Genomic DNA, 67,593 nt, shown 5'->3' with positions numbered 1-67,593 from the left:
CCCCCTGCCCTGGTGAGGCCAGAGAGGCATGGAAAGCCTTGGGTTGGAAGGGACCTCGAGGCTCAGCCAGCTCCAACCCCCTGCCATGGGCAGGGACACCTCACACCACAGCAGGTTGCTCACAGCCACCTCCAGCCTGGCTGCAAACACCTCCAGGCAGGAGGCTTCCACCACCTCCCTGGGCAGCCTGTGCCAGGCTCTCACCACCCTCACTCTAAAGAGTTTCTTCCTCATCTCCAGTCTAATTCTGCCCTTTTCCAGCTCAAAGCCACTGTCCCTCATCCTCTCACCACAGGCTCTTGTCAGAAGCTGCCAGGCTGGGCTCAAAGGAAGCTCTGTTGTAGTCGTGCAGGAGGAAGGGTTTGCACTGTTCAGAGCAGGACTCTGGGGGCAACTCTCATCAAAACAGGAATGTGGGGCCCAGCCCAGCCCAGAGCTAAGGTGCAAAGTGCTGCATCCCTTCTGAAATCACAGAATCATAGGAGTATCTGGGTTGGGAAAGGCCTCTAAGCTCATCCAGTCCAACACCAGCCCAACACCACCAAACCCTGGCCCCAAGGGCCATGGCCACAGGTTTCTTGAACACCTCCAGGGATGGGGACTCCACCACCTCCCTGGGCAGCCTGTGCCAGTCCCTGACCACTCTTGCAGGACACAAATTGTTCCTCATGTCCAACCTATCCCTCCCCTGGCACAGATTCCAGGCCATTTACTCTCCTTCTATCACCTGATACTACGGAGAGGAGACCAACCCCCACCCCACTCCAACCTCCCATCAGGGAGCTGTAGAGAGCAATGAGGTCTCCCCCTCAGCCTCCTCTTCTGCAGGTTGAAGAGCCCCAGGTCCCTCAGCTGCTCCTCACCCTCCAGACCCTTCCCCAGCTTTGCTGTCCTCCTCTGGACACCCTCCAGAGTTTCACTCCCTCCCAAACCACTGCTGCTCTTGCTCTGATCCTACAACCCCCACTATGCACCCAGCCTGTTCCCAACCCCCCACACCTTGCCTATTAGGAGAGGACAGGACAGGATAGGGTAGGATAGAATAGAATAGAATAGAATAGAATAGAATTAACCAGGTTGGAAGAGACCTTTGAGATCATCCAGTCCAACCTCTCACCCAGCACCATCTGATCAACTCAACCGTGGCACCAAGTGCCTCAGCCAGGCTCTTCCTAAACACCTCCAGGGATGGGGACTCCACCACCTCCCTGGGCAGCACATTCCCATGGCCAATCTCTCTTGCTGGGAAGAATTTCTTCCTAACATCCAGCCTGAAGCTCCCCTGGCACAGCTTGAGACTGTGTCCTCTTGTTCTGGTGCTGGGTGACTGGGAGAAGAGCCCAACCCCCACCTGGCTCCAACCTCCCTTCAGGGAGCTGGAGAGAGCAAGAAGGTCTCCCCTGAGCCTCCTCTTCTCCAGGCTAAGCAACCCCAGCTCCCTCAGCCTCTCCTCCCAGGGCTGTGCTCCAGACCCCTCCCCAGCTTTCTTGCCCTTCTCTGGACACCTTCCAGCAGCTCAACCTCTTTCCTAACCTGAGGAGCCCAGACCTGGACACAGGACTCCAGGGGTGGCCTAAGCAGTGCTGAGCACAGGGCAGGATGAGCTCCCTGCTCCTGCTGGCCACACTCCTCCTGCTGCAGGCAGCTCCTGGTCCCTCCCTGCTGCAGCTTCTCTTGAGGTGGCCTCCTGCAACGTGGTGGCTCCTTGAGTGGCCTCCTCGGTGCCCTGCAGCCGGCTTTGGGCTCAGTGTGGTGCTTGCCAGCAGGGCTCATTCCTCCCAGCAGCTCCAAGCCCTGCCCCCCCAACCCAGGCTGTCTCCCGCAGGGTTTCCGGCTGCTGCTGGCCAGCCCCAACGCCTGCTACAGGCTCTTCCAGGAGCAGCAGAGGCAGGGCCATGGGGAAGCCACCCAGCTGGTTGGTAAGGGAGTGCCTGAGGGCATCTCTCTGCTCTGAGGAGGACCCTGCCACTCTCCCTGACCTCTGTCCCTTATCAGTGTCCCCTGCCAGTCTCCCTTACCTCTGTCCCTTACCCCTCTGCCAGTCTCCCTTATCCCCCTGCCAGTGCCCCCTGCCTGCCTCCCTTACCTCTGTCCCTTATCCCCCCTGCCAGTGTCCCCTGCCAGTCTCCCTTACCCCTCTGCCAGTGTCCCTTACCCCCCTGCCAATGTCCCCTGCCAGTGTCCCTTACCCCCCTGCCAGTCTCCTTTAACCCCCTGCCAGTGCCCTCTGCCAGTCTCCCTTATCCCTCTGCCAGTCTCCCTTACCCCCTGCCAGTCTCCCCTATCCCCCTGCCAGTGTCCCCTGCCAGTCTCCCTTACCCCTCTGCCAGTGTCCCTTACTCCCCTGTCAGTGCCCCCTGCCAGTGTCCCTTACCCCCCTGCCAGTCTCCTTTACCCCCCTGCCAGTGTCCCCTGCCAGTCTCCCTTACCCCTCTGCCAGTGTCCCTTACTCCCCTGTCAGTGCCCCCTGCCAGTGTCCCTTACCCCCCTGCCAGTCTCCTTTACCCCCCTGCCAGTGCCCCCTGCCAGTCTCCCTTACCCCCCTGCCAGTGCCCCCTGCCAGTCTCCCTTACCCCCCTGCCATTGTCCCCTGCCAGTCTCCCTTACCCCCCTGCCAGTCCCCCCCTGCCAGTGTCCCTTTCCCCCCTGCCAGCCTCCCTCCAGCTCTTGCAGGGGCAGCAGAGGCAGGGCCATGGGGGGGGGGGGGGCCACCCCAGCCCCCTCAGCCTCTCCTCGTGGGGCTTGTGCCCTGCCTTGCAGAGGGGAAGCAGGAGAGTCCAGGAAAGGGTAAAATCCTGACTGACTGGAAGTTGTTTTGCTGTGGGGCAGGCAGTGCTTGGCAGCCCTGCAGGCCCAACAACAGCTCCCTCTCAAAAGCCTCCACAAAGGAGGTCATTTTCCCAGGGAAATAACAAGGTGGGGGTGGGGGTGGGGGGATGGATGTGGATGGGATAACAAACGGGATACACCAACCCCAGCCCTGCTGTGAGCCAGGGAGGGGAGGGGGGGAGGTGGGGGTGGTCTTGTTGCAGTTCTGGCAGTGACTAAATGGTGCTTTCCCAGCCTCCCCACCTCCATAATTATCCCTTATTACTAGAAGGGTAATTAATGTTTTCCCAGCCTGCTGCTGGCTGTCTAGGAAAACTTCTTCCTCCCTCCCCTCCATGCAAGGAGTGATTGAGGATGGAGGGAAGGGGGAGGGGGAGGGGTGGGAAATGAAAGCCAAAGGAAGGTGAGGGAGGTGATGTGCAATTCCCTAGAGAGAGATGTGGCCCAGAGGGCTATTAATGGGTGAGCTGGGTTAGAAGCTGTCATTAGCTGATGGTGTAGGTGTATTGGAGCTTGTAATAGAGGGAGGTTGGAGTTTAGGTTCTCACAGAGGTGAGAGGTTGGCCTCCAATCAGGGCAGGGCTGAAGGAGATAACAGAGGTATTGGAGGCTGATTGAGCTCCACTGATAAATGACCCCAGCTGGCCTTGATGGTCTCTGCAGGGTCATTGCCAACCTTAATGATCCTGGGGCTCTGTATCAGCACAGAATCACAAGAGGAGATTGTTGGCAGTGAGAATCACAGGAGGAGATTGATGGCAGTGAGAATCACAGGAGGAGATTGTTGGCAGTGAGAATCACAGGAGGAGATTGTTGGCAGAGACACTGCAACAGGCTGCCCAGGGAGGTGGTGGAGTCCCCAGCCCTGGAGGTGTTCAAGAGGGGATTGGATGTGGCACTTGGTGCCATGGTTTAGTCATGAGGTCTGTGGTGAGAGGTTGGACTTGGTGAGCTTTGAGGTCTCTTCCAACCTTGGTGATTCTGTGGATGTCTCCTCCCTGGGGGTGTTCAAGGCCAGGCTGGATGAGGCCTTGAGTAGCCTGGGCTGGTGCAGCTTCATTTCCATGCTCTCCTCCCTGCATCAAGGAGGAGGCTGAGCTGCTCCAGAACCTCGCTGCTCCACACTCTGTGTAGCCCATCTGAAGGAGCTCAGACAGGCTTGAGACAGATTTAGGGGGGGTTTAGGTAAATCTCCACTTTATTGCAGCAGAGAAAGGTGAAGAGGGGGCTGCAAGAAAGCTGGGGAGGGACTTTGGACAAGGGCTGGGAGAGCCAGGTCAAGGGACAAGGGCTTAGAGCTGGGAGAGGGGAGACTGAGACTGGAGTTGAGGAGGAAACTCTTGAGAGTGAGGGTGGGGAGACTCTGGCACAGTTTGCCCAGGGAGGCTGGGGATGCTGCCTCCCTGGAGGTGTTCAAGGCCAGGCTGGATGAGGCCTTGAGCAGCCTGGGCTGGTGGGAGGTGTCCCTGCCCATGGCACAGGGTTGGAACTGGCTGATCTTCAAGGTCCCTTCCAACCCAACCCATTCTAGGGTTCTATGCCTTGGGCCAGGAAGAGTTCTGGAAGGGAAAGTCCTTCTCAAATGTCACATCAAGCTTAGCAATTGTTGAGCTGCCTGCTCAGCCATGGGCAGCACACTTCCAGGCCTCCTGCAGGGTTTGGCAGCATGATAAAGACAATGGTCAATGGAAAATTGGTGAGAAGCCAAACCAGGCCATGAAGAGAGACTGTGCTGCTTGGGGCAACCAGGGTGGGAGAGAAGAGCTGGAGGCTGAAGGGGGAAAGCCATCAGGAAGCCACTGAGCTGGCTTTCCCACCAGCATTTTCCTGGAGCTGTGTGGTCTGGGGCAGCTTTGGGGCTGGTGTTGGGTGGCTCCTGCTGAGGACAAGCCCCAGGTGGCACTGGGAGGTCATGTCCCTGCCAGGTGACATCCTCTTGCCTCTTGATGTTGCAGAGGTCTCCCTAACCCTGCCCATGGCAGGGGGGTTGGAACTGGATGATCTTTAAGGTCTTTTCCAACCCAACTCATTCTAAGATCCTGGGAATCATCCAGTCCAAGCCTCAGCCCAACCCCACCATGGCCTTAAACCATCTCCCAACATGCCATGGCCACAGGTTTCTTGACCCCCTCCATGGATGGGGACTCCACCACCTCCCTGGGCAGCCTGTGCCAGTCCCTGAATCACAGGAGGTTAGGGGTTGGAAGGGACCTCTGGAGACCATCCAGTCCAACCCCTCCTGCCAGAGCAGGGTCATTTAGAGCAGGTCACACAGGAACTCATCCAGGTGGGGAGACTCCACCACCTCCCTGGGCAGCCTGCTCCAGGGCTCCAGCACCCTCTCAGCAGAGGAGTTTTGCCTCATGCTGAGGTGGAATTTCCTGGCTTCCAGTTTGTGTCCATTGCCTCTTCTCCTGTCACAGGCCAGCACTGAAATGAGCCTGGCCCCTTCTTAACAGCCCCCTTCAGAGAGCTGTAACCGCTCACAAGGTTCCCTCCCAGCCTTTTCTCTTCCAGGCTAAACCTGTGATAGCTAAATCTGTGCAAAGATATCACACCAGGGAATCCTGCACTGCTCTGGCTTGGCAGGGACCTCCAAGGTCATCCAGCTCCAACCCCCCTGCCACGGACAGGGACACCTCCCACCAGGCCAGGTTGCCCAAGCCCCCTTCCAACCTGGCTTTGGACACTTCCAGTCTTGGAGCCTCCACAGCTTCTCTGGGCAGCCTGTTCCAGTGCCTCTCCACCCTCCTGAGGAGCAATTTCTTCCTCATAGAATGGTCCAGCCTGGAGGGCACCTCCAAAGCTCATCCAGTCTGACTCCCCTGCAGTCAGCAGGGACATCCCCAGCTAGAGCCCAGGGCCTCAGCCAGCCTCACCTTGAATATCTCCAGGGATGGAGCCTCAAGCACCTCCCTGGGCAACCTGTTCCAGTGCTCCACCAACCTCACAGTGAAGAACTTGTTCTTCACATCCAATCTCAATCTGCTCTGCTGTGGTTTGAAGCCATTGCCCCTGGTCCTGTCCCAGCAGGCCTTTGCAAGCAGTCTCCATCCTTCCTGTAGCCCCCTTCAGACCCTGGCAGGCTGCTGTTAGGTCTCCCTGGAGCCTTCTCTTCTCCAGGCTGAACACCCCCAGCTCCCTCAGCCTGTCCCCAGGGCAGAGCTGCTCCAACCCCCTGAGCATCTTGGTGGCTCTCCTCTGGACCTGCTCTATCAGGTCCATGTCCTTCCTTATCTCTCATCTCAATCCAGCTTCTTCCAGTTTGAGCTCATCACCCCTCCTCCTGTCACTCCATGCCTTTGTCCATCTTTCCTGCAGCCTCCTTTTAAGTCCTGGAAGGCTGCTCCAAGGTCTCCCTGGATCCTTCTCTCCTCCATACAGAAGCTCTTTAAGTTAGAAAAGAGGAGGCTGAGAGGTGACCTCATTCATGTTGATCAAGATGTGCAGGGTGAGTGCCCAGAAGCTGGAGCCAGGCTCTGCTGGGGGATGCCCAATGCCAGCACAAGGGGCAGTGGTGGAAGCTGAGGCAGAGGAAGTGCCATGGAAACAGGAGGAAGAATTATTTCCCTGTGAGGCTGACAGAGCCCTGGAGCAGGCTGCCCAGGGGGGCTGTGGAGTCTCCCTCGCTGGAGATATTCAAGACCCACCTGGCTGTGTTCCTGTGTGAGCTGCTCTGGGTGACCCTGCTCTGGCAGGGGGCTTGGACTGGATGAGTTTGGACTTGATGATCTCTGAGGTCTTTTCCAACCTGGGTGATTCTATGAGTCTGTCTTTTGAGGTCCCTTCTAGCCCCTGAAATTCTGTGGTTCTCTGCTTCTGTGATGCTCTGATTCTGGTTCTCTGGTTCTGTGATGCTCTGGTTCTGTGATTCTCTGCTTCTGATTCTCTGCTTCTGTGTTTCTCTGCTTCTGATTCTCTGGTTCTATGTTTCTCTGGTTCTGTGATGGTCTGATTCTGATTCTCTGCTTCTGATTCTCTGCTTCTGTGTTTCTCTGGTTCTGATTCTCTGGTTCTGTTTCTCTAGCTCTGATTCTCTGGTTCTGTGTTTCTCTAGCTCTGATTCTCTGGTTCTGTTTCTCTAGCTCTGATTCTCTGGTTCTGTGTTTCTCTAGCTCTGATTCTCTGGTTCTGTGTTTCTCTAGCTCTGATTCTCTGGTTCTGTTTCTCTAGCTCTGATTCTCTGGTTCTGTGTTTCTCTAGCTCTGATTGTCTGCTTCTGTGTTTCTCTGGTTCTGATTCTCTGCTTCTGTGTTTCTCTGCTTCTGATTCTCTGCCTCTGTGTTTCTCTGATTCTGATTCTCTGCTTCTGTGTTTCTCTAGCTCTGATTCTCTGCTTCTGTGTTTCTCTGATTCTGATTCTCTGGTTCTGATTCTCTGGTTCTGATTCTCTGCTTCTGTGTTTCTCTGATTCTGATTCTCTGCTTCTGTGTTTCTCTGATTCTGATTCTCTGCTTCTGTGTTTCTCTGATTCTGATTCTCTGCTTCTGTGTTTCTCTAGCTCTGATTCTCTGCTTCTGTGTTTCTCTAGTTCTGATTCTCTGCTTCTGTGTTTCTCTAGTTCTGATTCTCTGCTTCTGTGTTTCTCTAGTTCTGATTCTCTGCTTCTGTGTTTCTCTGCTTCTGATTCTCTGCTTCTGTTTCTCTGGTTCTGATTCTCTGCTTCTGTGTTTCTCTGGTTCTGATTCTCTGCTTCTGTGTTTCTCTGGTTCTGATTCTCTGCTTCTGTGTTTCTCTAGCTCTGATTCTCTGCTTCTGTGTTTCTCTGGTTCTGATTCTCTGCTTCTGTGTTTCTCTGGTTCTGTTTCTCTGGTTCTGTGTTTCTCTAGCTCTGATTCTCTGCTTCTGTGTTTCTCTGGTTCTGTTTCTCTGGTTCTGTGTTTCTCTAGCTCTGATTCTCTGCTTCTGTGTTTCTCTGGTTCTGATTCTCTGCTTCTGTGTTTCTCTGGTTCTGTTTCTCTGGTTCTGTGTTTCTCTTTCTGATTCTCTGGTTCTTTGTTTCTCTAGCTCTGATTCTCTGCTTCTGATTCTCTGGTTCTGTGTTTCTCTGGTTCTGATTCTCTGCTTCTGTGATTCTCTGCTTCTGTTTCCCTGCTTCTGATTCTCTGCTTCTGTTTCCCTGCTTCTGATTCTCTGGTTCTGTGTTTCTCTGGTTCTGATTCTCTGGTTCTGTTTCTCTGCTTCTGATTCTCTGCTTCTGTGTTTCTCTGGTTCTGATTCTCTGCTTCTGTGTTTCTCTAGCTCTGATTCTCTGCTTCTGATTCTCTGCTTCTGTGTTTCTCTGGTTCTGATTCTCTGCTTCTGTGTTTCTCTGGTTCTGATTCTCTGCTTCTGTGTTTCTCTAGCTCTGATTCTCTGCTTCTGTGTTTCTCTGATTCTGATTCTCTGCTTCTGTGTTTCTCTAGCTCTGATTCTCTGCTTCTGTGTTTCTCTGCTTCTGATTCTCTGCTTCTGTGTTTCTCTGGTTCTGATTCTCTGCTTCTGTGTTTCTCTAGCTCTGATTCTCTGCTTCTGTGTTTCTCTAGCTCTGATTCTCTGCTTCTTATTCTCTGCTTCTGTGTTTCTCTGCTTCTGATTCTCTGCTTCTGTGTTTCTCTGGTTCTGATTCTCTGCTTCTGTGTTTCTCTGGTTCTGATTCTCTGGTTCTGATTCTCTGCTTCTGTGTTTCTCTGCTTCTGATTCTCTGCTTCTGTGTTTCTCTGCTTCTGATTCTCTGCTTCTGTGTTTCTCTAGCTCTGATTCTCTGATTCTGTGTTTCTCTAGCTCTGATTCTCTGCTTCTGTGTTTCTCTGATTCTGATTCTCTGCTTCTGTGTTTCTCTAGCTCTGATTCTCTGCTTCTGTGTTTCTCTGCTTCTGATTCTCTGCTTCTGTGTTTCTCTGGTTCTGATTCTCTGCTTCTGTGTTTCTCTGATCCTGATTCTCTGGTTCTGTGTTTCTCTGGTTCTGATTCTCTGCTTCTGTGATTCTCTGCTTCTGTTTCCCTGCTTCTGATTCTCTGCTTCTGTTTCCCTGCTTCTGATTCTCTGGTTCTGTGTTTCTCTGGTTCTGATTCTCTGGTTCTGTTTCTCTGCTTCTGATTCTCTGCTTCTGTGTTTCTCTGGTTCTGATTCTCTGCTTCTGTGTTTCTCTAGCTCTGATTCTCTGCTTCTGATTCTCTGCTTCTGTGTTTCTCTGGTTCTGATTCTCTGCTTCTGTGTTTCTCTGGTTCTGATTCTCTGCTTCTGTGTTTCTCTAGCTCTGATTCTCTGCTTCTGTGTTTCTCTGATTCTGATTCTCTGCTTCTGTGTTTCTCTAGCTCTGATTCTCTGCTTCTGTGTTTCTCTGCTTCTGATTCTCTGCTTCTGTGTTTCTCTGGTTCTGATTCTCTGCTTCTGTGTTTCTCTAGCTCTGATTCTCTGCTTCTGTGTTTCTCTAGCTCTGATTCTCTGCTTCTTATTCTCTGCTTCTGTGTTTCTCTGCTTCTGATTCTCTGCTTCTGTGTTTCTCTGGTTCTGATTCTCTGCTTCTGTGTTTCTCTGGTTCTGATTCTCTGGTTCTGATTCTCTGCTTCTGTGTTTCTCTGCTTCTGATTCTCTGCTTCTGTGTTTCTCTGGTTCTGATTCTCTGCTTCTGTGTTTCTCTAGCTCTGATTCTCTGCTTCTGTGTTTCTCTGATTCTGATTCTCTGCTTCTGTGTTTCTCTAGCTCTGATTCTCTGCTTCTGTGTTTCTCTGCTTCTGATTCTCTGCTTCTGTGTTTCTCTGGTTCTGATTCTCTGCTTCTGTGTTTCTCTAGCTCTGATTCTCTGCTTCTGTGTTTCTCTAGCTCTGATTCTCTGCTTCTTATTCTCTGCTTCTGTGTTTCTCTGCTTCTGATTCTCTGCTTCTGTGTTTCTCTGGTTCTGATTCTCTGCTTCTGTGTTTCTCTGGTTCTGATTCTCTGGTTCTGATTCTCTGCTTCTGTGTTTCTCTGCTTCTGATTCTCTGCTTCTGTGTTTCTCTGCTTCTGATTCTCTGCTTCTGTGTTTCTCTGCTTCTGATTCTCTGCTTCTGTGTTTCTCTAGCTCTGATTCTCTGCTTCTGTTTCTCTGGTTCTGATTCTACAGATCTGTGTTTGGTTCTTTGATTCCCTGATTCTGATTCTCTGATTCTTTGATTCTTTGATTCTGATTCTCTGATTCTTTGATTCTCTTATTCTCTGATTCTGATTTTTTTGATTCTCTGATTCTGATTCTTTGTTTCTCTTATTCTCTGATTTTGGTTCTCTGATTCTCTGATTCTGCTTCTCTGCTTCTCTGCTTCTGTGTTTCTCTGCCTCTCTGCCACCAAGCATCTCTGGGCTGCCCCTTCCCAGCGTTTCCCATGACAGTGAGATGCTCACAGGCGTCTTCCCCTCCTTGGCAGGACGCTCAGGGGAGAGCTGGGGGGCAGATCTTGGCGAGGGGAGCGCTGACCACCTGCTCTGCCCTCCCTCTGCTGCCCAGGGCCTCAGGCAGGAGGATGTCCAAGGCGGTCAGGGACTTCCTCTACGCGCAGAAGGTGCAGGCGCCGCTGGAGGTCTACTCGGAGTGGCTGAGCGTGGGCCACGTGGATGAATTCCTCACCTTTGTGCCTGCTTATGACAGGAAGGTACCAGACTGCAGCTCTCCCTGCCCCTGCATGCAGCTAAATCCCCCTCCCCCACCCCCCCCAAAAGTCCTTTAGAATAGAAGAGAATTAACCAGGTTGGAAGAGACCTTTGAGATCATCAAGTCCAACCTCTCACCCAGCACCCTCTGATCAACTCAACCATGGCACCAAGGGCCTCAGCCAGGCTCCTCCTAAACACCTCCAGGGATGGGGACTCCACCACCTCCCTGGGCAGCACATTCCCATGGCCAATCTCTCTGGCTGGGAAGAACTTTTTCCTTACCTCCAGCCTAAACCTGCCCTGGCACAGCTTGACACTGTGTCCTCTTGTTCTGGAGCTGGGTGCCTGCCTGGGAGAAGAGCCCAACCCCCAGCTGGCTCCAACCTCCCTGCAGGGAGTTGCAGAGAGCAAGAAGGTCTCCCCTGAGCCTCCTCTTCTCCAGGCTAAGCAACCCCAGCTCCCTCAGCCTCTCCTCCCAGGGCTGTGCTCCAGACCCCTCCCCAGCTTTCTTGCCCTTCTCTGGACACCTTCCAGCAGCTCAACCTCTTTCCTAACCTGAGGAGCCCAGAGCTGGACACAGGACTCCAGGTGTGGCCTAAGCAGTGCTGAGCACAGGGCAGGATGAGCTCCCTGCTCCTGCTGGCCACACTCCTCCTGCTGCAGGCAGCTCCTGGTCCCTCCCTGCTGCAGCTTCTCTTGAGGTGGCCTCCTGCAACGTGGTGGCTCCTTGAGTGGCCTCCTCGGTGCCCTGCAGCCGGCTTTGGGCTCAGTGTGGTGCTTGCCAGCAGGGCTCCTTCCTCCCAGCAGCTCCAAGCCCTGCCCCCCCAACCCAGGCTGTCTCCCGCAGGGTTTCCGGCTGCTGCTGGCCAGCCCCAACGCCTGCTACAGGCTCTTCCAGGAGCAGCAGAGGCAGGGCCATGGGGAAGCCACCCAGCTGGTTGGTAAGGGAGTGCCTGAGGGCATCTCTCTGCTCTGAGGAGGACCCTGCCACTCTCCCTGACCTCTGTCCCTTATCAGTGTCCCCTGCCAGTCTCCCTTACCTGTGTCATTTACCCCTCTGCCAGTCTCCCTTATCCCCCTGCCAGTGCCCCCTGCCTGCCTCCCTTACCTCTGTCCCTTACCCCCCTGCCAGTGCCCCCTGCCAGTCTCCCTTACCCCCCTGCCAGTGCCCCCTGCCAGTCTCCCTTATCCCCTCTGCCAGTCTCCCTTATCCCCCTGGCAGTGTCCCCTGCCAGTCTCCCTTTCCAGTCTCCCTTACCAGTGCCCCCTACCAGTTTCCCTTACCCCCTCCCATTGCCCCCTGCCAGTGTCCCTTGCCAGTGTCCCCTGCTAGTGTCCCTTACCCCCTACCAGTCTGCCTTTCCAGTGTCCCTTACTGGTGCCACCTGCCAGTGTCCCTTACCCCCCTACTAGTGCCCCCTGCCAGTGTCTGTTACCCCCTGCCAGTGCCCCCTGCCAGTGCCCCCTGCCAGTGTCCCCTGCCAGTGTCCCCTGCCAGTGCCCCCTGCCAGTGTCTCCTACTCCCCTGCCAGTGCCCCCTGCCAGTGTCCCTTACCCCCCTACCAGTGCCCCCTGTCAGTGCCCCCTGCCAGTGTCTCCTACTCCCCTGCCAGTGCCCCCTGCCAGTGTCCCTTACCCCCCTACCAGTGCCCCCTGTCAGTGCCCCCTGCCAGTGTCCCTTACCTGTGTCCCTTACCCCTCTGCCAGTCTCCCTTATCCCCTGCCAGTGCCTCCTGCCAGTCTCCCTTACCCCTCTGCCAGTGTCCCTTACCCCCTACCAGTGCCCCCTGCCAGTCTCCCTTACTCTTCTGCCAGTGCCCCCTGCCAGTCTCCCTTACTCCTTACCAGTGTCTCTTGCCCCCTACCAGTGTCCCCTGCCGGTCTGCCCTCCCAGTCTCCCTTGCCAGTGTCCCCTGCCAGTGTCCCCTGCCAGTCTCCCTTACCCCCTACCAGTGTCCCCTACCCCCCTGCCAGTGTCCTCTGCCAGTGTCCCCTGCCAGTGTCCCCTGCCAGTCTCACTTACCCTCCTGCCAGTCTGCCCTCCCAGTCTCCCTTTCCAGTCTCCCTTACCAGTGTCCCCTGCCAGTGTCCCCTGCCAGTTTCCCTTACCCCCCTGCCCGTGCCCCCTGCCCGTGCCCCCTGCCCGTGTCCCTCAGTGCTGTGGTGCCCTGCAGGGCTGAAGGGCACGGAGAGGAGGAGCATTGATGAGCTGCTGGTGGATGAGTCCCTGAGGAGTGACAACAGGCACGTGCAGGTGGGGCTGGGCAGCTCTGCTCCGGGGGGATCTGCTCTGGGGGGTGTGTGTGGGGTGTTCTCCTCACCTCCAGCCTGCTTCTGGGGCTGGGCAAGGGCACTGAATGGTGGTATGAGCACCAGGTGGCACCAAAGCAGGAGGGCCACAGAGGTGCCAGGCTCCCTTGGGTGGGTGCTGGCTCCCCCCTGCCCATGGTCCTGCTGGGAGGGGGGCTGCAGAGGAGTTAAAACTGAGAAAGAGGTTGGGGAACACAGACTCACAGCATGGCAGGGGCTGGAAGGCACCTCTGGAGCTCAGCCAGTCCAACCCCCCTGCCAGAGCAGGGGCACCCAGGGCAGGGCACAGGGGAACACATCCAGGTGGGTTCTGGAGTGTCTCCAGAGAAGGAGACTCCACCACCTCCCTGGGCAGCCTGCCCCAGGGCTCTGCCAGCCTCACAGTCAAGCAGTTCCTCCCCGTGTTCAGCTGGAGCTTCCTGCCTGCCAGTTTGTGCCCTGTCCAGAGGGGCTGAGGCTGCTGAGGGGCTTGAGGTGGGATGAGATGCAACAGGGTGGCTGAGGGACTGGGCAGGATGCTGTGGGGCACAGAGGGAGCTGTGCATGGGGGTCTGGAGGAGCAGCATGGCCTGGGATGGCAGTTCAGGGTCCCCCAAGGCCTGGGGGGGCAGTTCAGGGTCCCCCATGGGGTGGGATGGCAGTTCAGGGTCCCCCTCCATGGGGTGGAATGGCAGTTCAGGGTCCCCCCAAGGCCTGGGGGGGCAGTTCAGGGTCCCCCTCCATGGGGTGGGATGGCAGTTCAGGGTCCCCCCCCATGGGCTGGGATGTCAGTTCAGGGTCTCCCCCAGGCCTGGGGGGGGCAGTTGAGGGTCCTCCCATGGGGTGGGATGGCAGTTCAGGGTCCCCCTCCATGGGCTGGGATGGCAGTTCAGGGTCCCCCCAGGCCTGGGGGGGCAGTTCAGGGTCCCCCTCCATGGGGTGGGATGGCAGTTCAAGGTCCCCCCAGGCCTGGGGGGGGCAGTTCAGGGTCTCCCCCATGGGCTGGGATGGCAGTTCAGGTCCCCCCCATGGGCTGGGATGGCAGTTCAGGGTCCCCCATGGGGTGGGATGGCAGTTCAGGGTCCCTCATGGGCTGGGTGGCAGTTCAGGGTCCCCCCAAGGCCTGGGGGGGCAGTTCAGGGTCCCCCATGGGCTGGGATGGCAGTTCAGGGTCCCCCCAAGGCCTGGGGGGGCAGTTCAGGGTCCCCCATGGGCTGGGATGGCAGTTCAGGGTCCCTCATGGGGTGGGATGGCAGTTCAGGGTCTCCCCCAGGCCTGGGGGGGCAGTTGAGGGTCCCCCATGGGGTGGGATGGCAGTTGAGGGTCCCCCATGGGCTGGGATGGCAGTTCAGGGTCCCCCATGGGGTGGGATGGCAGTTGAGGGTCCCCCATGGGGTGGGATGGCAGTTCAGGGTCTCCCCCATGGGCTGGGATGGCAGTTCAGGGTCCCCCCAGGCCCGGGGGGGCAGTTGAGGGTCCCCCCAAGGCCTGGGATTGCAGTTCAGGGTCCCCCCCAGGCCCGGGGGGGCAGTTGAGGGTCCCCCATCTCCACCAGCGCTGCATCGACTGGAACCGCGAGCTGCTGAAGCAGGAGCTGGGCCTGAGCGAGCAGGACATCATTGACATCCCCCAGCTCTTCATCCTGAGGGGCTCCCGTGCTGATGCCCTCTTCCCTGACATGGTGAGCCCCTCCTGCCCCCCTCCCCCCTCCCCAGCCCCTCTTCTTCTCCCCTCCCCTCCCCTCCCCTCCCGAGGCAGCCGGAGCTGCGGGCTGGCTGACGCAGCTCCGCTTGCTGCAGGTGAACATGCTGGTGCTGGGCAGGCACCTGGGCATCCCCAAGCCCTTTGGCCCGGAGGTGGGGGGCAAGTGCTGCCTGGAGGAGCGAGTGAGGGCGCTGCTGGAGCCCCTGGGCCTCACCTGCACCTTCATCGATGACTTCTTCTCCTACCACGTCCTCTGCGGCGACGTCCACTGCGGCACCAACGTCCGCCGCAAGCCCTTCGCCTTCAAGTGGTGGCACATGGTGCCCTGAGAGCCCTGGGGCTGGGCTCAGGGCCAGCAGCTGCAGCAGCAGAGTGCCCTGGGGGGCATTGGGAAGAGGCCTCAAAGGAAAAGGGTTTCAGCAATAAAGCTGCTCTGCCACCCCGGGTGCAGCTCCTCCCTGGCTCCCCTCCTTCCTGCCCTCACTGCTGGGCTGCAGATGTCCCTTCTGAGCACACCTGTCCCACACCACATCCTGGTCTCCAAGCTGGTGACACATGAGGCTGAGGGAGGGGGTTGGTCTCTTCTCTCAAGCAACCAGCCCCAGAACAAGAGGACACACCCTCAAGCTGTGCCAGGGGAGGTTTGGGCTGGAGGTGAGGAGAAAGTTCTTCCCAGCAAGAGAGATTGGCCATGGGAATGTGCTGCCCAGGGAGGTGGTGGAGTCCCCAGCCCTGGAGGTGTTCAAGAGGGGATTGGATGTGGCACTTGGTGACATGGTTTAGTCATGAGGGCTGTGGTGAGAGGTTGGACTTGATGATCTTTGAGGTCTCTTCCATCCTTGGTGATTCTGTGATTCTGATGGGTGACCACTGGATGGGTACAGAACTGGCTTGATGGCTGCACCCAGAGTGGCTGTCCATGGCTCCATGGCCCAGGGGAGGCCAGGGACAAGCAGAGTCCCTCAGGGATCAGTCCTGGGCCCAGGCTTGTTCCACATCCCTGTGGGTGCCATGGACAGTGGCACTGAGTGCAGCCTCAGCAGGGTTGCTGCTGACACCAAGCTGTGTGGTGCAGCAGACAGCTGGAGGGAAGGGATCCATCCAGAGGGAGCTGGGCAGGCTGGAGAGGTGGGCACAAGCCAACCTCAGGAGGTTCAACAAGAGCAAGGGCAGGGTCCTGCAGCTGGCTGGAGGCAATCCCAGGCACAAATGCAGGCTGGGCAGGGACTGGCTGGAAAGCAGCCCTGAGGAGAGAGCCTTGGGGGTGCTGGGGGAGGAGAAGCTCCCCAGGAGCTCTCAGTGTGCACTTGCAGCCCAGAAAGCCAAGCAGAGCCTGGGCTGCAGCAGGAGAAGTGTGGCCAGCAGGGCAAGGGAGGTGATTCTCCCCCTCTGCTCAGCTCTGGGGAGACCCCACCTGGAGTCCTTCCTCCAGTTCTGGAGCCCCTATGGCAAGAGGGATCTGGAGGTGCTGGAAGGTGTCCAGAGAAGGGCCAGGAGGAGGAGCAGAGGGCTGGAGCTGCTCTGCTGTGAGCACAGACTGAAGGAGTTGGGGCTGTTCAGTCTGGAGAAGAGAAGGCTCTGAGGTGACCTCATTGTGGCCTTCCAGGATCTGCAGGGGGCTGCAGGAAGGCTGGGGAGGGACTGCTCAGGCAGTCTTGAGTCCCATCAGGAGATACACATTCAGAGATTCAGAGTGGTTTGGGCTGCAAAGGACCTCAAGGCTCAGCCAGTTCCAAGCCCCCTGCCATGGGCAGGGACACCTCGCACCAGCCCAGCTTGCTCAGGGCCTCATCCAGCCTGGCCTGGAACACCTCCAGGCAGGAGGCAGCCACAGCCTCCCTGGGCAGCCTGTGCCAGGTTCTCCCCACCCTCATTCTAAGGAATTTCTTCCTCATCTCCAGTCTCAATCTGTCCTCCTCAAGCTATTTATTCCTCAAGATGATAAATTGCCTCTCCCCCCCCCAGGGCAGAGCTGCTCTTTGCCTCTTTTCAGGGCAGCTCAAGCTGTGGCATTTCCCCGTGCTGAGCTGGCATCCCTGCCCGGCCCTGCTGCCCGCACTGCCCTCACCCAGCAGGAACTGCCACCAGGAACTGAAACTGCTCCCCTGCCCCAGGCACTTTGGGGGTGCTGCTTGACAGTCATCTGAAGATGAGCCAGCAGTGTGCCCCAGTGGCCAAGAAGGCCACCAGCAGCCTGGCTTGGATCAGCAAGAGTGTGGCCAGCAGGGGTAGGGAAAGCGATGGTGCCCCTGTGCTGGGCACTGCTGAGGCCACAGCTTGAGACTAGTTTGGGGCTCCTCACTCCAAGCAGGGCATTGAGGGGATGGAGCAGACCAGAGGTGGGCAAGGAAGCTGGTGAGGAGCTGCTGGGGGCCTGGGGGAGTTTAGTCTGGAGAAGAGGAGGCTGAGGGGAGACCTCATTGCTCTCTCCAGCTCCCTGAAAGGAGCCTGGAGCCAGGTAGGGGTTGGTCTCTTCTCCCTGGTATCAGGTGATAGGACAAGAGGTATTGGCCTGAAATTGTGCCAGGGGAGGGTTAGGTTGGACATGGGGAACAATTTCTTTGCTGCAAGAGTGGTCAGGGACTGGCAGAGGCTGCCCAGGGAGGTGGTGGAGTCCTCATCCCTGGAGGTGCTCCAGAAACCTCTGGCCATGGCCCTTGGGGATGTGGTTTGGTGGCCACGGTGGGGTTGGGTTGCTGGTTGAACTCCCTGATCTTGGAGGTCTTTTCCAAGTGAAACAAGTCCTTGACTTAGCCCTGCCCAGCCCTAGGAGCTATTATGAGGCCAAACCCACTTTCTGGGGGGTGCAATTTTGCTCCCTCTGGTCAGGCTTTGTGTGGTGCCCCCCTGCAAGCTGCTGCCGCCCTGCATTTCCAAGTGCTGCTGGAGGTCTGGAGGTGGGGGAGAATTGCTCCCAATGAGGGTCCCACCTCCCCCTTGCCACCTCTTCTTCCTTTTTTATGTTTGGGGGTTTTTGTTTTGCCCCCAAAAGATGCTTTCCAAGCCCATTCTCCCTGCCCTGCTCTCCCTGCAGAGTCCTGAGCAGGGGATATCACATTCCGGCGGCGCCTGACCCCGCAGGGAGTTGGTGTGGGGACAGCTGCAGCCACAAAGGCCTCTCCCACGCCCAGAGGAGGATTTAATTAAAACAAAGGCCATTAAAGCCAGGCTGGGCCCTGCTGTCCCCACTGCAGGTGACATACCCACCCCCCCAAGCCTGTGCAGCAGCCCAGGGGATGGAATAAGCACCCAGCTTGCACCTTCAGCAGCTTGCGCCTTCCACAGCTTGCACCTTCAGCATCCCCATCCCCACCCCCCCAAAAGAAGGACTGCAGCCAATTTGTTTCTCACCCAGAAAACCAAACCCTTTAGGAGAAGAATCAAAGAACTGTCAGGGCTGGAAGGGACCTCAAGGCTCAGCCAGCTCCAACCCCCTGCCATGGGCAGGGACACCTCACACCACAGCAGGTTGCTCACAGCCACATCCAGCCTGGCTGCAAACACCTCCAGGCAGGAGGCTTCCACCACCTCCCTGGGCAGCCTGTGCCAGGCTCTCACCACCCTTCTGGGGAACAACTTCTTCCTGACAGCCAATCTCAATCTCTCAATCTCCCCACTTCTAGCTTTGCTCCATCCCCTCCCAGTCCTATCATTACCTGCCAGTTTAAATAAGCCCCTGCTGAGGCCAGGGATGGGACAAGACCCAGCTTGCACCTTCACCACCACCCCCAACCTAAAGGAAGCACTGCAGCCAATTTCTTTTCCACCCAGGCAAACCAAACCCTTTAGGAGGAGAAAGAAAACCTTGCTGAGGCCAGGGATGGGACATGCACCCAGCTTGCACCTTCAAGCCCCCCTCTAAAGGAAGAATTGCAGGCAATTTCTTTTCCACCCAGACAATCCAAACCCTTTAGGAGTCCAGGGATGGGACAAGCCCCCAGCTTGCACCTTCAATCCCTCCTCTAATTTCAGCCAATGTCTTTTCCACCCAGACAAACCAAACCCTTCAGGAGGAGAAAGAAAACCTTGCTGAGGCCAGGGATGGGACAAGCCCCCAGCTTGCACCTTCAATCCCCCCTCTAAAGGAAGGATTTCAGCCAATGTCTTTTCCACTCAGACAATCCAAACCCTTCAGGAGGAGAAAGAAAACCTTGCTGAGGCCAGGGATGGGACATGCACCCAGCCTGCACCCTCACCACCGACCTAAAGGAAGGATTGCAGCCAGTTTATCCACCCAGACAATCCAAACCCTTTAGAAGGAGTCCAGGGATGGGACAAGCATCCAGCTTGCACCTTCACCACCACCCCCAACCTAAAGGAAGCATTGCAGCCAATGTCTTTTCCACCCAAACAATCCAAACAACTTTAGAAAGAGGCCAGGGATGGGTCAAGCACCCAGCCTGCACCTTCACCGCTGACTTAAAGGAAGGATTGCAGCCAATTTCTTTTCCACCCAGGCAAAGCAAACCCTTTAGGAGGAGAAAGAAAACCTTGCTGAGGCCAGGGATGGGACATGCATCCAGCCTGCACCTTCACCACCACCACCACCCACTCCCAACCTAAATGAAGGATTGCAGCCAATTTATCCACCCAGACAATCCAAACCCTTTAGAAGGAGTCCAGGGATGGGTCAAGCATCCAGCTTGCACCTTCACCACCACCCCCAACCTAAAGGAAGGATTGCAGCCAATGTCTTTTCCACCCAGACAATCCAAACCCTTCAGGAGGAGAAAGCAAACCTTGCTGAGGCCAGGGATGGGACAAGCACCCAGCTTGCACCTTCAATCCCCCCCTCTAAAGAAAGGATTTCAGCCAATGTCTTTTCCACCCAGACAATCCAAACCCTTTAGGAGGAGAAAGAAAACCTTGCTGAGGCCAGGGATGGGACAAGCACCCAGCTTGCACCTTCACCATCCCCCCCCCACAACCTAAAGGAAGGATTGCAGCCAATTTCTTTTCCACCCAGACAAACAAAACCCTTCAGAAGGAGAAATAAAACCCAGCTGAGCCTGGTGCTGGCACAGCCCCAGCTCAGCTCCTGTGTCACACTGAATATTTGACAGCGTGGGTTTCAGGGTGGCTCGGTCGCATCAGCCTCCCTTTGTTGCTGAGTGTGGGGAAGGACAATCCCCCCCCCCCCCCCCCCCCCGCCACTACCACTGAAAAACAACCTCACATTTGAGCTTCTTTGAAATCTAACAGGGGGGGGGAGAAAAAAAGAGCCAAGCTCCAACCCCTCGTGGGTGTCTTGGGTGCATTTCCCCCCCTGCCACTGATTCATGCCCCACCGCCAGGAAGCGCGGCCGGGCAGCGCGCACACCCAGCCCGGAGGTGGGATTAAGCTGGGCTTTGCTTAATCCCCTCCCAGTAGCCAGGCTTTATATATCCCCCCCCCCGACACACACACACAGCCCGTGCCACCCATCGCAAGCACCCAAGGGTGCCCCAGGGGCCTGCCAGCATGGCCCAGCAGCGCCGGGTCCAGCTCTCTACCCAGCGTCCCACCAGCACCGTCTGCGTGCTGGGCACGGAGCTCTCCCTGGATGTCTGTGGGTAAGCAAGGGAAGGAAGAGGGGAGGGTGGGGGGTGGGGGAGAACCAAATCTGCTTTCTTTTTTGCTTTTATCTCGTTAATCAAGCTGATAAATATAGCTCAGAGCTGTTCTGAGCCCTGCTTTCAGCGGCAGAGCTGCCGCTTCGGGGCGGATCTGCCAGGGGATGTTGAGCCCCCGGGGGGAGGATGAAGATGCTCAAACTCAGCCGGGTTGTGACCCCTCTCCCAGGCAACGTTTTGCGGGGGTTTGGGGCTGCAAAAAGAAGCCCTCCCAGGGAGCTTTTCGGTGCTGCCCCAAGCTGAGGATCCCACCCACCCCCCAGCCCGGGTGCAGAGGCTGTTGTGTGTGTCCCCCCCTCCAAAAGGGAATTGTCTCCTGCTTTGGGGGAGGGATGTGGGGAGTGAAACCACCGCGGTGTTGCCGGCCGAGGCGTCACCTCCTGGCCCCAGCCCAAGCTCAGGTGGTTTGCAGCAGCAGCTTTTTGCTCCTTTTCTGCTTCCTCGAAGCTCAGCTCAAGCCCCAGCTCCTGCTGTATTTGCCTTCATGCTTTCCACCCCATCCCATCCCATCTCATCCCATCCCACCCCATCCCATCCCATCCCATCCCGCGCAGCTGCTGCAGACTGCAGCCCATTCTCTCCTGCTGCCCCTAGGGTGGGTTTTTTCCCCTCTGCCCTGGGGGTAGAGCTGTGTTTTCCTCCTGGCAGCTCTGCCTTTCTGCTCCTTGGCCCACTGCCTGTGGCCGGCTGTGCTGGGGAGGAGCGCTGCCAGTTGCAGCCTGTCCCAAGGTGTCAGCTTTACTTCCCTCTTCAGGGGATACAGCCAAGCAGGGCTTGCTGCTGGGGGGTGAAATGGGGATGGTTGGGGGGGGGTCTTGAGTACTGTGTAATCCAGTTCTTGGCTCCTCAGGTTAAGAAGGACATTGAGAGACTTGAAGGTGTCCAGAGAAGGGCAAGAAAGCTGGGGAGGGGTCTGGAGCACAGCCCTGTGAGGAGAGGCTGCGGGAGCTGGGGTTGCTTAGCCTGGAGAAGAGGAGGCTCAGGGGAGACCTTCTTGCTCTCTCCAGCTCCCTGCAGGGAGGTTGTAGCCAGGTGGGGGTTGGTCTCTTCTCCCAGGCAGGCAGCAGCAGAACAAGAGGACACAGTCTCAAGCTGTGCCAGGGGAAGTTTAGGCTGGAGCTGAGGAGAAAGTTCTTCCCAGTCAGAGAGATTGGCCATGGGAATGTGCTGCCCAGGGAGGTGGTGGAGTCCCCATCCCTGGAGGTGTTTAAGAGGGGATTGGATGTGGCACTTGGTGTCATGGTGTAGTCATGAGGTCTATGCTGACAGGTTGGGCTTGGTGATCTTTGAGATCTCTTCCATCCTTGGTGATTCTGTGATTCTGTCCCATGCAAAACAAACCTCATCCCCAAACAGTTCCAGGGCTTGGCTGGGGTGGAGCATTCCGGGGTTTGGGATATTTTTGCAGGACTTGTTGCAATTGCATGGTGCAGGACTTGCTGGATGGGCAGGGGGCTGGAGAACCTCTGCTGTGAGGACAGGCTGAGAGAGTTGGGGTCGTTCAGTGTGGAGAGGAGAAAGGTCTGAGGAAACCTCCTTGTGGCCTTCCTGGAGCCCCTATTCCAGGAAGGATCTGGAGGTGCTGGAAGGTGTCCAGAGAAGGGCCACGAGGAGGAGCAGAGGGCTGGAGCTGCTCTGCTGTGAGCACAGACTGAGGGAGTTGGGGTTGTGCAGGCTGGAGAGAAGGCTCCCAGGAGACCTCATTGTGGCCTTGAAGGATCTGCAGGGGGCTCCAAGAAAGCTGGGGAGGGACTTTTGAGGGTGTCAGGGAGTGACAGGACTGGGGGGGATGGAGCAAAACTAGAAGTGGGGAGATTGAGATTGGCTGTGAGGAAGAAGTTGTTCCCCAGGAGGGTGGTGAGAGCCTGGCACAGGTTGCCCAGGGAGGTGGTGGAAGCCTCCTGCCTGGAGGTGTTTGCAGCCAGGCTGGAGGTGGCTGTGAGCAACCTGCTGTGGTGTGAGGTGTCCCTGCCCATGGCAGGGGGTTGGAGCTGGCTGAGCCTTGAGCTCCCTTCCAACCCTGACGATTCTGTGCTTCTGTGTTTCTATATTAAGTCAGCTGTGTCAGAATGAGCGAATTGACACAGCTCTGCTTGTGTCTGTCTTGCATCAGCTCTACAGCTCTGGCTGTAGGTGTTGCATCAGCTGGCTTGGGGTCCCTTCCAACCCTAACAATTCTGTGATTCTATTTCACAGTCTCAGCTGTGATTTAGCAGTGCAGGATGTAGTGCAGGTGGAAGGTTTTAGTGCCCTTAAGGTTGCAGGATTTGGAGCCATTTCACTTTCCAGCACTTTGCTGCCCTTTGCATCATTGATGGCACTGCAATACTCTCAGATTTCATAGAATCAGAGAGTTGTTTGGGTTGGAAAAGGCGTCCAAGGTCATCCAGTCCAGCCATCAACCCAACACCACCATGGCCACTAAACCCTGTCCCACAGTGCCATGGCCACAGGTTTCTTGAACACCTCCAGGGATGGGGACTCCACCACCTCCCTGGGCAGCCTGTGCCAGTGTCTGACCACTCTTGCAGTGAAGAAATTGTTCCTCATGTCCAAACTAAACCTCTCCTGAGGCAATTTGAAGACAGATGGGCAGAAACCAACAGCAGGAGATTGAACACATCCAAGTGCCAGGTTCTGCACATTGGCCACAACAACCCCAGGCAGTGCTACAGGCTGGGGGCAGAGTGGCTGAGAGCAGCCAGGCAGAGAGGGACCTGGGGGTGCTGGTTGATAGTAGGCTGAACATGAGCCAGCAGTGTGCCCAGGTGGCCAAGAAGGCCAAGGGCATCCTGGCCTGCAGCAGGAAGAGTGTGGCCAGCAGGAGCAGGGAAGTCCTTGTGCCCTGTGCTCAGCACTGCTTAGGCCACACCTAGAGTCCTGTGTCCAGCTCTGGGCTCCTCAGGTTAAGAAGGACATTGAGAGACTTGAAGGTGTCCAGAGAAGGGCAAGAAAGCTGGGGAGGGGTCTGGAGCACAGCCCTGTGAGGAGAGGCTGAGGGAGCTGGGGTTGCTTAGCCTGGAGAAGAGGAGGCTCAGGGGAGACCTTCTTGCTCTCTCCAACTCCCTGCATGGAGGTTGGAGCCAGGAGGGGGTTGGTCTCTTCTGCCAGGCAGGCAGCCAGCCCCAGAAGAAGAGGACAAGTTGTGCCAGGGGAGGTTTAGGCTGGAAGTGAGGAGAAAGTTCTTCACCAAGAGAGTAATTGGTCATTGGGATGTGCTGCCCAGGGAGGTGGTGGAGTCCCCATCCCTGGAGGTGTTCAAGAGGGGATTGGATGTGGCACTTGGTGCCATGGTCTAGGAGTCAGGAGGTGCTGGGTGACAGCTTGGACTCGATGATCTCTGAGCTCTTTTCCAACCTTACTGACTCTCTGATTCTGTGTCTTGATGCCTTTGCCTTTTGCAGACTTTGCTGTATACTGAAGGGTTTCCTGCTGTAGCTGGAGGTGTTCCTGATCACTGCAGGGACTTGGCCAAGATGACCTCCTAGGGGTCCCTTCCAACCAGATGCATTCTGTGAATCTCTGATCCCTTGCAGTTGCTTTTTGCAGGAGGGGGGTGTGGGTGTTATTGCAGCTGCACATTGTAGGACTCATTGCATCCATGGCTTTGTTGGATTCCTTGCTCTTGCAGGAGGGGTTGCAGCTTCATGCTGCAGAATTAGAAGCCTTGCCTGGGGCAGCACTGCCTGCAGTGGGGCCTTGCAGAGCTTGTGGCAGTGGCATTTTGCAGGCTTTGCTGCACGGTGCAGGACTTGCTGCAGTCGTGCTCTGCAGGGTACAAGACCCACTCCAACCACATTCTTTGCAGCACCTGCTGCACGTTGCAGGGCTTGTGGCAATTTCAAGCTGCTGGCTTGGCTGCATTGAGGAGGATTACTTGCAGTTGCATGGTGCAGGGCTCGTGGGTGTAGCATTTTGCAGGTTTGATTGTGTTTTGCAGGGCTTCTTGCACCTGCACCAGGCAGGGTTTAGTGTGCATTGGAAGAAGGGTTGCATGTGGCAGGACTTAGTGCAGCTGCATGGTGCAGTTGTATTTGGCAGAGTTATTGGATGCTGCAAGAGTTGTTGCAGTTGCATTCTGCAGGGTTCATTGTGTGTTGCAGTTGCATTTTGCAGGGCTCATTGTGTGCTGCAGGACTTGCTGCAGCTGCAGTTTGCAGGGCTCATTGTGTGCTGCAGGACTTGCTGCAGCTGCAGTTTGCAGGGGTCATTGTGTGTTGCAGCTGCATTTTGAAGGGGTCATTGTGTGCTGAAGGAGGTGCTGCAGCTGCAGTTTGCAGGGGTCATTGTGTGTTGCAGCTGCATTTTGAAGGGGTCATTGTGTGCTGAAGGAGGTGCTGCAGCTGCATTTTGCAGGGGTCGTTGTGTGCTGCAGGACTTGTTGCAGCTGCAGTTTGCAGGGGTCATTGTGTGTTGCAGCTGCATTTTGCAGGGGTCATTGTGTGCTGAAGGAGGTGCTGCAGCTGCAGTTTGCAGGGGTCGTTGTGTGCTGCAGGGCTTGTTGCAGCTGCAGTTTGCAGGGGTCATTGTGTGCTGAAGGACTTGCTGCAGCTGCATTTTGCAGGGCTCATTGTGTGCTGCAGGACTTGCTGCAGCTGCAGTTTGCAGGGGTCATTGTGTGCTGCAGGACTTGCTGCAGCTGCATTTTGCAGGGCTCATTGTGTGCTGCAGGACTTGCTGCAGCTGCAGTTTGCAGGGGTCGTTGTGTGCTGCAGGACTTGTTGCAGCTGCAGTTTGCAGGGCTCATTGTGTGCTGCAGGACTTGCTGCAGCTGCAGTTTGCAGGGCTCATTGTGTGCTGCAGGACTTGCTGCAGCTGCAGTTTGCAGGGCTCATTGTGTGCTGCAGGACTTGCTGCAGCTGCAGTTTGCAGGGCTCACTGTGTGCTGCAGGACTTGTTGCAGCTGCATTTTGCAGGGCTCATTGTGTGCTGCAGGACTTGCTGCAGCTGCAGTTTGCAGGGCTCATTGTGTGCTGCAGGACTTGCTGCAGCTGCAGTTTGCAGGGCTCATTGTGTGCTGCAGGACTTGCTGCAGCTGCAGTTTGCAGGGCTCATTGTGTGCTGCAGGACTTGTTGCAGCTGCAGTTTGCAGGGCTCATTGTGTGTTGCAGGGCTTGCTGCAGCTGCAGTTTGCAGGGCTCATGGTGTGCTGCAGGACTTGCTGCAGCTGCAGTTTGCAGGGGTCGTTGTGTGCTGCAGGACTTGTTGCTTCTGCAGTTTGCAGGGCTCATTGTGTGTTGCAGGGCTTGCTGCAGCTGCAGTTTGCAGGGCTCATTGTGTGCTGCAGGACTTGCTGCAGCTGCAGTTTGCAGGGCTCATTGTGTGCTGCAGGACTTGCTGCAGCTGCAGTTTGCAGGGGTCGTTGTGTGCTGCAGGACTTGTTGCAGCTGCAGTTTGCAGGGCTCACTGTGTGCTGCAGGACTTGTTGCAGCTGCAGTTTGCAGGGCTCACTGTGTGCTGCAGGACATGTTGTTGCTGTTTGCAGGGCTCATTGTGTGTTGCAGGGCTTGCTGCAGCTGCAGTTTGCAGGGGTCGTTGTGTGCTGCAGGACTTGTGGCCTCATGCTGCATAGAATCACAGAATCACAGAACTGGTGAGGTTAGAGGAGACCTCTGAGACCACAGCATCAGCCAGCTTGGAAGAGAGCTCCAAGATCACCAGGTCCAAGCAACCACCCAACACTAACTGATCAACCAGACCCTGGCACCCAGTGCCTCCTCCGGGCTCTGCTTCAACACCTCCAGGGATATTGACCCCAACCCCTCCCTGGGCAGCACATCCCAAAGGGAACCTCTCTTCCTGGGAAGAAGTTCTTGCTAAGCTCAAGCCTAAACTTCCCCCTGGCACAGCTTGAGACTGTGTCCTCTTGTTCTGGTGCTGGGTGCCTGGGTGAAGAGACCAACCCCCACCTGGCTACAACCTCCCTTCAGGGAGTTGCAGAGAGCAAGAAGGTCTCCCCTGAGCCTCCTCTTCTCCAGGCTAAGCAACCCCAGCTCCCTCAGCCTCTCCTCCCAGGGCTGTGCTCCAGACCCCTCCCCAGCTCTCTTGCCCTTCTCTGGACACCTTCAAGTCTCTCAATGTCCTTCTTAAACTGAGGAGCCCAGAACTGGACACAGGACTCCAGGTGTGGCCTAAGCAGTGCTGAGCACAGGGCACAAGGACTTCCCTGCTCCTGCTGGCCACACTCTTCCTGATGCTATTGTCCCTCTTGGCCACCTGAGCACACTGCAGGCTCCTGTTCAGCCTACCATTCAACCATTACCCCCAGGTCCCTCTCTGCCTGGCTGCTCTCAGCCACTCTGCCCCCAGCCTGTAGCACTGCCTGGGGTTGCTGTGGCCAATGTGCAGCCCCTGGCACTTGGATGTGTTCAATCTCCTGCCCTTGGCCTCTGCCCATCTGTCTTCAGATTGCCTCAGGTGTGGCCTGGGCAGCACTGAGCGCAGGGCAGTGCTCCTCCAGCAGCTGGGTTGCTCTTTGCTTTGCCAGCAGACCTCTCACTGGCCTTTCCCTCCCTCCCTGCCCAGCTCTGCACCCAAAGGTGCTGTCACCTTCCACGTGCAGGGGACACCAGGGGTGAAGCTCTATGTGGTGCACGAGACACAGAGCATCAAACTGCCCTCCCTGGTGGGGCGCTGGCCCCTGGACACCGGGGCGGAGGTGCTGCTGGCCATGGACACCCTCAGCAAGGACGTGGGGGATGAAAAGGTGAGGGCTGGGGGGGCAGGGGCTGGGGGGTGCTGGTGGGTGTGGGTGGGGGCTAGTGGGTGTGGGTGGGGGCTGATGGGTGCTGGTGGGTGCTGCCAGGGGTCTGGTGGAGGGCTGGTGGGGGTTGGTGGGGGCTGTTGGGTGCTGGTGGGGAGCTGGTGTTTGGTGGTGGGGGCTGTTGGGTGCTGTTGGGTTTTGGTGGTTGTTGGTGGGGGCTGTTGGGTGCTGGTGGTTGGTGGTGGGGGTTGTTGGATGTTGGTGAGTGTTGATGGGGGCTGGTGGGGGGCTGGTGGGAGTTGGTGGGTGTCTGGTGGTTGTTGTTTGGGGCTGGTGGATATTGGTGGGGAATGGTGGGGGCTGTTGGGTGTCAGTGGTTGTTGGAGGGGGCTGTTGGATGTTGGTGAGGGTTGATGGGGGTTGGTGGGGAGCTGGTGGTTGTTGGTGGGGGCTGGTGAGGTGCTGGTGGTTGTTGTTGGGGCTGGTGGGTGTTGGTGGGTGTCTGGTGGTTGTTGTTTGGGGCTGGTGGACATTGGTGGGGGCTGGTGGGGGCTGGTGGGGGCTGATGGGTGCTGGTGGGGAGCTGGTGTTTGGTGGTGGGGGCTGTTGGATGTTGGTGGGTGTTGATGGGGGCTGGTGGGGAGCTGGTGGGGGCTGGTGGGTGTTGGTGGGCGTCTGGTGGTTGTTGTTTGGGGCTGGTGGATATAGGTGGGGGCTGGAGGGGGTTGGTGGGGACTAGTGGAGGTCTGGTGGGTGTTGGTGGGGGTCTAGTGGTGGTTGTTTGCGGCTGGTGGATATTGGTGGGGACTGGTGGGGGCTGGTGGGTGTTGGTGGGGGCTGTTGGATGTTGGTGAGTGTTGATGGGGGTTGGTGGGGAGCTGGTGGTTGTTGGTGGGGGCTGGTGGGGGGCTGGTGGGTGCCAGGCAGGATGTGGCCCTTCCTTGCACAGTGCTGCTGAGCAGCTGCTCCTCCTTGCAGGTCAGGATTTCCTACTTTGGGGAGTCCGGTGGGGTGCCCATAGGCAGAGCCATGCTGTACCTCACCTGTGTGGGTAAGTGAGGGGGGACAGGACCCCCAGCCCGTGGCACCAGTGGGGGCAGCCCCTCCCAGCATCCCTCTCCCCACAGAGGTCTCGCTGGATGCCGACACCAGCCGCAGCGGCACGGTCAGCAGGACGCTGCTGGACAAGGTAGAAAGGAGGGCTGGGACCCCCCTGGGACCACCCTGGGAGGGGTTGGGGGGATGGCTGACACCCCCAGCCCTGCTTTGGTCCTGTCCCAGTTTAGAGCAGGACAGATGCTCTGGTCCCCTAAAAGAGGAAAGAGAATGATGCACACACACAGGGGTTGGATAGTCATAGAATCAGAGTCCTGGAACTGTTAGAGATGGAATGGACCTCAAGGCTCAGCCAGCTCCAACCCCCTGCCATGGCCAGGGACACCTCACACCACAGCAGGTTGCTCACAGCCACCTCCAGCCTGGCTGCAAACACCTCCAGGCAGGAGGCTTCCACCACCTCCCTGGGCAGCCTGTGCCAGGCTCTCACCACCCTTCTGGGGAACAACTTCTTCCTCACAGCCAATCTCAATCTCCCCACTTCTAGTTCTGCTCCATCCCCCCCCAGTCCTATCCCTCCCTGACACCCTCAAAAGTCCCTCCCCAGCTTTCTTGGAGCCCCCTTCAGATCCTGGAAGGCCACAATGAGGGCTCCTGGGAGCCTTCTCCTCTCCAGCCTCCACAACCCCAACTCTCTCAGTCTGTGCTCACAGCAGAGCAGCTCCAGCCCTCTGCTCCTCCTCGTGGCCCTTCTCTGGACACCTTCCAGCACCTCCAGAGCCTTCCTGGCGCAGAGGCTCCAGACATGGAAAGTTTAAATGCAAAAGCAATTACCAGGCTACAAAAAACTACAAAGCATATTCCAAAGCATACAGAGTTCCTTTACACCCCAAACCCTAACCCTTCCCTCCTCCCCGCCTGGGGTGCACCCAAAACCCCCAGGGTTCTTTCTTGCCCCCGGTTGCTAGGCTGGGCTCAGGTGGGCAGCCCTGATACTGTGCATCCCCTCTCTCATCCTGGCATTAGGGCTAAACAGGCCAAAGTGGCCTGAGATACTTCCCCACTGTTAGCCAGCAAGAAAGCATCTCCCACAGGAGCAGAGAGGGAAGAGAAGAAAAGGGAATGACTTTGCAACTGGATTTGTAAGGCTGAAGGGTATATGGAATGGAGTGGAATGGAGTGGAATGGAGTGGAATGGAATAGAATAGAATAGAATAGAATAGAATAGAATAGAATAGAATAGAATAGAATAGAATAGAATAGAATAGAATAGAATAGAATAGAATAGAATAGAATAGAATAGAATGAACCAGGTTGGAAAAGAGCTCAGAGATCATCAAGTCCAACCTCTCCCCCAGCACCATCTGATCAACTAAACCATGGCACCAAGTGCCTCAGCCAGGCTCTTCCTAAACACCTCCAGGGATGGGGACTCCACCACCTTCCCGGGCAGCACATTCCCATGGCCAGTCTCTCTTGCTGGGAAGAATTTCTTCCTCATCTCCAGCCTGAACCTCCCCTGGCACAGCTTGAGACTGTGTCCTCTTGTTCTGCTGCTGGGTGCCTGCCTGGGAGAAGAGACCAACCCCCAGCTGGCTCCAACCTCCCTTCAGGGAGTTGGAGAGAGCAAGAAGGTCTCCCCTGAGCCTCCTCTTCTCCAGGCTAAGCAACCCCAGCTCCCTCAGCCTCTCCTCCCAGGGCTGTGCTCCAGACCCCTCCCCAGCTTTCTTGCCCTTCTCTGGACACCTTCCAGCAGCTCAACCTCTTTCCTGACCTGAGGAGCCCAGAACTGGACACCATCCCCTGCTGCCTGGGGCTGGACACTGGAGTGGTAACTCTGAGCCTGCAGTTTAGGAGGCACCCAGCCTAAACTGCCAGAGTTCCTCTTCTGCAGGCTACATGGAGCTGGGGTCCTGACGGGCACGGAGCCATCCTGCTGGTGAACTGCGACCGCGACGACCCCAGGGCCTGGGCGCTGCAAAGCTCCACGCCGGACAACCGCGACGCCACCGTCCGCTCCTACGCCGGTACCTGCTCCTCCCATCCACAAACCCTTCCCCTTCCTCAGGCTTCTCCCTCCCACTCCCTCTGGTGGCTTGAGAAGTTCCCCCCCCACCCTCCAAACATTAAATTTGCCATCCCAGCCTAGCTGGAAGTGGATCATAGAATGAACCAGGCTGGAAAAGAGCTCAGAGATCATCAAGTCCAACCTCTCCCCCAGCACCATCTGAGCAACTCAACCATGGCACCAAGTGCCTCAGCCAGGCTCTTCCTAAACACCTCCAGGGATGGGGACTCCACCACCTCCCTGGGCAGCACATTCCCATGGCCAATCTCTCTTTCTGGGAAGAACTTTCTCCTCACCTCCAGCCTAAACTTCCCCTGGTACAGCTTGAGACTGTGTCCTCTTGTTCTGCCGCTGCCTGCCTGGGAGAAGAGACCAACCCCCACCTGGCTCCAACCTCCCTTCAGGGAGTTGCAGAGAGCAAGAAGGTCTCCCCTGAGCCTCCTCTTCTCCAGGCTAAGCAACTCCAGCTCCCTCAGCCTCTCCTCACAGGGCTGTGCTCCAGACCCCTCCCCAGCTTTCTTGCCCTTCTCTGGACACCTTCCAGCAGCTCAACCTCTTTCCTAACCTGAGGAGCCCAGAACTGGACACAGGACTCCAGGTGTGGCCTCAGCAGTGCTGAGCACAGGGCACAAGGACTTCCCTGCTCCTGCTGGCCACACTCTTCCTGCTGCAGGCCAGGATGCCCTTGGCCTTCTTGGCCCCCTGGGCACACTGCTGTCTCCTGTTCAGCTGCTGTCAACCACTACCCCCAGGTCCCTCTCTGCCTGGCTGCTCTCAGCCACTCTGCCCCCAGCCTGTAGCACTGCCTGGGGTTGTTGTGGCCAAAGTGCAGCCCCTGGCACTTGGACTTGTTGAATGCCATCCTCTTGGCCTCTCCCCATTTGTTCAGCCTGGCAAGGTCCCTCTGCAGAGCCTCTCCTAGCCTCTAACAGATCAACTCCTGCCCCCAGCTTGGTGTCATCTGCAAACTTACTGCTGATGGACTCAGTGCCCTCCTCCAGATCATCAATAAAGATATTGAACAGGCTGGGGCCCAGCACTGCTCCCTGGGGCACAGCACTGGTGCCTGGCTGCCAGCTGGCTGTGGCACCATTCCCCACCACTCTCTGGGCTCAGCCTCCAGCCATTTCCTAACCCAGCTCAGTGTACTGCTGTCCCAGCCAGGGGCTGACAGCTTGGGCAGCCTCTGGGAGCTGAGGGAAATTTTAAAGGTCCAACCTTTAAACTACCACTCCCCCCTCAGGCTCACCCTCAAATTTTCCTTTCTTACACCTCTTTTCCTCTCCTCCCCTGCAGACCTGAAGGACATGTCCCAGCTGGTGCTGCACACCCGAGGTCCCCGCACCATCTTCACCGGGCACCGCCTGGTGCTCCACACGGACTACAGCAGCGCCGGCAAAGTGGGAGTCTTCTACAGCGGCAGTGAGTGGCCTGGGGATGGGCTCCTGGGGGGGGAATACACCACCCCAAATGATCAGGATTCAACCTTGGATGTGTGGGCATTCCACTGAGTTACAACCTGGCTGCTGTGCTGCCTGGGCCTAGAGAGCAGGAGGGAAGGGAGATGGCTCTGGTTGGTGGCCAGGCACGAGTGGTAAGCCCCGGGGCTCAGTGCTGGGAACAGGTCCTGGTTAATGGCAATGATCATAGACTCATAGAATCAATAAGGCTGGAAAAGACCTCAGAGGTCATCCTGAGCCTCCTCTCCTCCAGGCTAAGCAAGCCCAGCTCCCTCAGCCTCTCCTCACAGGGCTGTGCTCCAGACCCCTCCCCAGCTTTCTTGCCCTTCTCTGGACACCTTCCAGCAGCTCAACCTCTTTCCTAACCTGAGGATCCCAGAACTGGACACAGGACTCCAGGTGTGGCCTAAGCAGTGCTGAGCACATGGCAGGGTGACTTCCCTGCTCCTGCTGGCCACACTCTTCCTGATGCAGGCCAGGATGCCCTTGGCCCTCTTGGCCACTTGGCTGCAGAAGAGGCTGCAGAGAGGCTGCAGAGAAGCTGCAGAGAAGCTGCAGAAGAGGCTGCAGAGAGGCTGCAGAAGAGTGGCTCAGCTGTCTGAGGGGTTGCATGGTGCTTGTCCCCACAGACAGCACAGCACTGAAGGACTACAAGCATGTGCTGGGGGGCATGAAGCTCTCCTACACCATCAAACCCAGCCGGCACCAGGAGGAGAGCATCTTCTACGTGGAGGGCCTCTCCTTCCCCGACGTCGACTTCTCAGGGCTGGTGACTTTCCATGTGACGCTGCTGGAGAGCCCAGAGAAGGTACCAGCTGTGGGCAGGGTTGGGCTGGGGCCTTACGAGGGGGAGGAGATCCCAGACCTTGTCCCCTCCTGGCCCCAGGACTTGCTGGAGACGCCGATTTTCACCGACACGGTGGTGTTCCGCGTGGCTCCCTGGATCATGACCCCCAACACCTTGGCTCCGCTGGAGGTCTTTGTCTGCAGGTGGGTGCTGAGGGGGTGGCTGCAGCCCCTGCCTTGCTGCTGGCTCAGCTCCCACATCCCTTTTTCCCTTCCCAGCGTGGAGAACAATCAGGATTTCGTGGCAGCTGTGCGTGCCATGGCTGAGGAAGCCAAGTGCCCCCTCACCGTCTGCCCGCTGCTGGAGAACCGCCGCGACCGCTGGATCCAGGTGTGTGCAGGATGGTGCTCAGCACCAGCCTTGCTGCAGCAGCTCCAGATGGACCCCCCTCCACCCCCCCCTCCACCCCCCCTCCACCCCCCCCTCCATCCCCCCTCCATCCCCCCTCCTTCCCCCCTCCATCCCTCCTCCATCCCTCTCTTCTCCATCTCCTTCATCCCCCCTCCATCCCCCCTCCTTCCCCCCTCCATCCCTCCTCCATCCCTCTCTTCTCCATCTCCTTCATCCCCCCTCCTTCCCCCCTCCATCCCTCCTCCATCCCTCCTCCATCCCTCTCTTCTCCATCTCCTTCATCCCCCCTTCATCCCCCCTTCATCCCCCCTTCATCCCCCCTTCATCCCCCCTTCATCCCTCCTCCATCCCTCCTCCACCCCTCTCTTCTCCATCCTCCACCCGTCCTCCGTCCCTCCTCCAAATTTTCTCCATATCTCTCCCTCCTCCCTCCCTCCTCCCTCCCTCCTCCCTCCCTCCCTCCTCCCTCCTCTCTCCTCCCTCCCTCTTCCCTCCCTCCCTCCTCCCTCCCATCTCCATGTCTTCTCCCTCCCATTTCCGTCCCTTCCCCATCTTCTCCACCCCTTCTCCACCTTATTCTTCCTCCTCTCTCCAGGATGAGATGGAATTTGGCTACATCCAAGCTCCCCACAAGACCTTCCCTGTCGTCTTCGACTCGCCTCGTGACGGCGGCCTGGTGGATTTCCCTGTCAAGCGCATCCTGGTACCTGACCTCTCCTTCCTCCCTCTTCCAACAAGGCCTAAAGATCTGCAACCCCCTCACAAAATAGGAATAAATAAAAAAATTCCCTCCATTTTTTGAGATGGGAATAGAATAGAATAGGATTCACCAGGTTGCAAAAGAGCTCAGAGATCATCAAGTCCAACCTATCACCCAGCACCATCTGATCAACTAAACCATGGCACCAAGTGCCTCAGCCAGGCTCCTCCTAAACACCTCCAGGGATGGGGACTCCACCACCTCCCTGGGCAGCACATTCCCATGGCCAATCTCTCTTGCTGGGAAGAATTTCTTCCTCACATCCAGTCTAAACCTCCCCTGGCACAGCTTGAGACTGTGTCCTCTTGTTCTGGTGCTATTCTTGCCATTTTAAGCCATTATTGCCATTTTCAACCATTATTGCCTCTATTTTGACCATTACTGCCTTTATTTTGACCATTACTGCCTTTTGTGTAACCATTATTGCCATTCTTAACCATTATTGCCATTTTTAAAGCCATTATTGCCTTTATTTTAACCATTATTGCCATTTATTTAACCATTGCTGCCTTTTTATTCCATTATTGTCTGCTTTTTAACCACAACTGCCTTTTATTTAACCATTATTGCCATTTTAAGCCATTATTGCCATTTTAAGCCATTATTGCCATTTTAAGCCATTATTGCCATTTTCAGCCATTATTGCCATTTTCAACCATTATTGCCTTTATTTTGACCATTAGTGCCTTTATTTTGACCATTAGTGCCATTTTTAACCATTATTGCCATTTTTGACCATTATTGCCTTCATTTTTACCATTATTGCCTTTTATTTAACCATTATTGCCATTTTTAACCATTATTGCCATTTTTAAACCATTCTTGTCTTTATTTTAAACATTATTGCCATTTATTTAACCATTGTTGCCTTTTTATTCCATTATTGTCTGCTTTTTAACCACAACTGCCTTTTATTTAACCATTATTGCCATTTTTAAGCCATTTTCAAGCCATTATTGCCATTTTTAAGCCATTACTGTCATTATTTTAACCATCATTGCTATTTTTAAGCCATTATTGCCTCTATTTTAGCCTTTATTGCCATCTATTTAACCATTATTTCCTTTTTATACCATTGGCTCTTTTTTAACCACAGTTGCCTTTTATTTAACCATTATTGCCATTTTTTACACATTATTGCCTTTTTTGACCTCTATTGACCTTTTCAACCATTATTTCCCTTTTTTAAGCCATTGTTGCCATTTTTAAGCCATTGTTGCCATTTTTAAGCCATTATTGACTCTTTCTGAACCACAGTTGCCTTTGATTTACCCATCATTGCCATTTTTTACCCATTCTTGCCTTTTTGGACCTTTATTGACTTTTTAAACCATTATTTCCTTTTCTAAAGCCATTATTGCCTTTATTTTAACCATTATTCCCTTTTCTTTAACAATTGTTACCTTTTTATACCATTATTGACTCTTTTTTAACCCAAATTGCCTTTTATTTAACCATTCTTGCAATTTTTTACCCATTATTGTCTTTTTTGACCTTAATTGACCTTTTCAACCATTATTTCCCTTTTTTAAGCCATTATTGCCTTTATTTTAACCTTTATTGCCATTTATTTAACCATTGTTACCTTTCCATTCCATTATTGTCTGTTTTTTAACCACAATTGCCTTTTCTTTACCCATTACTACTATTTTTTACCTATTCATGCCTTTTTTGACCATTATTTCCTTTTTTGACCATTATTTCCTTTTTTGACCATTATTTCCTTTTTAAAGCCATTATTTCCTTTTTAAAAGCCATTGTTGCCATTTTTAAGCCATTATTGACTCTTTTTGAACCACAACTGCCTTTTATTTACCTATTGTTGCCATTTTTTACCTATTGTTGCCATTTTTTACCCATTATTGCCATTTTTTAACCCATTATCGCCTTTATTTTGACCATTGTTGCCTTTATTTTGACCATTGTTGTCTTTATTTCGACCATTGTTGCCTTTTTATACCATTATTGACTCTTTTACCCACTCTTGCCTTTTATTTGCCCATTATTGCCTTATTTTACCCATTATTGCCATTTTTGACCTATATTGACTTTTAAAAGCCATTTTTGCCATTTTTAAGCCATTATTGCCTTTATTTTAACCATTATTGCCATTTATTTAACCATTGCTGCCTTTTTATTCTATTATTGTCTGCTTTTTAACCACAACTGCCTTTTATTTACCCATTATTGCCATTTTTTACCCATTATTGCCTTGTTTGACCTTTATTGACTTTTTTAGCCATTATTTCCCTTTTTTAAGCCATTATTGCCATTTTAAGCCATTATTGCTATTTTTAAGCCATAATTGACTCTTTTTTAAGCCATTATTGCCATTTTAAGCCATTATTCCCAATTCAAGCCATTATTGCCATTTTTAAGCCATTATTGCCATTTTAAAGCCATAATTGACTCTTTTTTTAAGCCACTATTGACTCATTTTTAAGCTATTATTGCAATTTTTAAGCCATTATTGCCATTTTTAAGCCATTATTGCCTTGTATGACCTTTATTGACTTTTTTAACCATTATCTCCCTTTTTAAAGCCATTATTGCCATTTTTAAGCCATTATTGCCATTTTTAAGCCATTATTGCCATTTTTAAGCCATAATTGACTTTTTTAAGCCATTATTGCCATTTTTAAGCCATTATTGACTCTTTTTTAACCACAGTTGCCTTTTATTTAAGCATCATTGCCATTTTTAACTCATTCTTGCCTTTTTCCCCATTCTTGCCCTTTTCCCCCTCTCATCCAGGGCCCTGACTTTGGCTACGTGGCCAGGCAGGCACCAGGGGGTGCTTCCAGCCTGGATTCCTTTGGGAACCTGGAGGTGAGCCCCCCGGTGTCGGTGCAGGGCAAGGATTACCCCTTGGGCCGCATCCTGATTGGCAGCAGCTTCCCCAGGTGAGAATGGGAGGGCTTGGGAGGGACCTCTGAGCTCCCCCAGCCCAACCAGCAGCCCAACCCCACCATGGCCCCAGGTGCCATGGCCACGCATTGCTTGAGCACCCCCAGGGATGGGGACTCCACCACCTCCCTGGGCAGCCTGTTCCAACCCCTGACCACTCTTGCAGGGCAGAAATTGTTCCTCATGTCCAGTCTAAACCTCCCCTGGGGCAACTTCAGGGCATTTCCTCTTGTCCTATCTCTGTTCCCTGGGAGAAGAGACCAATCCCTGCCTGCCTCCAACTTCCTTTCAGGGAACTGTAGAGAGCCAGAAGCTCTCCCCTCAGCCTCCTTTCCTCCAGGCTCAACACCCCCAGCTCCCTCAGCTACTCCTAACCAGCCCTCTTCTCCAGACCCTTCCCCAGCTTCCTTGCCCTTCCCTGGACCTGCTCCAGCCTCTCAATGTGCTTCTCAGAGTGAGGAGCCCAAAACTGAACCCAGAACTCAAGCTGTGATCTCACCAGTGCTATGTACCGAGGAACAATCAATTCCTGGGTCCTGCTGGCCACACTCTTGCTGATCCAGCCCAGGCTGCTGGTGACCTTCTCACCACCTGGGCACACCCTGGGCTCCTCCTCAGCTGTTGTGCACCAACACCCCCAGGTCCTTTTCCTCCAGGCAACTTTCCAGCCACTCTGCCCCAAGCCTGGAGCATTGCATGGGGTTGGTGTGACCTGGGCAGGAGCTGGCAGAGCCCTGCAGCAATCACTCAGCCTAACACCCTAACAGAGCAGGATCCCCCAGGGCAGGTCACAGAGGAATGCATCCAGATAGGGCTGGAAAGCTTCCAGAGATGGAGACTCCACCATGTCTCTGAGCAGCCTGCTCCAGGGCTCTGCCACCCCCTGAGTTAAGAAGTGCCCCCATGTGTATGGAATGGAATGGAATGGAATGGAATGGAATGGAATAGAATAGAATAGAATAGAATAGAATAGAATAGAATAGAATAGAATAGAATAGAATAGAATAGAATAGAATAGAATAGAATAGAATAGAATAGAATAGGAATAGGAATAGGAATAGGAATAGACCAGACCAGACCAGGTTGGAAAAGACCTTTGAGATCATCAAGTCCAACCTCTCACCCAGCACCATCTGATCAACTAAACCATGGCACCAAGCACCCCATCCAGTCTCTTCCTAAACACCTCCAGGGATGGGGACTCCACCACCTCCCTGGGCAGCACATTCCTGAGACTAATCCAGGCTACTCTACATGCACAACATACACCAGCTCAAGTTGTGATCGCTCACATGAAGCACTTCTGTTCATCCTCTTGCCCTAAGTATCTCACAGTATCAGTTCAGGTGGAACTCCCCCTGTTCAGCTGCTGTGCCCATTTTATGCCACACTCGGGGGTGGTTGCAAGCCAAGCCTCACCTTGGACACCCCAGAGTGGCAGCTCCCTTCCTTGTGCCTCCCCCCCACCCAAGGTCCGGCGGCCGGCGGATGGCCAAAGCTGTGAAGGATTTCCTGGTGGCTCAGCAAGTGCAGGCTCCAGTGGAGCTCTTCTCAGACTGGCTCAATGTTGGCCACATAGATGAGTTCCTCACCTTCGTCCCCGCTCCTGACCGGAAGGTAAGGAGTCCCAGGGAGGGGGAACAGGGAGGTGCAGGCTTTAAATCCTCTCCCCTCCCCCCCCAACCCTGCCCTTTCTCCCCTCCCCAGGCTTTCCGGCTGCTCCTGGCCAGCCCCAGCGCCTGCTACCAGCTCTTCAAGGAGAAGCAAGAGGAGGGCTTTGGTGAGGCTGCCATGTTTGAAGGTGAGGGGTGGGGAGTGGGGCTTGGTGGGGCTCCTCTGCCCTTTCTCCTGCCAAATGCAGCCTGGCAGTTTGGGCTGGGTGTCTCCTGCTGCTGCCACACCAGACACACCTCTGGTGCCCCCCAGGGTCCAGCCCAGTGGGTGGGCACAGGCAGCTGTGTGTTTCATACCCATAATATCCTGCTCCCTATGGAATGGGGAGACTGGTGTCTCACATCCCCATCCATGACTGGTGTAGTCAGCATGGAATGGAATGGAATGGGATGGAACGGAATGGAATAGAATGGAATGGAATGGAAAGGAATGGAATAGAATGGAATGGAATGGAATGGAACAGAATAGAATGGATTAGAATAGAATAGAATAGAATAGAATGGAATAGAATGGAATAGAATGGAATAGAATGGAATAGAATAGAATGGAATAGAATGGAATAGAATAGAATTAACCAGGTTGGAAGAGACCTCAGAGATCAAGTCCAACCTATCACCCAGCACCATCTGAGCAACTCAACCATGGCCTCAGCCAGGTTCTTCCTAAACACCTCCAGGGATGGGGACTCCACCACCTCCCTGGGCAGCACATTCCCATGGCCAATCTCTCTTGCTGGGAAGAATTTCTTCCTCACCTCCAGCCTGTACCTCCCCTGGCACAGCTTGACACTGTGTCCTCTTGTTCTGGTGCTGGGTGCCTGCTTGCAGAAGAGCCCAACCCCCACCTGGCTGCAACCTCCCTTCAGGGAGTTGCAGAGCGCAAGAAGGTCTCCCCTGAGCCTCCTCTTCTGCAGGCTAAGCAACCCCAGCTCCCTCAGCCTCTCCTCCCAGGGCTGTGCTCCAGACCCCTCCCCAGCTTTCTTGCCCTTTTCTGTAACACCTTCAAGTCTCTCAATGTCCTTCTTAAACTGAGGAGCCCAGAACTGGACACAGGACTCCAGGTGTGGCCTAACCAGCAAGGTCTCACACTTCCTCTTCCTTCCCTTGCTGCTCCCATGGGAGATGCTCTCTATCTGGTAATAGAGGGGGAGTTATCTCAAGGACTTTGAGCCTGGCCAGGAAGAGAAGGAGGAAAGGCAGTCTCAGATCTGGCCAGCTGAGATTAGCCTAACAGTGGAGAGGGGCAGGGGGAAGAAGGAGCCCTGGGGGGGTTTTGGGTGTAGCCTCAGGTAGGCAGAAGGGGGAAATGCTGGGAGGCTTCTGGGTGTGCTGCAAGGGGCTCTGTGTGCTTTGGGATCTCCTTTGTCACTGCTTGCAGCTCTCTGTGGAACACTTCACTGCTTTTCCATTCTGAATTGTCCATCACTTCTGCACTCCATTTGTCTGAGGCTCATTTGTTCTGCCCTGGTGGGAGGCAAGAGAGGAGCTGCCTCAACCTGGCACGAAATGCAGTGTGGGGTCACACCTGACACCCCCAAAGCCAGCTGATGGCTGGGAAGTGCTGCCTGCAGCTAGGGGAGGAGGGGAGAATCAAGCAGAGTTCATTCCAAAGCCTCATGGTGTGGATTTCCCTGCTGGGGATGGAGATCAGTGCAGGGTGGGAGCTCCTGGCTCTGTCCCTCAAGTCAGGGAATCCTGGAGTGGTTTAGGGCCTTGAGGAAGGGACTTTAAAGACCTAATGGAATTGACCTCAAAGAACATCCAGTTCCAATCCCCCTGCCACGAGCAGGGACACCTCCCACCAGCCCAGGTTGTTCAAGGCTTCACCCAGCCTGGCCTTGAACACCTCCAGGGAGGGGCAGCCTCATCCCAAGTGTCCTGCCTGGATTTCTGTGCTGCAGGACTGCAGAAGGTCTCCAAGCTGACCATCAATGAGATTCTGGCCAATGAAGAGCTCAGGAAGTTCAATACCTATGCTCAGGTGAGGCTCCTTTCCAGCCCTCCCTCCCTCCATCCCTCCCTCCATCTGTCTACCTGTCCCACCATCCAGTCACCCATCCCTCCCTCCCTCTACCCATCCCTTTGTCCATCCCTCTGCTGCTCTGTCCCTCCATTCCTCCACCCATTCCTCCCTCCCTCCATCTGTCCACTGCTGTGTCTATCCCTGACAGTCTGTCTGCTCACCTTTGTCTCTCCATCCACCCACCCATCTCTCCATTCACCCCTCCACTCATCTCTCCATCCATCTCTCCACCTGTCCCACCATCCAGTCACCCATCCATCCCTCCCTCCCTCTAGCCATCCCTTTGTCCATGCCTCTGCTGCTCCGTCCCTCCATTCCCTCCACCCATCCCTCCATTCCCTCCACCCATCCCTCCATTCCCTCCACCCATCCCTCCACCCATCCACCCACCCATCCCTCTCCCCACCCCCAGCCCCACCACTGACTCCTGTCCCCTCCTTGCCCCCAGAGCTGCATCAACTGGAACAGGGACATCCTGAAGCGCTCTCTGGGGCTGTCTGAGCAGGACATCATTGACCTCCCTCAGCTCTTCCAGGACAAGGCGGACAGAGGCGCCGAAGCCTTCTTCCCAGACATGGTGAGAGTCATCCTCCCCTCCTTGCCCTGAGCCCTGGGACGTGGCTTTGGGCTGGGATTTGCCTTCTTACCTCCCTCCCTGTTGCCACAGGTGAACATGCTGGTGCTGGGCAGGCACCTGGGCATCCCCAAGCCCTTTGGCCCAGTGGTGGGTGGGCAGTGCTGCCTGGAGGAGCGAGTGAGGGCGCTGCTGGAGCCCCTGGGCCTCACCTGCACCTTCATTGATGACTTCTTCTCCTACCACCGCCTCCTGGGGGAGGTTCACTGCGGCACCAACGTCCGGCGCAAGCCCTTCGCCTTCAAGTGGTGGCACATGGTGCCCTGAAGTGGCTCCAGCACCCACGTTCCCCTGCCCCAAACCCTGCTCCCCATCCCTCCAAGTGCCTTCAGAGGCAGTGGCTTGACAATAAAAATGGGCTGCAGCTTTCCCCTGGCCTCCTGCTGCTGGCTGTGGGGTTTGGTGGCAGAGGGGAAGGTGGTTTTCCACTTGCCGGACGACACTTGGGGGTGGTGTGGCACAGGGGCATGGCTCCCCCAGCACAGCACTCACCATGAAAATGCTTACACTGGGGGCCAAACTCCAGTGAAGAGAAATTGTTTGGGTTGGAAAAAGCCTCCAAGATCACCAAGTCAAACCATGCCCCCAGCCTGTCCCCAAGGGCCATGGCCACAGGTCTCTTGAACACCTCCAGGGATGGGGACTCCACCACCTCCCTGGGGAGCCTCTGCCAGTGCCTGGCCACTCCTGCAGGACAGAATGTTCCTGATATCCAACCTAATGATTTCCTAACATCCCATCTGTGGTGACCTGGGTGACAACCCCAGGAGGGCTCCAGGCTGGGGGCAGTGGCTGGAAACTGCCCAGCAGAGAAAGCCCTGGGGGTGCTGGGTGACAGCAGCTGGAGGTGAAGCAGCCTGTGCTCAGGTGGCCAAGGTGGGTGAGCAGCACCCTGGCTGGGATCAGCAAGAGCAGGGCAGGTGCTGTCACCAGGCACTGGTGAGGCTACACCTTGAGTCCTGGGTTCAGGTTTGAGTCCTCACTCCAAGGCTGGAGCAGGCCCAGAGAAGGGCAAAGCTGGGGAAGGGTCTGGAGAACAGAGCTGGTGAGGAGCAGCTGAGGGCTCTGGGGTTGCTCAACCTGGAGAAGCAGAGGCTGAGGGGAAACTTTCTGGTCCAGCAGCCAGAACAGGGCCCTGCTGAGGCCACCCTTTGAGCACCAGCTTGAGTTTTGAGGCCTTTACTCCAAGGAGGACACTGAGAGGCTGGGGGAGCAGCGAGGACCACCCCTTGAGCAGTGGTAGGCCAAGGACATCACCCTCAGACAGGGCTACACAAGGACATGGTTTATTTAAACATTTACTCCCAGAAGTAAAAAAAATCCCCCCCCAGGAAGAGAGCAAAGCCCCCAGTGCTGCCCAGGCCCTGCTGCTGCCCTGCCACATCCTCCTGCTCCAGCTCATTCCCCTCCCTCCTGCACAGGGCTGGGGCTGGAGCAGCTCCTTCAGGCTCCAACTCTTCTTCTTTTCTGTTTGTTGTTGGGGTTTGGTTTGGTTTTTTTTTTTGAGGGGAAAAGTGGCTTTTTGGTGATTTACACCCCCACCCCATCTGCTCAGGGTTGTGACATCCACAACCCTTACACACCCTCCCCACCCCCCCCCCCCAATAAAAATAACCTCCACCAATATTGCTAACCAAAACCACATCAGTTTTGCTTCCCACTCCCCCCCCACCAGCTGCTCTCCCTGTCCTATTTCCTAACACCCCCCTCCAAAACCCACTCCCAACCAACCCCAACCCCCAAACCAACGCCTCCCCCCCCCCAAACAGAAACCCCCAACCCCCCTTTTTGTGGTTTTCCTTTTCCCCCCTTCCTTTGCACAGCGAAGAATCCCCTGAGGGGCATAAAAGCTGCACCCTCATCCCCCGCTCCCTGTCCCCCCAAGCCCCCCAGGCTGGGGTGAGGTGGGGGCAAGGCTTGTTCAAACTGAGGAATCATTAACAAATAGCCCTCCAACTTCCCCAATTCAACTTGACAACCCAAAGCAAAGCAAACAACCACCACCAAGTGGGGGGGGGTGTGGAGGCAGAGCCAAGGCTGTGGCTCAACAAGGCACCTGGTGTCTCCAGCACAGTGCACAGCGGCGGAGGAGGGGCTTTGGGCTTGATGCCAGGCAGGGGAAGGGGTAATAATTATCAGCAATCAATAACAATAATCATCCCCTCCCCACCCCCCCCCTGAAAAAAAAAAATCACCTTCAAGCTTGACAGCAGCTTTAGGGCTTCCTCCCCTCCCCTCTTTCCTCCCCACCCCCCCTCTAAAGTCATACCTGAGATCTCCCCCGGGGCGGGCGAGGGCTGCGCTAAAGCGAGGGAGGGGGAGCCCTAAAACGCTGCTGGGGGAGGGGGGGAAGGGGGAGGGAGGAGATCCACATCCTGGATTCCCTCTGGGATAAAGGGTTTGGAAGGAAGATTTGGAAGGAAAAAGGGGTGGGGGGGACACACACACCCCCTCCCTGAATTACAGGCCTACCCCCCTTCCCCAATCTCTTTCTCCACCCCCCCCTAAATTATAGCACCCAAAGGGAGGGGGGGAAAAAAACCTCTTACAAAAGCAACTGGGAATGTGGAGGAGGGGGTGGAGGAGGGGGGGGGGGGGCATGGAAAAAGGATGCTTGGAGCTGCTCTTCAGGCCCCCAGTTTTACCCTGGGGATATTTGTGGTTGGGAAAAGGGAGGGGGGGAGGGGGGAAAGGCTTAAAAAGAAAGAAAAGTGATGCAGAAAAATACAAACAGAGTTAAAATCCTTCCAAAACCAACTCCCCAACTCCCTCTCCCCTCCCCCAGACAAAAAGACCCCCAGGAAGCCTGGATGTGCCCAAAGCTCCTCCTACGGTTGGGAACTCAACAAAGCCAGGAAGGGGATGGGGGGGGATGGGGAGGGGGGGGCAAGGGGGAGCGTAGAAAATAACCTCCCCCACACCCTGAGGCTTTGGGAATGGGAGGAGGGGGAAGATTAAAAAACCATGGTGGCTGGCTTGGAGAAGCAGGGTCTGGGGGTGGTCCCTGGGGGGGTCCCCCCTCAGATGGTGCGGGGGTTGTACTCGGGCAGCTTGCGCAGCTTCTCCTTCTCCGCCTCGGACTCGTCGCGGGCGATCACCAGGGAGTGAGCGTAGCCCATGGCCACCTGGGGGGCAAGGGGGGACGCTGAGGCACAGGGACAGGCTCTGCCTGTGTGACCCCTCCCCACCCACACTCCCAGTTTCATCCAGGACCATGTTTGGGCACCCCCAGAGGTTGATGGAGTGGGTTGGGTTGGAAGGGACCTTAAAGATCATCCAGCTCCAGGCCTCCTGTCGCCACCTCCCACCAGCCAAGGCTGCTGAAGGCCTCATCCAGCCTGGCCTTGGACACCTCCAGGGAAGAGGCAACCACAACCTCCCTGGGCAACTTGTTCCAGTGTCTCCCCAGCCTTTACATGGGTGTGATGAGCTCTGTATGGCCTCAGCCACCACAGTTATCTATGGAGTCTGGGTTCCTGTGCCCTCCCCCTGTCACCCCATGGCAGTGATGAGCTGTGTACAGCCTCTGCCACTGTATTTATGGGAACAGGCTGCCCAGGGAGGCTGTGAATGCCTCCTCCCTGGAGGTGTCCAAGGCCAGGCTGGGTGAGGCCTTGAGCAGCATGGGTTGGTGGGAGGTGTCCCTGCCCATGGCAGGGGAGTTGGAACTGGATGATCCTTAAGGTCCATTCTAACCCAACCCATTCTGTGACTTTCTGGGGAGGGAGGGGTGTCCCCAAGAGCCTTGCCACCAGCAGCCCCTGAGTGTGAGGAGTTGTGTAAGGCCTCAGCCATTGACTTTATTTACATGGGGGTGGGGGGATTCCCACTTCCAGTGTCCCATGGGGACAGCCTCAGCCACTATAGGGAAACAAGGGGGGTGCCCATGCCCTCCCTCCAGCACCCCATGGGTGTGATGAGTTGTGTGTGGCCTCAGCTGCTGTATTCATTTGAGGGGGGGGGTGGGGACTGCTCCCCCACTCACCTGCTCTGTGTAGATCCCATCCAGGGTCTTCACCTCCTGGGCAGCCGTTGAGGATTTTGGTTTGTGGTCCCCGTAGCCCTGCCAAGTACAGGGTAGGGGGGGAAAATGATGTGAGGAGGTGGAGAAGCACCTGGTCCTCCCTGGCTGAGGGGAGGTCTTAAGGGTGCCAAGGGGTTGGGAGGGGGTCCCCCAAAAATCCCTCTTACCAGCTCCCCGAAGGTGGGCGAGGGCCCCCAGCTGATGGTGCTCTCATCTGCCGCCACGATGATGCTGCTCTTCCTGCGGCGAGGTACAGGGCAGGGTGACCCCATGCCCCCTCCCAAACTGCCCAGCAGGCAGCTGCACCCCCCAACCACCCCATGAAAACTGGGGTGTTTGGGCAGGGAGGGGGGAGCTCGGACTTACCCGCAGGCCAGGCTGCGGATTTTCCAGCCGCAGAGGTCCTGCACGGCTTTAGGGTACATGGTGGACTCCCGGGAGGTGTTGGTGGCCCCCCAGAAGAACAAGCCACCTGCAAACCCCAACATCCCCTGTCAAGCAACAGCAAAACAGCCCCACTGCCCCCCCCACCCCCCAAAACCGAGGAGGGGTTTGGTGGCAGCCCCCCTGGGGTGCCCACCCGTCTCGCTGACGGCGAAGGAGCAGGTGTAGCCGGCGTAGATCTGCGCTGCCCCGCGGCCGGGGAAGTCGAAGAGCTTCACCAGCCGTGGCACCATCTCGTCCTTCTGCTCAGCGTGGCCCAGCCGCCCGTAGCCACCGAAGCCCCAGGAGAAAACACGCTTCTGAGAGTCCAGGACCAGCTGGGGAGGGAGAAATCTCTGGTGAGACACCCCCCCCGCCCGGAGCACTGCGTCCAGCTCTGGGGCCTCTGTTACAAGAGGGAGCTGGAGGGGCTGGAAGGTGTCCAGAGCAGGGCCACGAGGAGGAGCAGAGGGCTGGAGCTGCTCTGCGGTGAGCAGAGACTGAGGGAGTTGGGAGCAGCAACCCCACGGCCACAAGGCTCATCCTCAGCAAGGAGACAGACTGAGAGTTGGGGTTGTGCAGGCTAGAGAGGAGAAGGCTCCCAGGAGACCTTCTTGTGGCCTTCCAGGATCTGAAGGGGGCTCCAAGAAAGCTGGGGAGGGACTTTTGAGGCTGTCAGGGAGTGATAGGACTAGGGGGGATGGAGCAGAACTAGAAGTGGGGAGATTGAGATTGGATGTGAGGAAGAAGTTCCTCAGGACTGGAAGGGAGCTGAAGGCTCAGCCAGCTCCAACCCCCTGCCATGGGCAGGGACACCTCACACCACAGCAGGTTGCTCACAGCCACCTCCAGCCTGGCTGCAAACACCTCCAGGCAGGAGGCTTCCACCACCTCCCTGGGCAGCCTGTGCCAGGCTCTCACCACCCTCCTGGGGCCGTACTGTGTGGCTGGGGCCGTACCGTGACAGTTTGTTTGGGGCCATATGGTGCGGCTGGGGCCGTGCCCTGTGGCTGGGGCTGTACACTGTGGCTGCGGCCGTATGGGGCGGTTGGGGCCGTACCATGTGGCTGGGGCCGTACCATGTGGCTGGTGCTGTACGGTGTGTTTGGGGCTGTACCGTGTGGCTGGTGCCGTACCGTGTGTTTGAGGCCTTACCGTATGGCTGGGGCCGCACCGTGTGGCTGGGGCTGTACGGTGCGGTCGGGGCCGTATGGTGCGGCTGGGGCCGTGCCCTGTGGCTGGGGCCGTACGGTGCGGTTGGGGCCGTACCGTATGGCTGGGGCCGTATGGTGTGGTTGGTGCTGTACTGTGTGGTTGTGGCCATACCGTGGGGTTGGGGCCATACCGTGAGGTTGGGGCCGTACCGTGAGGTTGGGGCCGTACCGTGTGGTTGGCGCCGCAGGCCACGTCCCGCACCACCACGTTGGGGACGGGCAGGATCTGGCCGTCTTTGGTCTTCTCAATGAAGATGGCGACGCGGCGCGGCACCAGCTCGCAGTCGTACTCGATGCGCTGCGCCCGGGCGATGAACTTCCCGTCCGAGTTGTGCCCTGGGTGGGGGGCCACATGGAAACGGTAATGGGCTTTGTGTCCCCCCCAGACCCCTCCACACACACTTCTGCACCCCGTTATTTCCACACCCACTCCAGCAAACCCTCCCCCACACCTCTTGCAACCCCTTTGTGGTTTGTGGACAGTGCTAGAATGGGTTGGGGCTGGAAGGGATCTCTCAAGCTGCCCCAAGGGAGGTTGAGGCTGGAGGTGAGGAGAAAGTGCTTCCCAGAGAGAGTAATTGGCCTTTGGGATGTGCTGCCCAGGGAGGTGGTGGAGTCCCCAGCCCTGGAGGTGTTCAAAAAGGGAATGGATGTGGCACTTGGAGCCATGGTTTGGTTGTCAGGAGGAGTTGGGTATTAGGTCATAGGTTGGACTTGATGATCTCTGAGGTTTTCTTCCAACATGGTTGATTCTATGCTGGCCTTGAACACAAGTCCTGGGAGGAGTGGCTGAGGGAGTTGGAGTTTGTTTGGTGTTCAGAAGAGGAGGCTGAGAGCAGAGCTCATCACTCTCTGTGACTACCTCAAAGGAGGCTGGAGCCAGCTGGGGGCTGATCTCCTCTGCTGGGTGACAGGTTGGACTTGATGATCTCTGAGGTCTTTTCCAACCTCATTGACTCTATGATTCTATGATTAAAGATCATCCAGTTCCAACCCCCCGTCCCCACAACCTCCAAACCCACAACCTGCCTACAAAAGGCACAATATTGGAGCAAAGTGGTTTGCATTTTCTTACACTCCTCAGGGAGACAATTAGGGAATGGTTTGGGTTGGAAGGGCTCTTCAAGCTCATCCAGTTCCAATCCCCTGCCTCAGCTGAGGTCATTTACCCCCAAACCCACAACCTGCCTACAAAAGGCACAATATTGGAGCAAAGTGGTTTAAAGTTTCTTACACACCTCAGGGAGACAATTAGGGAATGGTTTGGGTTGGAAGGGATCTTAAAGCTCATCCAGTTCCAACCCTCCTGCCATCTTCAGGGACACCTTCCACCAGCTGAAGTTGCTCAAGGCCTCATCCAACCTGGCCTTGAACACCTCCAAGGAGGGAGAATCCACAGCCTCCCTGGGCAACCTGCTCCAGTGTCTGCAGCCTGCTGCAGCTCTTGTTGTGGTGGTGGTCGAGGGCCAGCTGCCCAGATCATAGAATCACAGAGATGCTGAGGCTGGAAGACAGCTGTGAGCTCATCAAGTCCAACCACTCACCTGGAGCTCCAAGTCCCACCACTCCTGCCAAGCACTGCCACTAAACCAGGGCCCTCAGCATCACATTCACACCTCTTTCAAAACACCTCCAGGGATGGGGACTCCACCACCTCCCTGGGCAGCCTGGGACACTGCCTGAGAACCCCTCCTGTGAAAAAGTTTCTTCTCATGTCCAACCTAAACCTCCCCTGGGGCAACTTGAGGACACCTCCTCTCATCCTATCAATTGCCCTTTGGGAGAAGAGACCAACCCCCACCTGGCTCCAGCCTCCTTTCAGGGAGTTGTAGAGAGCCAGGAGGTCTCCCCTCAGCCTCCTTTTCTTCAGGCTCAATAACCCCAGGTCCCTCAGCTGCTACTCCCCAGCCCTATTCTCCAGGCCCTTTCCCAGCTTTGCTGCCCTTCTCTGGACCTGCTCCAGCCCCTCAATGTCCTTGGAGTGAGGAGCCCAAAACTGAACCCAGAACTGAAGGTGTAGCCTCACCAGTGCTGAGTACAGGGGGACAATCCCTGCCCTCCTGCTGACCCAGGCCTGGTTGCTGATGGCCTTTTTGGCCACCTGGGCACATTACTGACTCATCTTCAGCAATCACCACCCCCAGATGGAGCAACTGAAGCAGGAAACTTCCTTCCTTCCCTCTCCCAACCCCATAATAGCTCCAAAACAGCATCAAATCACCCCAAACCCAGCTCCATACCCAGCTGCCCATACTCCGGGCACCCAAAGGAGTAGAGGTTGCCTTTGCAATCCATGATCATGCTGAACTCAGCCCCACAGGCCAGTTTGGTGATGGGCTGCCCATTGTACATGATCTGCAGGAGAAAATGGGGCAAAAAATGAGAAAAAAAGCTAACCTCCCCCCCCTGAATTTCCCAGCGGGGAACCCCCCAAAATCTTCCAGCCTGGGGCTTTCACTTCCTCTTTGCATCGATTTGCATCCGAGCTGCACAGGAGGCAGCCTCCCTAGGAGGGTTGTGCTGTCCTGCAGGGGTTTGGGCTCTGCTAAGGTGTATTTTTAGCGAGAAAAGGACCCCAAATTGCTGTTTTTTTCCCCCAGAAGCCCTGAGAAGGAGCAGTGATACCTGCGTGGGGCTGGGCACGGCGTCCGTCTGGTTCCCCAGCCCCAGCTGCCCCATTTTGTTCTCCCCGAAGGCAAACACGGAGCCGCTCTCTGCACAAGCAAAACAAGGACATAGCATTGGGGGGGGGGGGCAAACTGAGCTGACTGCAGCCAATTTGCCTCCCCCAAATGAGATGTTTTTAAACACCAACTCCCCCACCCCATTACCTGTCAGTGCTAGGGTATGGTTCCTCCCACAAGCTGCCAGCACGATGGCTTCGCCCCCCAGCACCTCGATCAGCTTGGGGGCCTCCACGCGCTTCGTGTCCCCATGGCCCAACTGCCCCTTCTCGTTGCGACCTGACCCAAAACCATTGTAGAATAGAACAGGACAGAACAGAACAGAACAGAATAGAATAGAACAGAATTAACCAGGTTGGAAGAGACCTTCAAGATCATCACGTCAAACCCATCAACCAATCCAACCCACCTAACCAACTAACCCATGGCACCAAGCACCCTATCAAGTCTCCTCCTGAACACCTCCAGGGATGGTGACTCCACCACCTCCCCAGGCAGCCCATTCCAATGGGCAATCTCTCTTTCTGTGGAGAACTTATTCCTAACATCCAGCCTAAACCTCCCCTGGTGCAGCCTGAGACTGTGTCCTCTTGTTCTGGTACTGGCTGCCTGGGAGAAGAGACCAACCCCCACCTGGCTCCAACCTCCCTTCAGGGAGTTGGAGAGAACAAGAAGGTCACCCCTGAGTCTCCTCTTCTGCAGGCTAAGCAACCCCAGCTCCCTCAGCCTCTCCTCACAGAGCTTGTGTTCCAAACCCCTCACCAACTTTGTTGCCCTTCTCTGGACACCTTCCAGCAAGTCAACCTCCTTCCTAAACTGAGGGGCCCAGAACTGGACACAGGACTCCAGGTGTGGCCTAAGCAGTGCAGTGTACAGGGGCAGAATGACCTCCCTGCTCCTGCTGGCCACACTCTTCCTGATGCAGGCCAGGATGCCATTGGCCCTCTTGGCCCCCTGGGCACACTGCAGGCTCATGTTCAGCCTACTATCAACCATTACCCCCAGGTTCCTCTCTGCGGGGCTGCTCTCAGCCACTCTGACCCCAGCCTGTAGCTCTGCCTGGGGTTGTGGTGGCCAATGTGCAGAACCTGGCACTTGGATGTGTTCAATCTCCTGCCCTTGGCCTCTACCCTTCTGCCCAGCCTGGCAAGGTCCCTCTGCAGAGCCTCTCTACCCTCCAGCAGATCAACTCCTGTCCCCAGCTTGGTGTCATCAGCAAATTTACTGATGACGGACTCAATGCCCTCATCCAGATCATCAATAAAGATGTTAAAGAGCACAGGGCCCAGCACTGATCCTTGGGGCACACCACTGGTGCCTGGCTGCCAGCTGGCTGTGGCACCATTCACCACCACTCTCTGGGCTCAGCCCTCCAGCCAGTTCCTAACCCAGCTCAGAGTGCTCCTGTCCAAGCTGCAAAACTGGGAGGGATGATTTGGTTTTTGGGGTGTTTTTTGGGGGGGAGGGGAGGGATTTGGAATACAGGGGTTTGCCCCCAAGCTCACCCCAGCTCCAGAGCTTGCCCTCGGCGGTGATGAGGAGGCTGTGAGCGGCGCAGGGACCCGACACCACGCTCCTCACCTGGATACCTGAGAGACAGCCGTACCTGTGTGGTCCCCACAAGTTCTGGCCCAGATTTCGATAGGCAACTGGAACAATCAGGAGTCAAAATGTTAATTAAGCAAGACAATTAATTAGAATAGCAAGCCAGGAAACCAAAAAGGACCCAAACCAAAAAGGATTCAAACATTTCGTCCCGGAGGGGGTTTGCTTGGGAAGTTTGCTGCATCCCAAAGTCTGGCCCAAATGGTACTGGTGTAAAGGAAGCTCTCAAAAATGATTCATTAATAAGAGTGATAATTAAATATTAATGAATTAAAAAGAAGTTGGGGAGGGGGGGGAAAGTAATGGGATGGGAAGGTATAGAGAATAAAGAGTGTGTTTATTTTGCACAGCAGGAGAACCAGGTTAGGACCTGGGGGTGGGGGTTTGGCCCAGATTGGGTCACTGTAACAAAAACAACCAACCAACCAGAACCTTGAAACTGTTAATTAATAAAACTAGTCATTAAATATTAATGAATGAAAAGCAGCAGGGAGGATGTTCAGGGAACAGAAAGGTATGGGAAAAATAAACAGCTTGTTTGTTTTGCTCTGCAGCGGGACCAGCACGACCCACAAAGCAGATTCCAGCCCCGAGCTGTGGCCCAGATTGTGCAGCTGTGGAAAGTGGCAAAACACAACCTTGGAAATGAATTCATTAATAAAAATAGTAATTAAATATTCATGCATTAAAAGTAAGCAGGAGAAAATAATGGGACAGGGAGGTGTTCAAAAGAAACACCTTGCTTATGTTGGGTTGCAGGAGAGCCAGCACCTCCCACCCCACCCCCCCAAGACTGCAAGCCCAAATTGTGGCCTAGATGATGCAAGGTGGGGGGGTGGGAGGAAACAGCCTTCAAAATGATTAGTTAATAAAATTATTAATTAAATATTAATGAGCAGAGGAAAAAAATATGAAGGACAATAATGAAATATAAAGCCAGGGGAAAAAAAAACCATCCACAAAGAAGCAGGAAAAAAAGTGGAAGGTAGAAAGTAAACTGCACAGAAGATCTGCTGGGTAGGTGTGGGATGGGCATCCCAAATGACACAGCTAGGAAGAACCCCCTGCCAATGATTAATTAATTAAAAATCATAATTAACTGTTCAGGCATTAAAAATAGCTGGTGAGGAAAGAAGAGCACAGAAAGGCAGAGCAAATGAGCAGCGTGGTCAGTTTGCTCTGCCGGGGCACCTGCAGCCCAGATTCAGGACCCCAAGTTTTGGCCCAGATTGTGCCACTGGAAGCAAAAAAAATAACCTTAAAAAGATTAATTAATTAAGAATTATTAAGTATTAATGAATTAAAGTCAAGCAGGAAGAATATTAATGGAATAGAAAGGTATAAAGAAATAAAGAGTTAGTTTATCTTGCTGTGCAGGAGAAGCAGTGGCAGTTTCATTTCAGATTGGGACCCCAAGTTTTGGCCCAGATTGTGCCACTGGAAGCAAAAAGATAACCTTAAAAAGATTAATTAATTAAGAATTATTAAGTATTAATGAATTAAGGTCAAGCAGGAAGAATAGTAATGGAATAGAAAGGTATAAAGAAATAAACAGTTAGTTTATTTTGCTGTGCAGGTGAAGCAGTGGCAGTCTCATTTCAGATTGGGACCCCAAGTTTTGGCCCAGATTATGCCACTGGAAGCAAAAACCTAAACAACCTTTAAAAATTAATTAACATATTAATTAAATATCAATTAAAGAAACATCTAAACAAAATCCAATGGATTCAAAGCATTTCATTGCAAAGGGAGGATTCAAATCATTGAATAGCAAAGGGATTTGCTGGGCTCTGGTGCAGCCCAAGTGCTGGAGGAGATGATACCAATGTTAAAAGATAAAAGCCCCCAAACTCTAAATTATTAATTAATATAAATAATTATTAGATATTACTGCATAAAAAACAAGCAGAGAAAAATAGGAATGGAACAGAAAGGTACATAAAACCCAAACCCCAACATTGTGTCTATTCTGCTTTCCAATGCACCCCAAATGCCAACCCCCAAGTTGGGGCCACTGCAGGAAAAAAAAAAGGGGGGGGGAGGGGGAGGGGAGGGAAAAGCCACCCTCAAAAGTACTAATTAATAAAAATCTTCATTAAATATCAATGCATAAAAATGAGCAGAAACCCTGGCACACAACACAGAGGCCTAAAGGAGAAGCAGCGTGCTCGTTTGGCCTTGCAGGAGGTCGGGTGCACCCCAAGCTCTGCCTCAGAGGACGACGTGCAGCTCTCAACCCCCCCCCCCCTCCTTGCAACTCCCAAATCATTAATTATTAAGAACTAATTAATTATTAATGCACAAAAAATAAGCAGAGAAAGGGAATGAAATATCAAGGCACCAAAAAAAAATCCCAGCAGCAGGTTTCTTTTGCTCTTTAGGAGACCCAGCACAGCCTCAATTCTGGCTGAGACTGCGCTGTGCAACTGTTAGCTCCCCTCCACACTCATTAACTCATAAGATTAATTAAGTATCAATGCCTCAAGAAGCAGCAAACACTAATTAAAGGCATAAAGGAGAAGCAGGATGCTTCAGTTTGCTCTGCAGAAGGGCCCAGCACCCCTTCAGCCGGGGCCCAGGTGGAGACGCAACTGGAGCTCCTCCTCACGTTAATTAATGCCAATTAGCAATGCTAATTATTAATCATTAAGCCCCCAAACAGTTAATGAGCAGAAGCCCAGGCCCTCACCTTGCTGCTTAGGCACTTCTTTGCGGCCAATCAGGTCCCAGTTGGTGGCCCCGAAGATGAGGAGCTGTCCCCGGGCTCTGGAGCCCTCCAGCTTCTGCAAGGAGAGGGAACATCAGGGACATGGGGACGGGGGGGGCAGAGAGCATGGGGGGGCACTGAGGGCATCTGGCACCTTGTAGGGGGACAAGGGGGATAGCAGGGACTTCAGGGGACATTGGGGATGTGGGGATTGAGGACATCATCAAGGGCATGGGGAATGTGGGGGACATTGGGGGACAGGGATGTCATGAGATCACATGGCTGACATCAGGAACGTAGGGGACACCAGTGACATGGGGACAAGGGGGGACATGAGTGAGCATGGGGAGGCACTGGGGACATCTGGGACCTGGTAGGGGGGACATGGGGGGAGAGCAGGGACTTCAGGGGACATTGGGGATGTGGGGATTGAGGACATCATCAAGGGCATGGGGAATGTGGGGGACACTGGGGGACATCAGGGGACATGGATGTCATGAGATCACATGGCTGACATTAAGAACATAGGGGACACCAGTGACATGGGGACAAGGGGGACATAAGCAAGCATGGGGAGGCACTGGGGACATCTGGGACCTTGTAGGGGGACATGGGGGATAGCAGGGACTTCAGGGGCTTGGGGACACTGGGGGTGGGGGACATGAGATCATCATCAAGGGCATGGGGAATGTGGGGGACATTCGTGACATGGGGGACACCTGGGATGTGGGAGGCATTCCATGGGGGAGATCAGGGATATGGGGGATATGAGAGGGACATGGGGACAAGGGGGGGACATGAGAGCATGGGGAGGCACTGGGGACATCTGGGACCTTGTAGGGGGGACATGGGGGAGAGCAGGGACTTCAGGGGACATTGGGGATGTGGGGATTGAGGACATCATCAAGGGCATGGGGAATGTGGGGGACACTGGGGACATGGATGTCATGAGATCACATGGCTGACATTAGGAACGTAGGGGACACCAGTGACATGGGGACAAGGGGGACATAAGTGAGCATGGGGAGGCACTGGGGACATCTGGGACCTTGTAGGGGGGACATGGAGGATAGCAGGGACTTCAGGGGACATTGGGGATGTGGGGATTGAGGACATCATCAAGGGCATGGGGAATGTGGGGGACACTTGGGACATGGGGGACATTTGGGATGTGGGCGACATCCTGTGGGGGACGTGGGGGGAATCAGGGATATGGGGGACATGAGATCACAAAGCTGACATTAGGCATGTAGGGGACACCAGGGGATGTTGGAGACAGGAGACAGCAAGGAGTCATGGTGGGGCATGAGGGATGTGGGGGACATCAGGGATGTGAGGGGACCCTGGGAACATAGAGGACATTAGGGACACTGGGGACAGGGGAGACCTGAGGGACATGGTGGGGGACAGAGGCCATGGAGAACACTGAGGTTGTAGGGGACATGTGACATAGGGTATGCAGGACATCAGGGGTGTGGGGGGGACAGGGGATGTAGGGGATCTAAGCAGGGACATGGGGGGCAGCAGGGATGTGGGGGACACGGAGGACATTAGGGATGTGGGCAAAATCAGGGACATGAGGGGCACTGGGGGTGTGGAGGCCATCAGGGGGCAGGGGCATGGGGGATGTAGGCTACTGGGGACATGGGGGCCATAGGCGACATGAGAGAAGTGGGGAACATGAGGGATGTGGGGGACATGGAGGACATTAGGCACATGAGGGATGTGGGGGACACTGGGGACGTGGGGGACACCAGGGGCACAGGGGCTGTGGGGGACATCCAGGACCTGGAGCCCATTTTTCAGCACCACCTCATCCAACTGATGAGGACAGGAAGAGGCTCAACGGGGGGCACTAAGGGGTGATATGGGGGGGCCCTGGGGGTGTGCAACGTGGGGGGGGTCAGTGAGGGAGGCAATTCTGGGGAGCACCTTGGGGGCTGTAACAGGAGGGGGTGCATTATGGGGGTGAAAGGAGGTGGTGCCTTTAGGGGTGCAGTGGAGAAAGCAATAAAGGGGGGGCAGGGCTGGGGGTACAGTGTGGGGGTGTACTGGGGTGTAAGGTGGGGTGCAAGGCGAGCTGCATTTGGGGTGCAGTGGGGAATACATTTGGGGATGCACTGGAGGGGTGCCAAGCAGGACCAGTTAGGGGGGGTGCAAGGGGAAGGTGCAAAGCAGAGGGTGAAAAGAGGGTTCAGTGTGGGGGTGCAAAGGGGTGGGGGGGTACAAAGGGTGCTCAGTTTGGGGGTGCAAAGAGGATTCAGTAGGGGAGAGCAGAAGGGGAGGGGTGCAAAGGGGGTGCAAAAGGGGTTCACTGTGGGGCTGTAAAGGGGGTTCAAATATGGGGATGCAAGGAGGAGACTGCAAAAGTGTTCAGTGGGGGAGTGGGAAAAGGGGGGAGGCAAAGGGAGGCTGCAGAGGTGGGGGTGCAAAAGGGGTTCAACATGGGGGTGCAAAGTGGGGTGCAAGGGAGGGGTGCAAAAGGGGTTCAATGTGGGGGTTCAATGTGGGGTGCAAGGGAGGGGTGCAAAAGGGGTTCGATGTGGGGGTGCAAAAGGGGTTCAATATGGGGGTGCAAAAGGGGGTGCCAGGGAGGGGTGCAAAAGAGGTTCAACATGGGGGTGCAAAAGGGGTTCAAGGTGGGGGTTCAATATGGGGTGCAAGGGAGGGGTGCAAAAGGGGTTCAAGGTGGGGGTTCAATATGGGGTGCAAGGGAGGGGTGCAAAACGGGTTCAAGGTGGGGGTTCAATATGGGGTGCAAGGGAGGGGTGCAAAAGGGGTTCAACGTGGGGGTGCAATGGGGGATGCAAAAGGGGGGTGCAAAAGGGGCTCAGGGTGGGGGTGCAAAGTGGGGGTACAAAAGGAGTTCAGCGTGGAGGTGCAAGGGGGGATGCAAAAGGGGGGTGCAAAAGGGGCTCAGGGTGGGGGTGCAAAAGGGGCTCAGGGTGGGGGTGTAAAGTGGGGGTGCAAAAGGGGCTCATGTTGGGGGTTTAAAGTGGGGATGCAAAAGGGGGGTGCAAAAGGGGCTCAGGGTGGGGGTGCAAAAGGGGCTCAAGGTGGGGGTGTAAAGTGGGGGTGTAAAAGGGGGGTACAAAAGGGGTTCAACGTGGGGGTGCAAGGGGGGATGCAAAAGGGGCTCAAGGTGGGGGTGTAAAGTGGGGATGCAAAAGGGGGGTGCAAAAGGGGCTCAAGGTGGGGGTGTAAAGTGGGGGTGCAAAAGGGGGGTGCAAAAGGGGCTCAAGGTGGGGGTGTAAAGTGGGGGTGCAAAAGGGGGGTTCAAAAGGGGTTCAACGTGGGGGTGCAAGGGGGGATGCAAAAGGGGCTCAAGGTGGGGGTGTAAAGTGGGGGGTGCCAAGGGGAGAATGCAGAGGGGACTGCCAAAGGCGCTCAGCGGGGGGAGCGCGGGAGGAGGGGATGCCAAGGGCGGCTCCAGCGGTGGGGGTGCCGAGGGGCTCGGCTGTGGGGGTGCAAGGGGGGGGAGCCGAAGGGGGGTGGCCGCTCACGATGCGCTCCTTGCTGTGCTCGGGCTCGCAGATCACGACGCTCTGGCCCCTCGCCGCTCCTCCGGCCGCCCCTCCGGCCGCGGCCCCCCCGGGCCTCCCGGGCCTCCTGCCGCCGGGGCTGCCGTCCCGCGGCCTCCGCTCCCGGGGCGCCTCCTCATCGCTGCTGCCGCCGCTGCTGCCGCCGCCGCCTCCTCCCGCTCCGCGCTCCGGCCGCGGCCTCCTCCTCCCTCCTCCTCCCGCCGCCGGGCCCGGCCGCCGCCTCGCCGCCGCCGCCGCCGCCGCCCCGTTCCCCGGGCCCGGTTCCCAGGGCGGCCCCGCCGCCTTCCTCCGGGGCATGGCGCCTGCCGCGGGGCGGGCCCGGCCGTCACACACCGGCGGGGCCGCGGCCGGGCCCCCCCGCCGCACACAAAGGCCTGGGGGCGAGGGGGGGGAGCGGCCCCCCCCCGGCGACGGAGGGGGAGGTCGAGGGGGAAAAGGGGAGGGGGGGCTGGGTAAAGGGGTCGGCAAAAAGGGGGGGGTCAGAAGGGGGGGGTCAAAAGGGGGGGGAAGTAGGGAGGGGGTCGAGAGGGGGATGGGGAAAGGGGGAGTCAAAAGGGTCAGCTGCAAAGGGGGGGCAAAAGAGGGGGTTAGGAGTGGGGGGTGCAAAGGAGCGACTTGAGAAAGGGGGGGGTCAGGAAAGGGGGAGTCAAAAGGGGGGGGGAAGTAGGGAGGGGGGTCGAGAGGGGGATGGGGAAAGGGGGAGTCAAAAGGGTCAGCTGCAAAGGGGGGGGCAAAAGAGGGGGTTGGGAAGGGGGGGTGCAAAGGAGCGACTTTGAGAAGGGGGGGGTCAGGAAAGGGGGAGTCAAAAAGGGGGTGTCAAAAGTGGGGGGGGTCGAAAAGGAGGTCAGGAAAGGGGGGGGGCAAAGGGATCAGCTACAAAGGGGGAGGTTAAAAGAGGGGGTTAGGAGTGGGGGGGTGCCAAGGAGCGACTTGAGAAAGGGGGGGGGTCAGGACAGGGGGAGTCAAAAAGGGGGTTCAGAAGTGGGGGGGTCGAAAAGGAGGGCAGGAAAGGGGGGGGGCAAAGGGATCAGCTGCAAAGGGGGAGGTTAAAAGAGGGGGTTAGGAAGGGGGGGCTGCAAAGGAGCGACTTGAGAAGGGGGGGTCAGGAAAGGGGGAGTCAAAAGGGGGGTGTCAAAAGTGGGGGGGGTCGAAAAGGAGGTCAGGAAAGGGGGGGGGGGCAAAGGGATCAGCTGCAAAGGGGGAGGTTAAAAGAGGGGGTTAGGAGTGGGGGTGCCAAGGAGCGACTTGAGAAAGGAGGAGGTCAGGGAAGGGGGAGTCAAAAGGGGGGTTCAGAAATGGGGGGGTCGAAAAGGGGATCAGGAAAGGGGGGTTCAAAAGGATGAGCTGCAAAGGGGGGTTAGGAATGGGGGTGCAAAGGAGCGACTTGAGAAGGGGGGGGTCAGGAAAGGGGGAGTCAAAAGGGTTCAGAAGTGGGGGGGGTCGAAAAGGGGATCAGGAAAGGGGGGGGCAAAGGAATCAGCTGCAAAGGGGGAGGTTAAAAAGAGGGGGTTAGGAATGGGGGGTGCCAAGGAATGGTGAAGGGGGGGACAGAAAAGGAGGTGCAAAGAGGGGGGGGATGCAAAGGGACCCCCATTTATAAGTGGGGGGGGTTCAAAAGTGGAGGTGCAAAGAGGGGGTTTAAAAGGGGGGGTGTCAAGGGGAGGTAAAGGAAATAGGGGGGGATGTCAAAAGATGGGGTTAGGAAGTTGTGTGTGTGAAGAGCTAACTGCAAAGTGGAGGGGGGGTCAAAAGTGGGGGTGAAAAGAGGGGGGGGTCAGAAAAGGAGAAGTGCAAAGGGACAATTTGTAAATGGGGGGGTTCAGGGGTGGGGGTGCAGAGGGGGCTCAGGTTAGGGGGAGGTCAAAGTGACCAACTGTAAAGGGGGAGTTCAAAAGTGGGGGTTAGGAAAAGAGGGGGGGGCAAAGAGGTGAACTGGAAAGGGGGGGCTGGGAAGGGGGGAGCAAAAGGGATCAACTGCAAAGGAAAGTGGGTGCAAAGGACCCATTTGTAAATGGGGGGGGGGAGTGTCAAAAGTAGGGGGGCTTTCAAAACGGGGGTGCCAAGGGGGTGGGGGGGGATGTCAGGCAGGGGGGTGTGCAAAGGGACCATTTGTAAAAGGGGGGTTCAAAAGGGGGGGGGTGCAAAGTGACCAGGTACAAAGGGGGCAGTTAAAACCGGGGGGGAAAGTGGGTGCAAAGTGATCAACTGCACAAGGGGGGGGGGGGGCAAGGGGGTGTTAATAAAGGGAGGATGCAAAGGGGAGATCCCAAAGTGGGGGGGGGGTGTGGTGTGGGAGAAAGTGGTGCTGAAAAGGAGTGGGGGGGGTTGCAAAAGGGGGAAGGGGAGGGGGTTACAAAGAAGGGGGGGGGCAGAGGGACGGTTGGTAAAGGGGACTGCAAATGGGGAGGGGGGGAGGGTAAAAGTGGGGTTACAAAGTGGGGGTGCGAAGAGGAGGGTTATGAAGTGGGGGTGGATTAAGAGCGGGGGGTAAAGGGGCAATTTGCAGAGGAAGGGGGTCGCAAAGGGGGGGGTGGGGGTGCAAAGGAAAGGGGGGGTGCAAAGTTGGTTTTGGGGGGGCGGGGGTGGGGGCTTCAAAAGGCCGATTCGCAAAGGGGGAACCAGGGCTTGAAAGCCGGGGGGGGGGTGGGGGGGAGGGAAGAAGAGTTGCATGGCAAGAAACCGGCCCGGAGACAAAAGCCCGGCACCCCCCACACACACACCCCAAGAAGGGAAGCACAGCCTGGGAGTGTGGGGGGGGTCACATCCTCCCTCCCCCCTTCCCATCACCCCCAACCCTCCTTCCAGCCCCCACCTCCTGGTAGCTGGGGGGGGGGGGGGGGGGTGGTGATTCCCGGGGTTTGTTTAAGGCGGCGGAAGAGGACGGGGGGGGGGGGGGTGTTCAATTTTGAGGAGGGGGAGAACGCAGCAAACCCTTTCAGCCCTTTGAAAGGGGGGTGGCGGGACGAGGGGGGGGTGGGATGTGCGTGCAGCCCTCCCCCCCCCCCCCTTTAAAATGTGATTTCCCCTTTATTATCACCGGGAACAATGGGACCCTTGTCTGGCCCCGTTCAACCACGTGGATCCGCTGCCTTTTTTTCCTTCATAGTGGGGGGGGGATGGGGGTTGGGGGTGGGGGGGAGGAAGGAGATCAGCCACAACACTTCGAAAGCTTTAAAACCCCCTCCCCTATTCTTCCCCCCCCCCTTTTCTCCCCCCTCCCCATTGATTCTTTACCCCCCCCCCCATCTTTCCCCCCCCCCCCAAGTTGCAAACCTGCTGGTTTTGTTTTAGGGCGAGGGGTGCCGCATCCAGAAAGCACCAATTCGGGGCCTTTTGGGCTGTATTTTGGGTGCCGTTTCCTGTTGCGGAGGAAAGCGGAAAAAAAAAAGAAGAAGAAGAAGAAAAAAAAAAAAAAGGTGATTTTTTTCTGATTTTTTTTTTTTTTTTTCCCTCGCTTCTATTCTTCCCCCCCCCCTCCCCCCCCCCCTTCCTTTTTCTTCCCTTTCAGAGCCCACCCACCAGATGCGCTTCAGATGTAAATAACGAGGCGGCCGCGGCGAAGGCTGCGGTGCAAAACAGAAACACATGTAGGGGCAGGAAAGAGGGAAATTAAACAACAGCAGCAACAACAACAACCAAAAAAAAGAAAGAAGAAAAGAAAAGGAAGAGATGGAGAAGCTTTGGGAAGAGGAAGAGGCTGGCGAAAAAGAAAAGACCCAGCCCAGCCCGGCTCGCACAGCTCCATCTTTAGGGCTGGAAGACTCTGGGAGAGAGAGCTGAAATCTTGCTGGCGGTCAAGCGGGGAGGATGCTCCTGCAGCCCCCCTCCCCAACTCGCTGCCTTTGGTTTTTAGTCGCTTGGTTTTGTTCCCTTTGCTGCTTTATTCCATTTTTCTAAGTAGAGTTTATTTTTCGATTCCTTATTCAAAGTTTTTTCATTCATTTTGAAGTTGGTTTTAGTTTGATTTAGTTTGATTTTGAATCATTGGTTGAAAGGACTTTCAGGAGTCAATTTTCTAATTCCTTTTAAAAAGCCTTTTTAAAGAATACTTTTTAGTTCCTTTTGAATGCCTTTCGTGTATTCATTTTTAATTCATTTTAAAATTCATTTTCATTCATTTTCAATTCCTTTAAAATTCATTTTTAATTCCTTTAAAATTAATTTTAATTAATTTAAAATTAATTTTAAATTCATTTTTAATTCATGTTAAGTAATTTTTTAATTCCTTTTAAAACTAATTTTTAATTATGTTAAAATTAATTTTAAATGCTTTTTAATTAATTTTTAATTAATTTTTAATTAATTTTTAATTTTTTAGTCATTTTTTAGTCATTTTTCAGTCATTTTTCAGTCATTTTTTAGTCATTTTTCAGTCATTTTTCAGTCATTTTAAATTCATTTTTAAATTAATTTTTAATTAATTTAAAATTAATGTTTAATTCAATTTTTAATGCACCTTAATTACTTTTTAAGAAACTAATTCATTTTTTATTAACTTTTATATTAATTTTTAATTATTTATAAAATGAATTTTAAATTAATTATAAATTCCTTTTTGAGTTCCTTTTTGAATTCCTTTTTGAGTTCCTTTTTGAGTTCCTTTTTGAGTTCCTTTTTGAGTTCCTTTCTGAGTTCCTTTTTGAGTTATTTTTTTCAATTAATTGTTAAAATATTTTTTAATTCATTTAAAAATTTTTAATTCAATTTATCATTAATCTTAATTCCTGTTTAAGTAATTTTAATTCATTTTTATTAACTTTTATATTCATTTTTAATCATAAAATTAATTTTAAATTAATTATAAATTCATTTTTAGTAATTTTTAATTATTTTTTTTATTCATTCAAATTCCATTTAAATTAGTTGTTTTAATTCATTTTTACTTAATTTTTAATGCATTTTAAATTAATGTTAAATTCATTTTTAATGCATTTTTAATTCATTTTTAATTACATTTTAATTCATTTTAAAGTAATTTTACTTCCTTTATAATTCCCTTTAAATTCCTTTATCATCCCTTTTCCCTTACTTTATAATTACCTTTTCATCACTCTCTAATTCCTTTTTTATCTTCAATTTTGAAATTCAAATTTTAATCCATAAAAAAAAAGTGAAACTACTTTTTCAGTTCCATTTTTGATTCATTTTAAAATTTAATTTTAAATTTAAATTTTAAATTTTCTTTTTTAAATTCAATTTTCAATTAACTTTTCGTTTCGCTTTCAAATTTAATTTTTAATTGAGTGTTTCATCCTTTACATTTTTTTAACGTTCATTGTTAATTCATTTTTCCATTGAAAAATTTTGACATGTAATTTAAATTTGTTTCCCCTTTTTAGACCTATTTTTATTCCTATTTTTTATTCCCATTTTAAAAATGGTTTTTTTACTCCTTTTTAAAACCCCTTGCTTGTTTTTTGATGCTTTTAAAAATACCTTTTCCCCTTTTTTAAACTAATTTGTAATTCCTTTTCTTAGTTCCTTTTCATTTCTTCCTTTTTTTCAATTCAGCATTCTTCAATCCAGTTTTTATCCCTTATTTTTATTCCTTTACTCCTTTTTTAATTCTCTTTCCCCCTTTTAAACTAATTTTTCATTCCTTTTAAAAACTCCTTTTTATTTATTCCTTTGTTCACCATTTTCAACTCATTTTTTCATTCCCTTTTAAAATTTCCTTTATTCCTGTGTAAATTCAGTTTGTATTCCTTTATCCCTTTTTTATTCCCTCTTTATTCCTTTCTTATATTCCTTTATTTCTTCCCTTTTCTAATTCCTTTTTGAAATTCCCTATTTTATTGTTACCTACTTTTTATTCCCTTCTTATTTTTTTAATTCCTATTTTCCTTATTTTTTCCTTTTTTATCACTGAAGGAGCTGGGGGGGTTGAGCCTGGAGAAAAAGAGGCTGGGGAAGGGTCTGGAGAACAGGGTTGGTGGGGAGGAACAGCTGAGGGAGCTGGGGGGGTTGAGACTGTAGGAGAAGAGGCTGGGGAAGGGTCTGGAGAACAGGGCTGGTGGTGAGGAGCAGCTGAGGGAGCTGGGGGGGTTGAGCCTGGAGAAAAAGAGGCTGGGGAAGGGTCTGGAGAAAATGGTTGGTGGGGAGGAGCAGCTGAGGGAGCTGGGGGTGTTGAGCCTGGAGAAAAAGAGGCTGGGGAAGGGTCTGGAGAAAATGGTTGGTGGGGAGGAGCAGCTGAGGGAGCTGGGGGGGTTGAGCCTGGAGAAAAAGAGGCTGGGGAAGGGTCTGGAGAAGAGAGCTGGGGAGGAGCAGCTGAAGGAGCTGGGGGTGTTGAGCCTGGAGAAAAAGAGGCTGGGGAAGGGTCTGGAGAAAAGGGTTGGTGGTGAGGAGCAGCTGAGGGAGCTGGGGGTGTTGAGCCTGGAGAAAAAGAGGCTGGGGAAGGGTCTGGAGAAAAGGGTTGGTGGGGAGGAACAGCTGAGGGAGCTGGGGGGGTTGAGCCTGGAGAAAAAGAGGCTGGGGAAGGGTCTGGAGAAAAGGGTTGGTGGTGAGGAGCAGCTGAGGGAGCTGGGGGGGTTGAGCCTGGAGAAAAAGAGGCTGGGGAAGGGTCTGGAGAAAAGGGTTGGTGGGGAGGAGCAGCTGAGGGAGCTGGGGGGGTTGAGACTGTAGGAAAAGAGGCTGGGGAAGGGTCTGGAGAACAGGGTTGGTGGGGAGGAGCAGCTGAGGGAGCTGGGGGGGTTGAGACTGTAGGAAAAGAGGCTGGGGAAGGGTCTGGAGAACAGGGTTGGTGGGGAGGAGCAGCTGAGGGAGCTGGGGGGGTTGAGACTGTAGGAAAAGAGGCTGGGGAAGGGTCTGGAGAAAAGGGTTGGTGGGGAGGAACAGCTGAGGGAGCTGGGGGGGTTGAGCCTGGAGAAAAAGAGGCTGGGGAAGGGTCTGGAGAAAAGGGTTGGTGGGGAGGAGCAGCTGAGGGAGCTGGGGGGGTTGAGCCTGGAGAAAAAGAGGCTGGGGAAGGGTCTGGAGAATAGAGCTGAGGAGGAGCAGCTGAAGGAGCTGGGGCTGTTGAGCCTGGAGAAAAAGAGGCTGGGGAAGGGTCTGGAGAAAATGGTTGGTGGGGAGGAGCAGCTGAGGGAGCTGGGGGTGTTGAGCCTGGAGAAAAAGAGGCTGGGGAAGGGTCTGGAGAAAAGGGTTGGTGGTGAGGAGCAGCTGAGGGAGCTGGGGGTGTTGAGCCTGGAGAAAAAGAGGCTGGGGAAGGGTCTGGAGAAAAGGGTTGGTGGGGAGGAACAGCTGAGGGAGCTGGGGGGGTTGAGCCTGGAGAAAAAGAGGCTGGGGAAGGGTCTGGAGAAAAGGGTTGGTGGTGAGGAGCAGCTGAGGGAGCTGGGGGGGTTGAGCCTGGAGAAAAAGAGGCTGGGGAAGGGTCTGGAGAAAAGGGTTGGTGGGGAGGAGCAGCTGAGGGAGCTGGGGGGGTTGAGACTGTAGGAAAAGAGGCTGGGGAAGGGTCTGGAGAACAGGGTTGGTGGGGAGGAGCAGCTGAGGGAGCTGGGGGGGTTGAGACTGTAGGAAAAGAGGCTGGGGAAGGGTCTGGAGAACAGGGTTGGTGGGGAGGAGCAGCTGAGGGAGCTGGGGGGGGTTGAGACTGTAGGAAAAGAGGCTGGGGAAGGGTCTGGAGAAAAGGGTTGGTGGGGAGGAACAGCTGAGGGAGCTGGGGGGGTTGAGCCTGGAGAAAAAGAGGCTGGGGAAGGGTCTGGAGAAAAGGGTTGGTGGGGAGGAGCAGCTGAGGGAGCTGGGGGGGTTGAGCCTGGAGAAAAAGAGGCTGGGGAAGGGTCTGGAGAATAGAGCTGAGGAGGAGCAGCTGAAGGAGCTGGGGCTGTTGAGCCTGGAGAAAAAGAGGCTGGGGAAGGGTCTGGAGAAAATGGTTGGTGGGGAGGAGCAGCTGAAGGAGCTGGGGGTGTTGAGCCTGGAGAAAAAGGCTGAGGGGAGAGCTCATTGCTCTCTACAGCTCCCTGAAAGGAGGCTGGAGCCAGGTGGGGGTTTGGCTCTTCTCCTAAGGAACAGGCTATGGAGCAAGAAGAAATAGCCTCAGATGGCACCAGGGGAGGTTTAGCTTGGACATTAGAAGAAACTTCTTCCCTGAAAGGGTTCTCAGATGCTGCCCAAGCAGGGGGCTGACTGCCCATGCCTGGAGGTGTTTCAAAGCTGCAGAGCTGTGGTGCTGAGGGCCATGGTTTAGCTCCAGCCTTGGCAGAGTTAGAGAATGGTTGGGCTGGATGAGCTTAAAAGGCTTCTGCAAACAAGGGACAAGCGGTAGGACAAAAGTAAACATCTTCAAGTTGCCCCAGGGGAGGTTTAGGTTGGCCCTGAGGAACAATTTCTTCCCCTTGAGGGTTGTCCAGGCCTGGCCCAGGCTGCCCAGGGCAGTGGTGCAGTCCCCAGCCCTGGAGGGGTTTCCAAGCCCTGGAGATGTGGTGCTGAGGGCCATGGTTTGGTGGTGCCCTGAGCAGGGCTGGGGTCAGGCTTGGACTCCATGATCCTAAAGGTCTTTTGCAACCAAAATGATTCCATGATTGTGTGATGCTTGCAGGAGCACTGCTGTGCTTCCCTTCTTGAGAAGCCAGGTCACACTCCAGCCAAAAAAGAGGATTTGGAAGGTTTTTGGGTTTGTTTTGCAGATTTTTCTTAATCAGGAGAAGATCCCAGGGAGGGGGGGAGGGGAGGGGAGGGGAGAGGAGAGGAGAGGAGAGGAGAGGAATAGACTAGACCAGGTTGGAAGAGGCCTCAGAGATCATCAAGTCCAACCTAACACCCAGCACCATCTGATCAACTAAACCATGGCACCAAGTGCCTCAGCCAGGCTCTTCCTAAACACCTCCAGGGATGGGGACTCCACCACCTCTCTGGGCAGCACATCCCAAAGGCCAATCTCTCTTGCTGGGAAGAATTTCTTCCTGACATCCAGCCTGAGCCTCCCCTGGCACAGCTTGAGACTGTGTCCTCTTGTTCTGCTGCTGGGTGCCTGCCTGGGAGAAGAGACCAACCCCCAGCTGGCTCCAACCTCCCTTCAGGGAGTTGGAGAGAGCAAGAAGGTCTCCCCTGAGCCTCCTCTTCTGCAGGCTAAGCAACCCCAGCTCCCTCAGTCTCTCCTCACAGGGCTGTGCTCCAGACCCCTCCCCAGCTTTCTTGCCCTTCTCTGGACACCTTCCAGCAGCTCAACCTCTTTCCTAAGTTGTTTTGGTTTTGTTTTTGCTGATTTTTCTTAACCAGGAGAAGATCCCAGGAAAAAGGCTTTTTGCAGGAGGTGAAAAAGCCTGAGCTGGCCCCAAACCAGCCTGAAGAGGTTCACTGGGGTGGGATGGGAACGTTGCAGCCTCTGGTGCAGCAGAGGATGCACCTGGAGGGGCAGTTGCAGTCTGGGCTGCAGTTCCCATTTCATAGAATCATAGAATCAACAAGGTTGGAAAAGACCTCAGAGATCATCAAGCCCAAGCTGTCACCCAACACCTCCTGACAGCTAAACCATGGCTCCAAGTGTCACATCCAATCCCCTCTTGAACGCCTCCAGGGATGGGGACTCCACCACCTCCCTGGGCAGCACATTCCAGCGGCCAACAACTCTCTCTGGGAAGAACTTTCTCCTCATTTCTGCTGCATTTTTGCATGGCCAAAGAGTGTTCAGGTTTCTGCTGCCTTTGCAGGCTGTGAGGGCAATTCCTGGTGGTGCTGCATTTGCAGCCTGGGGACCTGAGCCCCTGTGACTCTCCTGGGCACCACGGAGTCACAGCATCATCTGGGTTGGAGAAGACCTTTAGGATCATCCAGTCCAACCCTGAACCCAGCACTGCTCCAGGGCACCACCAAGCCCTGGCCCTCAGCACCACATCTGAAAGGCTTTTAAACCCCTCCAGGGATGAGGATTCAGCCACCTCCCTGGGGAGCCTGAGAACCCTTTCAGTCACGATGTTTCTTCTCAGGTCCAACCTCAACCTCCCCTGGGGCAACTTGAAGTTGTTCCCACTTGTCCTGGGGCTTGTTCCTTAGGAGAGGAGCCCAACCCCCCCTGGCTCCAGCCTCCTGTCAGAGTTGCAGAGAGCAGTGAGGTCTCCCCTCAGCCTCCTCTTTCCCAAGCTGAACAACCCCAGGTCCCTCAGCTTCTCCTCCCCAGACCTCTTCTCCAGACCCTTCCCCATCTTCCCTGCCCTTGTCTGGACCTGCTCCAGCCCTCAATGTCCTTCTGGGAGTGAGGAGCCCAAACTGAACCCAGCACTAAAAGTGTCAGCAGTCCCCAGTCCAGGGGGACAATCCCTGCCCTGCTCCTGCTGCCCACACCATTGCTGCTCCAGGCCAGGCTGCTGGGGACCTTCTTGGCCAGCTGAGCACTGCAGGCTCATCTTCAGCTGCTGCCAACCAACACACAATCACAGAATCGCCAAGGTTGGAAGAGTCCTCAAAGCTCACCAAGTCCAAGCTGTCACCACAGACCTCATGACTACACCATGGCTCCAAGTGCCACATCCAATCCCCTCTTGAACACCTCCAGGTCCCTCTCTGCTTGACGCTTTCCAGCCACTCTGCCCCCAGCCTGGAGCCTTCATGGGGTTGTTGTGACCCAAGAGCAGGACCCAGCCCTTGGCCTTGTTGAACCTCATCCCACTGGCCTCAGCCCATGGCTCCAGCCTGGCCAGGTCCCTCTGTAGAGCCCCCAACCCTCCAGCAGCTCAAGAGTCTCTCCCAGCTTGGTGTCAGCTGCAGAGTGACTGAGGGTGCCTCAACTCCCTCAGCCAGATCATTGCTAAAGGTCTTAACCAAAACTGCCTCCAGCACTGAGCCCTGGGGAGCTCCACTTGTGACCAGCCTGCAGCTGCAGCTGCCTCCATTCCCCACCACTCTCTGGGCTCAAACCACACAGCTCCAGCACCACATTT

At 55.0% G+C, this 67,593-nt stretch overlaps 3 protein-coding genes across 3 annotated transcripts in view; 2 read left to right on the top strand and 1 right to left on the bottom strand.

Annotated features, from left to right (window-relative positions):
- LOC137453474 (protein-arginine deiminase type-1-like) overlaps positions 1-14,870 on the top strand; it is a 30,888-nt gene extending 16,018 nt beyond the window's left edge. The window contains 6 exon segments of the mRNA XM_068162732.1: positions 1-12; positions 10,293-10,437; positions 11,286-11,379; positions 12,613-12,692; positions 14,283-14,408; positions 14,527-14,870. The exon segment at positions 1-12 is cut by the window's left edge and continues 56 nt beyond it. Coding sequence (XP_068018833.1) covers positions 1-12; positions 10,293-10,437; positions 11,286-11,379; positions 12,613-12,692; positions 14,283-14,408; positions 14,527-14,760 — 691 coding nt within the window. The 3' untranslated portion in view covers positions 14,761-14,870.
- A 4,957-nt stretch (positions 14,871-19,827) lies between these two features.
- LOC137453467 (protein-arginine deiminase type-1-like) lies at positions 19,828-41,026 on the top strand. Its single transcript, XM_068162721.1, has 16 exons — positions 19,828-19,984; positions 26,570-26,750; positions 27,726-27,798; positions 27,875-27,936; positions 29,698-29,830; positions 31,168-31,293; positions 31,961-32,139; positions 32,218-32,321; positions 32,397-32,508; positions 33,125-33,232; positions 36,044-36,192; positions 37,669-37,813; positions 37,904-37,997; positions 39,771-39,850; positions 40,341-40,469; positions 40,560-41,026. Exons 1-16 carry the CDS (start codon positions 19,893-19,895, stop codon positions 40,791-40,793), a joined length of 2,001 nt encoding a protein of 666 aa, XP_068018822.1. The 5' UTR covers positions 19,828-19,892; the 3' UTR covers positions 40,794-41,026.
- A 1,286-nt stretch (positions 41,027-42,312) lies between these two features.
- Positions 42,313-60,403, bottom strand: RCC2 (regulator of chromosome condensation 2). Its single transcript, XM_068162724.1, has 14 exons — positions 60,245-60,403; positions 59,999-60,084; positions 56,687-57,027; positions 53,166-53,259; positions 50,377-50,520; positions 49,019-49,150; positions 48,813-48,901; positions 48,428-48,542; positions 46,357-46,523; positions 45,131-45,311; positions 44,917-45,022; positions 44,718-44,790; positions 44,512-44,589; positions 42,313-43,651 (listed from the first exon to the last, which is right to left on the bottom strand). Exons 1-14 carry the CDS (start codon positions 60,310-60,312, stop codon positions 43,547-43,549), a joined length of 1,779 nt encoding a protein of 592 aa, XP_068018825.1. The 5' UTR covers positions 60,313-60,403; the 3' UTR covers positions 42,313-43,546.
- Between the last annotated feature and the right edge of the window lie 7,190 nt (positions 60,404-67,593).

This window comes from Melanerpes formicivorus, unplaced genomic scaffold, assembly GCF_026170545.1.
Source record: "Melanerpes formicivorus ecotype bairdi unplaced genomic scaffold, bMelFor1.0.p_v2 SCAF_67, whole genome shotgun sequence".
NCBI classification, from domain to species: Eukaryota; Metazoa; Chordata; class Aves; order Piciformes; family Picidae; genus Melanerpes; species Melanerpes formicivorus.
The sequence above is the reverse complement of the archived record's forward strand: the minus strand, read 5'-3'. Positions and strand labels throughout refer to the sequence as shown.

Excerpts from the sequence above, each read along its gene's own strand:
- LOC137453467 (XM_068162721.1), top strand. The coding sequence starts at position 19,893 with ATGGCCCAGCAGCGCCGGGTCCAGCTCTCTACCCAGCGTCCCACCAGC. Across the intron at positions 32,322-32,396 it reads CTGGAGGTCTTTGTCTGCAG|CGTGGAGAACAATCAGGATT; the intron begins GTGGGTGCTGAG and ends TTCCCTTCCCAG. Across the intron at positions 36,193-37,668 it reads ATTGGCAGCAGCTTCCCCAG|GTCCGGCGGCCGGCGGATGG; the intron begins GTGAGAATGGGA and ends CCCCCACCCAAG.
- RCC2 (XM_068162724.1), bottom strand. The coding sequence starts at position 60,312 with ATGTGTTTCTGTTTTGCACCGCAGCCTTCGCCGCGGCCGCCTCGTTAT. Across the intron at positions 46,524-48,427 it reads CCCGGAGTATGGGCAGCTGG|GGCACAACTCGGACGGGAAG; the intron begins GTATGGAGCTGG and ends CCCCCCACCCAG. Across the intron at positions 44,791-44,916 it reads ATCCGCAGCCTGGCCTGCGG|GAAGAGCAGCATCATCGTGG; the intron begins GTAAGTCCGAGC and ends ACCTCGCCGCAG.